Consider the following 71,774-nt stretch of genomic DNA (forward strand, 5'->3'; position numbering starts at 1 on the left):
TTGGTTTTAGAGTGGAGGCAGGGACTTAAATCAAAACCCATTATTTCCAGGGCAGATCATATATTATAGTACACAAATCAGTTTTCAAATTCTAGATTTGCTTTTCGCAGCAATGCCTTCATTTTGTTAACAAAAGTGGCCTCCTATATGTTTCTATCAAGTCCATTTGTAACACATTCAACACAGAGGAGTGATAATTTCCTAAAAGTTCAGTTGGGTAGAGGTGGGGGTGGGGCAGGCACCACATAAGAGCTAATAGTAGCACTGTCTCATGGTGTGAGATTGAAGTTTCTCATCTCACTAACACTTTTTTTCATGCCACCTCTTCCAATACAGTAGGATTTTAATCATAATTTGGATTTTTTTTTTTTTTTTTGAGGCAGAGTTTCACCCTTCTTGCTCAGGCTGGAGTGCAATGGCACAATCTTGGCTCACTGCAACCTCCGCCTCCTGGATTCAAGCAATTCTCCTGCCTCAGCCTCCCAAGTAGCTGGGATTACAGGCGCCCACCACCATGCCCGACTAAATTTTGTATTTTTTGGTAGGGACAGGGTTTCACCATGTTGGCCAGGCTGGTCTCGACTCCTGACCTCAGGTGATCCACCCACTTTGGCCTCCCAAAGTGCTGGGGTTACAGGCGTGAGCCACCGTGCCCGGCATTTTTTTTTTTTTTTTTGAGACAGAGTCTTGCTCTGTTGCCCAGGCTGCAGTGTAGTGGCACAATCTCGGCTCACTGCAACCTCCACCTCCTAGGTTCAAGTGATTCTCCTGCCTCATCCTCTTGAGTAGCTGGGACTACAGGTGTGCGCCACTACTCCTGGCTGATTTTGTATTTTTAGTAGGGACAGGGTTTCACCATGTTGGCCAGGCTGGTCTCGAACTCCTGTCCTCAAGTGATCCCCCTGCCTTGGCCTCCCAAAGTGCTGGGATTACAGGCGTGAGCCACCATGCCCAGCCCATAATTTGAATTTTTAAACCAGAAAGTTATTATGGTCAATCCAAAATAACCCAAAGAACTTGCTGAAGTTATATCAATAAGTAGCTTTTTATTGAAGGACTGAAAGAATTAAATAGAAGGCACAGTAGCACTGTAAAGCTTTCTCAGAACATAATAATCTTTTTCTATGTATGTGTGGAACCCAGACTTTCTTTTTTGTTGTTAAAAATGTCTTCTGGACAATCAGAAAATCCTTATTTGTCATCCTTCCCTTTGGTCTTTCTGTAAACCATTTCCCGAAAACTGGCCAGAATCTTGTTCTCTCTCTTTCGTCTCTCTTCTTGGTTAAAGGATGCAAGGGCTCTCTTCTCATCAGCACTATAGATCTGGTTCTCTTTTCGCAGTCGCACAGCCTCCATTCGGCGATGCCTGGAGAGAATTTTATTTTTGGCTTAATTTCTCAGTAATTATTTTCATAGTACATCCTCATTAATCTTTTCTTACCCAGAGTGGTCTATTTAACAGCTGACAAATAAAAACTGTTTTTGAAATGGGTTAAGTTTCCAAAAGATAATTTATTAATATTTTAGCTGCCTGACACGTCCTTTTTGTTTTGTTTTGTTTTGAGACGGAGTCCTGCTCTGTTGCCCAGGCTAGAGTGCAGTGGTGCAATCTCGGCTCACTGCAACTTCCACCTCCCTGGCTCAAGCAATTCCCCTATCTCAGCCTCCTGAGTAGCTGGGATTACAGGTCCGGCTAATTTTTGTATTTTTAGTAGAGACGGGGTTTCACCATGTTGGCTAGGATGATCTCGAACTCCTGAACTCAAGTAATCCACCTGTGTCAGCCTCCCAAAGTGCTGAGATTACAGGCGTGAGCCATCGTGCCTGGCCCTGATATGTCTTTGATTCATTTCCACTATTCAAATAATGATCTCTGATATCCTGTCAACATAGTACATGTTATCCTTTTTTTTTTTCTTTTTTTTGAGATGTAGTCTGGCTCTGTCACCCAGGCTGGAGTGCAGTGGCGCAATCTTGGTTCACTGCGACCTCTGCCTCCCAGGCTCAAGTGATTCCCCTGCCTCAGCCTCCCGAGTAGCCAGGACTACAGGTGTGTGCCACCACGCCTGACTAATTTTTCTATTTTTAGTAGAGATGGGGTTTCGCCATGTTGGCCAGGCTGGTTTCGAACTCCTGACCTCAGGTGATCCACCTGCCTTGGCTCCCAAAGTGCTGGGATTACAGATGTGAGCCACCGTGCCCGGCCACTATCATTAATTTCAAATAGTAAGGGTATACGTCTAATTTGTTTCCAGTAAAACAACCAGAAATGGGCAAATTATTAAACTTCCTAGGTGATATATCCATTTGCCTTTGTGGAATTGATAGCAGGACAGATAAAACATTTAACTAGTCATTAATCAGATGGAACTTCCTTCAAGGTTCTACTTTACCATACAACCAAAAGAACCAGGTCTAGGCTGGGCACGGTGGCTCACGCCTGTAATCCCAGCACTTTGGGAGGCTGAGGCGGGCAGATCACTTGAGGTCAGGAGTTCAAGACCAGCCTGGCCAACGTGGTGAAACCTCGTTTCTACTAAAAATACAAAAATTAGTTGGCTGTGGTGGCGGGTGCCTGTAATCCCAGCTACTCGGGAGGCTGAGGCAGGAGAATCGTTTGAACCCAGGAGGCGGAAGTTGCAGTGAGCTGAGATCGCGCCACTGCACTCCAGCCTGGGGGACAAGAGTGAAACTAGGTCAAAAAAGAAAAAAAAAAAAAAGAAAAAACCAAGTCTAAATCTATAATTGAAGAGCAGTTTTTGTCAGTGGATTTAACTTCTGAGTCTCCCTCTGTCACTCAGGCTGGAGTGCAGTGGCATCATCTCGGCTTATTGCAACCTCTGCCTCCCAGGTTCAACCGATTCTCCTGCCTCAGCCTCCTGAGTAGCTGGGATTACAGGCACCCGCTACCACGTCCAGCTCCTTTTTATATTTTTAGTAGAGACAGGGTTTCACCATGTTGGCCAGGCTGGTCTTGAACTCCTGGCCTCAAGTGAATCGTCTGCCTCGGCCTCCCAAAGTGCTGGGATTACAGGTGTGAGCCACCGTGCCTGGCTGCTGCAGTGTTTTTTATATTTGGTAATACAGGGTCCTACTTTCATCTTTTTTCATATGAAAAACCATTTCTTTCCTATTTCACGTACTGAATGGTTCTTTCTTTCCCCATTGATCCGACATGCTATCTCTTTCATACACTGAAGTTCCAAACATGTATCTTTGGGCTCTGAATTTTATTTTTATTTTTATTTTTTGAGATAGTGTTTTGCTCTTGTTGCCCAGGCTGGAGTACAATGGCGAGGTGTCAGCTCACTACAACCTCTGCCTCATGGGTTCAAGTGATTCTCCTGCCTCAGCCTCCCAAGTAGCTGGGACTACAGGCACCCGCCACCACACCCAGCTAATTTTTGTATTTTTAGTAGAGACGAGGTTTCACCACGTTGGCCAGGCTGGTCTTGAAATCCTGACCTCAGGTGATCCACCCGCCGCAGCTTCCCAAAGTGCTGGGATTACAGGCGTGAGCCACTGCGCCCAGCCTGAATTTTATTCCATTGAACAATTCAGTTGTTCTCCCATGCTTTCTAAAGTGCTGTGAGCTTCATAATAAATCCTCCTATCTTGTAGGGGAAATCTTACCTTTCTGCTCTTCTTTTTCAGGAGTGACTTGGCTATTCTTGTCCTTTTAGTCTAACATATAAATTTTAGAACTGGCTTATTAAGTTTCATGAAAAACTGTGTTGTGATTTTGATTGGGACTGTATTCTATATAAAGATCAATTTGGGAAGAACTGACAACTTTACAATATTGATTTCCTATCCATGAACCTGGTATCTCTCCAGTTATTTAAGTTTTCTTTAATCTTACCTTCTTGCTCTTCTTCTTCAGAAGTGACCTGGCTATTCTTGTCCTTTTAGTGTAATATATACATTTTAGAACCAGCTGAATAAGTCTCATGAAAAACTATGTTGTGATTTTGATTGGAACTGTTGAATAGACAGATTCTTAAAGTCTTACATTTTTCTCCATAGAACCTGGGGCATCTTTTGTTAAGATTTATTCTTAAGTCCTTCATATTCTGACACTGTTATAAACTTTCTAGGTTTCTGCTGTTGGTAAATAGAAATGAAATTCATTTTTATTGGAACTGTATTGAATATACAATCTCTTAATAATGTTTTATAGTTTTCCTCACAGAGTGTTGGGCATCTTTTGTTAAGATTTATTCTGAAGTCCTTCATATTCTCTGATACTATTACAAATGTTGTTTTCTTCTTATTTAGTTACATTTTCTAGTTATCTGTTGCTGGTAAATAGAAATGCAATGGATTTTTGTGTATTAACCTTATATCCAACCATTTGTTAAACACTCCTCTTATTTATAATTTATCTGGAGATTCTTTGGGATTTTCTATGTAAACAATCAAATCATTCACAATGTCATTCACAAAAAAATGACATTTTATTTTTTGAGGTGGAGTTTCACTCTTGTCACCCAGGCTGGAGTGCAATGGCATGATCTTGGCTCACTGCAACTGCCTCCTGGATTCAAGTGATTCTCCTGCCTCAGCCTCCTGAGTAGCTGGGACTACAGGCGTCCGCCACCATGCCCAGCTAATTTTTGTATTTTTGGTAAAGACGGGGTTTCACCATGTTGGCCAGGCTGGTCTTGAATTCCTGACCTCAGGTGATCCACCCAACTATGCCTCCCAAAGTGCTGGGATTACAGGCGTGAGCCACCGCACCTGGATAAAAAATGACATTGTTATATTGTCCTTTCCAATCCTTATTATATTATTATTATTATTATTGTTTTTTCAGGCTGAGTCTTGCTCTCCAGGCTGGCATGCAGTGGTGTGATCTTGGTTCATTGCCTTCTGGGTTCAAGCGATTCTCCTGCTTCAGCCTCCTGAGCAGCTGGGATTACAGCTGCGTACCACCACGTCTGGCTAATTTTTGTGTTTTTAGTAGAGATGGGTTTCACCATGTTGCCCAGGCTAGTCTTGAACTCCTGGGCTCAAGTGATCTGCCTGCCTTGGCCTCCCAAAGTGCTGGGATTACAGGCATGAGCCACTGTGCCCGGCCTTCCTTTCCAATCCTTGTGTCTCTAATTTCTTTTTCTTGCCTTACTGCATGGGTCCTCCAATGTAATACTTCAAATATTGGTCCTCAGAATTACAAGATTCTGGAGGTGCTTCAGGGTTTCTGCAAATATTTGCCTTCAATATCATTTAAAAATAGTTATCTACTTTAAAAAGTTTATCAAGTTTTAAAGAATCCAAAATTCAATTTGATCTAAATACTCCTGCCCTATTAGCTCATTCTCCTGGTTCTTCCTGGAACTTTTCCCTTTCCTAATTTTATATTTGTTTCCCCATGCTGAATCCAGTGTCTTTTTAAAATTTATATATTTATTCATTTATTTATTAGCCAGGACATGTTCTCAGCTGACCAATGTCTTTTATCATCTTTTTCTGTTATTCAGTCTCAGAAATCTGGGCCCATAAAGAACTGGAGACAAACTTGTAACCAGGAAACACTGTCTTGCGAAAATATTTCCCTAATTGCCACATTCCTCACGGGACAGTGATAAATAGCTGAATTTAACTATATCCTCCAGTGGATAAAATATCTGTACCCAAATACCAACTAGGAAAGGACATTAGAAAGACTGATTCTTTGAAGTCAGAGATATAGCTGAGTTTGAGGCTGAGTTGCATATATACTTGGAATTGCAGAAAACCATGTTATACTAACAAAACTAATATCAAACCAATATTTATACTCTACTTTTAATAAGAAACAGTCACTTAATGAGAATCAATTACGAAAATATAATTCTGGTAGTAAAAAAGAAGATCTAGTCATGGAAACTGAGCTTAATGCCAATAACATACCTGCTACCACTCATTACATAACCTGAGCATTCAAATGATGCAATTTCTTCACTTGTCAAGCCAATTTCACCTCTTCGTGGGATACGTTTTCCAGCTTTTACATATTCAGCCATAGCTGCGCCTTCACCAGGTAACAGAGCATGGCCATAGCTACAAAGTAATTCAGAATTCAGAAAACGTCCATTAAATCATCTTAATATTAAAAACTCATAATCTAAAGAGAGCACCAAAAAACCCCACATTTTCTCTCAGACAAGAGTAGGAGTAACAATGCTCAGCAGTAGTGCGCTAGGAAGCTCAATGTGAATTGCTTTATCCTAATTAGTGTATTAAATATTGCATTGCACTATGACCTATACAACTAACCCAGAAATGCAGAAATATTTTGAAAAAAAGAACTGATGTGAGTATAGATTCACAGTTTACAATTATGGATTAATTTATCCCTACAGGTATTGTCATTACTGGTTCTGGCTCCAGCTGATTCCCTTTCCCTTTTTCCCTTAAAAAATCCAAAGTATGCCAGGCACAGTGTCTCATGCCTATAATCCGAGCACTTTGGGAGGCTGAGGCGGGCGGATCACCTGAGGTCAGGAGCTCGAGACCAGCCTGGCCAACATGGCGAAACCCCGTCTCTACTAAAAATACAAAATTAGCCGGGCATGGTGGTGCATGCTTGTAGTCCCAGCTACTCAGGAGGCTGAGGCAGGAGAATCACTTGAACCCAGGAGGTGGAGGTTGCAGTGAGCCGAGATCGTGTCACTGCACTCCAGCCTGGGTGACAGAGCGAGACTTTGTCTCAAAAAAAAAAAAAAAAAAAAAAAAAAATCCAAAGTAGGCTGAGTATAGTGACTGATGCCTGTAATCTCAGCATTTTGGGAGGCTGAAGCAGGCAGATCACTTGAGGTCAGGAGTTCGAGACTATCCTGGCCAACATGGTGAAACCCCATCTCTACTAAAAATACAAAAATTAGCCTGAGCGTGGTGGCAGGCGCCTGTAACCCTGGCTACTTGGGAGGCTGAGGCAGGAGAATCACTTGAACCTGGGAGGCGGAGGTTGCAGTGAGCGAAGATCATGCCACTGCACTCCAGTCTGGGCAACAGAGTGAAACTCAATCACGCCACTGTGCTTCAGCCTGGGAGACAGAGTGAGACACCATCTCAAAAAAACAAAACAAAACAAACAAACAAAAAATTCTAGGCCAGGTGTGGTGGCTCACGCCTGTAATCCCAGCACTTTGGGAGGCTGAGGCAGGTGGATCATGAGGTCAGGAATTTGAAACCAGCCTGACCAACATGGTAAAACCTCGTCTCTACTGAAAATACAAAAAAATTAGCCGGGTGTGGTGGCGCATGCCTGTAATCCCAGTTGCTCAGGAGGCTGAGGCAGGAGAATCGCTTGAACCTGGGAGGCAGGGGTTACAGCAAGACAAGATCACGCCACTAAACTCCAGCCTGGGCGACAGAGCGAGACTCCGTCTCAAAAAAAGAAAAAAAAAATTCTGCTGGTAAAAAAAAAAATAAGAGAAAAAAAGGAATAAAAAATTCTGTGAGGATCAAAGAGAAATAGAAATCACACCTACTTGTGGAGGGGAAGTATTGGGAATCAGCATATGCATCTCCTTTTGAAAAGTGCTTCGAAGGATAGTAAGGATTTTAACAGGAAGAAACTGGGGATAAGGAAGAGAACAAAGGGCAGGGAAAAGAAGGGAAGGCATACTGGATGAAGAAATAAGCTGAACACTGCATAGAAGTTGCAAAGTACACATTAAGCATAGGGAATATTTAGTATGTCAAGCTCAGCCAGAACCCGAAGTAGATATAAGGGAACAGAGTTAGATAAGCTTGGCAAGGTAAGTTAGGCCCAGACTTTTTGGAAGGTACTTTAGATATTATAAACACACTGCTACTTACTTCAAAGGTTTATCATCTTGAGAGGTAAGTGTTTTTGGAGCCTCTGGGCCAATTAAATCTGAGGGTTCTTCAGCCTCTGCATGAAAGATATTAAGAAACACATTCACATTCTGACTAATTGGTTACTTTAATGTTTCATCTGTTCTGAGTTAAAGTCTATCAGAAGAACCTACTTGTTCGATCCTTCCAGGGATTTTCCAGAAACTCTTCTTGGGATTCTTTAGAGCTTGAATCACTGGACTCTTTTCTGCTCTTCTTAGACTTCTTTTTCTTATATTTCTTCCTATAGGGATTATAATTTGATGCAAATTCACTTAATCTTCCTATGTTAGAGGGCATCTTAATTTTTCTTTTTCTTTCTAAATTTTGAACTGGTAACTATATATCTTAATTTTTCAAGGCAAAGAAAGGTGACAATAAAATGATCTGAGTTCCCAGAGTATTCAAATTTGCAAGATAATTTTACTTAAAAAAATCTGCTTCTAACTTATCCTTGGAAACATAGCAAGACCTCGTCTCTATTAAAAAAAAAAAAAAAAGTAGCTGGGTGTGATGGCACACACACCTGTAGTCTAAGCTATTCAGGAGGCTGAGGAGGGAGGATCACTTGAGCCCAGGAGTTCAAGGCTGCAATGAGCTATGATTAGCCACTGCATTCCAGCCTGGGCAACAGAGCGAGACATTGTCTCTAAACAATTTTTAAAAAAACTATTCTTATTTAACCAAATCATCTTTTGCTATAAAAATTATCACTAAAGGAGGCTGGGTGTAGTGTTTCACCCCTGTAATCCCAGCACATTGGGAGGCTGAGGCGGGTAGGTCACTTGAGCCCAGGGGTTAGAAACTAGCCCTGGGCAACATGACAAAACTGTGTCCCTACAAAAAATATAAAAATTAGCCAGGTGTGGTGGCACACGTCTGTAGTCCCAGGTATGGGGAAGGTGGGGTCAGAGGTGGGAGGATGGCTTGATCCTGGAAGGTTGAGGTTATAGTGAGCTGTGATCGTGCCACTGCACTCCAGCCTGGGTGACAGGGTGAGACACGGTCTCAAAAAAAAAAAAAAAAAAAATTCACTAAAGGGAATAATGAAATACAGTTCTGATGTTGTAGAAAGACAACAGAAATAAAACAGCCTAAGAAGTTCCGACAATTTGAACATTATAAACAATTTTATGTGTAATGGATTAAAATGTCAAATATGTTTAAATCCTTGGGTTCATAAAACTTTTAAAAAATTCAATTCATTATTTGAAAAGTAATAAAACAAAAACAATCAAGCAATTATCCTGCTCTTACTATATAACTATATTTCAGGGTATCTAAATAGTTGATGAGGGTAAGTTTCTCTTAAAGAATTATTTGCCTAATAAACGAAGGATAAAGCTAGGATTACTATCATCATTTTACAACCCCTAATGAAATAATCGATCGAGATAATGACCATCAATGGTTGTTAATATGATAAAAAGAGACAACCAGACATTATTTGCCTACTGACAGTACACAGCACCACCTATGAAGTATTCTTGCCCCAAACTCAAATCTGAACCTTGTCAGGCCTCTAGACCTATCAATCTATTAGAAATACAGAGGACAGAACATGCCAAAAAAACCGTAAGAATACAGTCATTGCAATTTAGGGACATTATTTGGATCCTGATTGGAATAAACTACAGAAAAAACGGCTGAGAATTGAGGAATTATTATTAAATGTTTTAGGCACAATAGTAGCATTCTGGTTATGGGTTGTTTTTTTTTTTTTTTTAAATACAGAGACAGGGTCTAGCTATGTTGCCCAGGCTGGTCTTGAATTCCTGGGCTCAAGCGATCCTCCTGCCTGGCCTCCCAAAGTGCAGGGATTACAGATATGTGCCACTGTGTCTGGCCAGTTTTTTGCTTTGTTTTGTTTTGTTTTGTTTTGTTTTAAAGAATGCCTATCTTTTAGAGAAAGGTACTGAATTGCTTATGGATGGAATGATATCTGAGATTGGTTCCAAAATAAATGATGGATGGCAGATACTGACCATGAGTTGATAATTATTTAGACTGCATGACAGGTGCAGGAGGCATCATTATACTATTTTATGTAATTTTATATACATTTGAAATTTTCTGGCCGGGTGTGGTGGCTCACACCTGTAATCCCAGCACTTTGGGAGGCCAAAGTGGGAGGATCACTTGAGGTCAGGAGTTTGAAACCAGCCTGGCCAACATGGTGAAATCCCATCTCTACTGAAAAACACAAAAATTAGCCGGGCATGGTGGTGGGTGCCTACAATCCCAGCTACTCGGGAGATTGAGACATGAGAATCGCTTGAACCTGGGAGGCAGAGGTTGCAGTGAGCCGAGATCGAACCACTGCACTCCAGCCTGAGCAACAGAGTGAGACTCTGTCTCCAAAAAAAAAAAAAAGAAAAGAAATTTTCCATAATAAAACTTAAAAAACTGACGATCTGTGTTTCTTCTTCTTTTCCTTTTTCTTGGCTTTCTTTGCTCTCCTTTTGTTATCTTCATCTGCAAATTAAAGCACATTACAATTAAGAAAAAATTTAACTCTAAAATTGTAGTACTTTTGAGTAGGTAACTACCCTACTGCTGTCCCATTTATTGTTACAAAGAAATTACCTCATTGAAACATTTATTGCTATTTGTCAGGAACTGTAGGAGGTACTGTGAACATAGAAATTAAAGTCACTAGGTATTTGGTGATATAGGGTATTATTATTAATTTTATTGTGTGAGATAGTGTGGTGGCTAAGTAGGAAAATGCCTCTTTGTACGGGACACATACAGAAATATTTAGGGTGAAAGTGTGAGAATATTTGTAATTAACTTTGACTATCTCAGTGAAAAGCCCGTATTTGAAGCAAATATGTAAAAATACTAACAACTGCCAAATCTAGGTGATAAGTATATGGTATTAATTATACTATTCTCTTCGCTTTTCTGAATATTTAAATATTTTCATAATAAAAAGGGAAAGAAAACTATGTGTGTGTTGGAGAAGGGGAGAGAGAATACTTTCCCGGAGCTCAGTCTAATGGAGGAGACAGGTAAAGAGATCAATACAATCTGGAGTGATAGAAGGAAGCTTGGGGAACCTGGACATACAGAGGAGTCTCAAAATCAGACTGATTTGGGGAGGGTGGCTGAGGAATGGTTGATAAGGAAAGGTGACTCTTAAAGTAGTTCTTTGATTACAAAAGTAACGCATGCCCATTGGTGCAATGAGTAAACCAAGCTGGATGGAGGGAGAGACTGGCATTGTAGGCAGAGGGCCTCTCTACCAAGTAACAATTAAGAGAAAGAACACGGAATACTGAGGAGACAGAAAGTAGTTTTCAGATTACAGAGGATGCTGCAAGAGAGTGTAACAGGGTATGTGTGATTAGAGAGAAGTGAGTCAGGGTCTGAACTTCACCCTGAAGGCTATGGAGTGCTATTGAAGGATTTTAAGTAGGTATTTCGTGATATAGGGTATTATTATTAATTTTATTGTATGAGATAGTGTTGTAGTTAGGTGTAAAAAAATGCCTCTTTTTAAGGGATGCATACAGAAATATTTGAAAGTTCTGTCTGCCAGCATTGAGGAAGAGAAGTGACAGGGAGGGCCAGGAAACTTGGGCGATATCAGAGGACGGTGAATCTTTGTGTAATGTGTTAACCTCAGAGGAATCACCTTCTGGTCAATCATCAGACAGGAGAGAGTACAAAAAAGAGACTTTTTGTGATGCACTACCGCAGATAGGGTGCCTTCCACAAATAGGCAGCCAGCATGAAGTAGGCACTTTATGGCATACCTTTTTGAAAACTGTACAGAGGTGCTCACTGGGCACGAGAATTAAACAAAAGAGCCCTTCCACTGGGCTGATGCAGCCCTGTAAGGCTTACTTTGGTACAGCCCAACCCCCTGACTTGGTCTGGTGCCATGTGCCTTGTAAAACTTTGCACAACCAATCCCAATATGGAGTCAGATTGCTTAGGTTTGAATCCAAACTGTGTGACCTTAGGGATAGTACTTGTAACCTGCTCTGTCTCCTTTTCTTCATCTATAAGATGTACCCTACAGTTATTGTATGGATTAAATGGCAATAATGAATATAAAGTGCTTATTGGGGTACCTGGCACAAGGTTAGCAAGTGTTCAAAAAATCTTCAGTATTATTATTGTTTCTAGGAACCTTCTTCTAAAATAAGTTTTAAGAAGTAAAACTAGTTTTGAAGCAAGGCTTACAGAATGCTCTTGGCTTTCTTACCACTGGAGTCTGTTTCAGAATCAGAGTCACTGTCGCTATCTTCAGAATACTTCTTATGTTTTCTTTTCGATGATTTTTTCTTTCTCCTTTTCTTGGACCTTTCTTTTGAATGGCTAGACTTCTTCTTCTTCTTTTTTTCTTCTAAGAAAATACAAATAAAAAAGTTATATTCTAAAAAAGTATTTCTGAACATCAAAAGAAACAGACGATGGGCAATTTGAGTAAAAGCAAAGTCTAATGTTCAACTATTTACAAACTGATTTTTTAAAATTTCTCAATAAAATAGCTCTGTATTTAAAAAATACCTTTTTTTTTTTTTAATACCTTCTGAAGTGGAAGCTGAAGTAGTGCTTTTCTTTGGCTCTTCATCCTCCACTGGTGTATGTTCATCAGAACTGAATTTAAATAAAATGGTTATAAGAATTAGGAAAGTGACGAGATATAGACCATGGAGCATAAAAATATGAACTCCAAATTTTTCAATAACAGCATTGATTGTCCAAGAACCATTAAAAGCAAGCGTTGGAGATCCTAAGGCAGAACTTGGGAATCAAAAAAAAACAAAACAACAACAAAGCAAGCACTGAATTACTTTCATAAACGTGCAGTTCAAGGGTCTACCATCTTTGTAAAAATAAAATAACTTATCATCTGCATAACACTTTAGAGTTTACAGAGTGCTATTTAAACAAAGCAGCATGGAGGATTTATATTTTCATAAGAAACTACAGGGAAAAAGTAGAGAAACAGGAACCATAGGAAAGATTAAAGAAACAGGATATAAGAAGGCTGAAGAAAGACTTTATAATTTTATTTTAATCATGTAAAAGACAAATGGTAAAGCAGTAACTGTTCTGTCTCCTCAGAACAAAAACCTAACAAACTACAGTCTAAAGAGATTTTGTTCTGTTGCAGAGAATTCTGAAAATGAGTATTATTTAAATTCTACAATAGTTTAGAAAAGGAGTTTCCACATCATATAATATTTTCCTCTGAAGATTACACTTGGAGTAATTTAAATATCGTCTAGAAAATTATTTTGGCTAGGCGTGGTGGCCCCCGCCTGTAATCCCAGCACTTTGGGAAGCCGAGGTGGGCGGATCATGAGGTCTGGAGTTCAAGACCAGCCTGACCAACATGGTGAAACCCCATCTCTACTAAAAATACAAAAATCAGCCGGGCATGGTGGCGCGCACCTGTAATCCCAGGTACTCGGGAAGCTGAGGCAGGAGGATCACTTGAACCTGGGAGGCGGAGGTTGTGGTGAGCCGAGCCGAGATCGCACCACTGCACTCCAGCCTGGGTGACAGAGTGAGACTGTGTCTCAAAAAAAAAAAAGAAAGAAAGAAAACTATTTTTAGGGTTCCTTCCAACTGTAATTCAATGCATTCAGGTTCAAGCATTTTCTTTTTTTTTTCCCTCTTAAATAGAGATGGGGTCTCGTTATTTGCCCAGGCTGGTCTTGAACTCCTGGGCTCAAGGAATCCACCTGCCTTGGCCTCCCAAAGTGCCGTGATTACAGATGTGAGCCACTGCACCTGGCCTCTTCAAGCATTTTCTAAAGGTATCTGTAAGAAAAAGTTTCAGATAATAATGCTTTATTATTCAGTCACAAATTACAGGTTTACCTGTCAAACACACATTGTCTCAACTCATCCTAAAGTTGGCACAGAAATAGAGAGGGAAGAAGAAACATATGAGTAGCATCAAAGAGAAAAGAAATAAGCAAAAAGAAAAAGCATTAAGCCTGCAGACAGTATTGGATATAGGAATATTAACCAAACAAAACCATACTGGTATATTCATTTTAAAAAATCTCTTTGCAGGCCAGGTGCAGTGGCTCACGCACTTTGGGAGGCCGAGGCAAGCGGATCACGAGGTCAGGAGTTTGAGACCAGCCTGGCCAACATGGCGAAACCACCGTCTCTACTAAAAATACAAAAATTAGCCGGGTGTGGTGGCAGGCGCCTGTAATCCCAGCTATTCAGGAGGCTGAGGCAGGAGAATCACTTGAACCCAGGAGGCAGAGGTTGCAGTGAGCTGAGACTGCACCATTTCACTCCAGTCTGGGTGACAGAGCAAGACTCCCTTTCAAAAACACAAAAACAAAAACAAAAAACTCTTTGTAATGCTAATATCTGGCATGCAATCTGCCACTGAGTTAAGAAAAAATAATTCAAAATAATGTGTATTATTTAACAATGAACCCTTCTATTAATAGAAAATTTATACTTCACGAATTATTTTAGATTATGCTAAAATCTACTAGCAACATGTTTTAATCTTTAGATATGTTCTATGTTTTTAAAACGTAAGGGGTAGATGAATATAAATCACAAGAAAGAAAAATGTGAGATATATTTAAAGTTCTTCACTTAAACATTTTGATAATAGATTCAGGATTTAAACACATATTATAACATTTAAAAATATATTTTTTAACCACTTACTCTGGTTCAGGATTCTTTGGAGAAAGTCCCCATACTTCAGGAGCTCCCAGTTCTCCAATTCTCTCTCTCTCACTTAATCTCCTAGCAGATAAAGATATGTAAATTATAACTCAATGGCTGAGTTGTTTCCTAAATATATAATCAAATTCAATAGGAGTCTAGTTAAGCCTTTTTTCCCCTTGTATTTTAAACATGAATAAAAACTTGGTTTAAATGTAAACTCATCACTTAAGTCTGATGTTCTGATGATACTATCAAATGGTACAGACTATAGAAATGATGGCCTGGGAGACTGTCAAGTGCATCCATTCTGCTGAATGCATGACACAGCTCTTAATTGCTCATTTCATCATCTGTAATATGTGACAGAAACAGTTTCACATTTGTAAGTAACTTCATTTGTTTACAGATTTATGAAAGGTGAAGAGAAGTCTCTTTTGATTTGGTCCAACCTTCAGTTTTCAGAAACCGAGGAATTAATGAAGAAAATAAAAATGATGCATTAGACGTAGAAAACAACTGAAGTTCTGAAAATGAAAGAAAAGTTTTTATTTTATTTTATTATTTATTTATTTTTTTAGACGGAGTCTTGCTCTGTTGCCCAGGCTGGAGTGCAGTGGCACGATCTTGGCTCACTGCAACCTCCACCTCCTGGGTTCAATTCAATCAGGTGATCCACCTCAGGTGCTGGGATTACAGGTGTGAGCCACCACACCCAGCCTGAAAGAAAAGTGTTTTATTTTTTGTAGAGATGAGGTCTTGTGGCCCGGCACAGTGGCACATGCCTGTAATCCCAGCACTTTGGGAGGCTGAGGTGGGCGGATCGCTTGAGATTAGGAGTTCAAGACCAGCCTGGCCAACATGGTGAAACCCAGTCTCTACTAAAAATAGAAAAATTAGCCAGTTGTGGTGGCGCATGCCTATAATCCCTGCTACTAGGGAGACTGAGGCAGGAGAATCGCTTAAACCCAGGAGGCGGAAGTTTCAGTGAGCCAAGATTGCGCCACTGCACTCTAACCTGGAAGACAGAGCGAGACTCTGTCTCAAAAAAAAAAAAGAAAAAGAGGTCTTGCTTTGTTGCCCAGGTTGATCTTGAACTCCTGGCCTCAAGCAATCCTCTTGCCTCAGCCTCCCAAAGTGTTGGGATCAGAGGCATGAGCCACTGCACCTAGTCAAAAAGTTTCATTTAACAAAAAATGTACTGGGGGCTGGGCGTGGTGGCTCATGCCTGTAAACCCAACACTTTGGGAGGCCGAGGCAGGTGGATCACTTGAGGTCAGGAGTTCAAGACCAGCCTGGCCAACATGGTAAAACCCTGTCTCTACTAAAAATACAAAAATTAGCTGGATGCGGTGGCGTGTGCCTGTAGTTCCAGCTATTCAGAAGGCTGAGGCTGGAGAATCCCTTGAACGCCGGAGGTGGAGGTTGCAGTGAGCCAAGGTCACGCCACTGCACGTGATAGCCTGGGTGATACAGCGAGACTCTTATCTTGAAATAAAAATCCAAAAAAACACACAAAAAAACTATACTCAATGAGATACAAGGTTTGTTCCCTCTCTGTTTTCCTTTTAGTTCCTTTTTGGAAAAGGACTGCATTTTGTATCTATTCTTTGAAGGATAATTTATTTCTAAAATTTGTTTCTTCCTTTGTTTTATGCCTGTGGTTTCTTGTTCTAATTTTTGTTATTCCTCATAAACTAAAAAAACAAAACAAAACAAAGACTAAGGCTCATTCTCTCAAAGTTTAGCTGCTTGTGACTCCATTTGTTTTTAAAAATCCTTACAAAATAAATATAATTGGAATGAGTGTTTGAATAAATTGTTTTTGCTTCCTTAACCAGGGGAAAAGGTATTATAACTATGCAGAGTCAGACTGAGAGTGTTTCTCACCTGAAGTAACAATTTAGAAGGTAACATACTTATAGCCGTACTTGGAATTTATGAATTATGGGGGGAAGAATGCCTATCAAACTGTAAACAGTAGGAAGTCCTGTTGTCACCTGGTTTCATCTGTAATGTTAAGATAAATTATTGGCTGGGCCCAGCACTTTGGGAGGCTGAGGTGGGTAGATCACCTGAGGTCAGGAGTTCGAGACCAGCCTGGCCAACATGGCGAAACCCCGTCTCTACTAAAAACACAAAAATTAGCTGGGTGTGGTGGTGCATGCCTATAATCCCAGCTATTCAGGAGATTGAGGCAGAAGAATCACTTGAACCCAGGAGGCAGAGGCTGCAGTGAGCCGAGATTACGCCACTGCATTCCAGCCTGGGAGACAGAGCGAGACTCCATCTCAAAAAAAAAAAAAAAAAGATAAATTATTTTCTAAATGTACATATGCAAGTTTCATCCAAGCAGTTCTGACATCTTTTGGTGAGGATTCTCCAAGAAGAAACCATTTACTTTTTGACTGACATAGCCTGTGGGTATGTTTCTGAAAAATTTAACTTGGAGAGATGGGTCTCTAACCTAACTCAGGACTGTTTTTACTCCTATGCAAGAAACATTAATAACACTTATGGAATAGTTACTATGTTCCAGGCACTTAATTATTAAAATCCCAAAATCCGTAGTATTTATTTTATCCCCTTTTTAATGATGAAGAAATGGAACCCAGAGAGGTTAAGTAACTTGACCAAGGTCACACAGCTATTAAGTGGCAAATAAGGGCTTCATACTCAGTCTGATTCTGGAGTTTGTCCTTTTCCTTTCTTCCTTTTCTTCTCTTTGGTTTTTTTTTTGTTTTTTGTTTTTTTTGCTTGTTTTTTTTTTTTTGTTTTTGAGACAGGATCTCCCTCTGTCACCGAAGCTGGAGTGCAGTGGTGAGATCATGGCTCACTGAAGCCTTGACCTCTCCAGCTAAAGTGATCCTCCCACTTCAGCATCCCCAGTACCTGATATTACAAGCACATGCCACCTTGCCCAGTTAATTTTTAAAACACTTTTTGTAGAGACAGGGTACCCTTTATTGCCCAGGCTGGTCTTGAACTCCTGGATTCAAGTGATCCTCATGCCTTGGCCTCCTAAAGTGTTGGGATTACAGGCATGAGCCTCTGTGCCCGGCCAAAAATGCATAGTTTTAAGGAGAAAGGAAAAGGCTCATAATTATTGTTGTGTAAGTCTTAATATCTTACGTTTATTGTTAAATTATGTGTCAGGCACTGTACTAAGTTATTTACGTGCACTTATATGTTTAAAAGATGAGAAACTTAGAAATATTACAGGAATTGAGAGGTAAGTTAAAGTTCCAACAGCTGGGAGATGTCTTGATTCTTTTTCTTTCGGCAGTGGGAGGTAATAAACTATAGTGATGAAAAGGACAGGTTCAGCGGGGCATGTGGGGCATACCTGTAATCCCAGCACTTTGGGAGGCCAAAGTGGGAGGATCACTTGAGACCAGGAGTTCGATACCAGCCTGGGCAACATGGTGAAACCGTCTCTACCAAAAAATATAAAAATAAGCCGGGTGTGGTGGTGCGCACCTATAGTGCCAGCTATGAGGAAGGCAGAGGTGGGAGGATCACTTGAGCCCAAGAAAGTGGAGGCTGCAGTGAGCCAAGACTGCACCACTGCACTCCAGCCTGGGCGACAGGGCTAGACCCTGCCTCTAAAACAAAACAAAACAATCCCCAAGCTATGCATTTTTCTACTCCAATACTCACTTTCATTAGAGATCGTCTCATTCTGGCGTCATTTTTCGACGTCAAGACTGAGACCACTTAACAAGACCTTCCTCAAATTGGGGTCATCTATAGCTTATCAGATCACTTTTCCTACATGCATCTAATTGTCTTGTCTGAGGGGAAGGTTTATTTCCTCTCCAACTTAAACCCTTGATTTCATCCCTTCCTAATTCCCCACAAAACATTTCTACATACATATCCTGTTATCTCAGACCTGTGAGTTTCTTCATTCAACAAGCAATGGTTGAGCGCCTATAAAGTATTAGGCACTTAGAATTCTGTGATCAGAATTCTCCTCCGTTCACTGGCTCCTCCTTTCCATGAGCTCAGTCTAGTGGTGAATACAAATATATTCACGAATGATAATGACACCACCAGGTAAATGCTACAATTCTGGTAGGTATGAGGCTCTCGGCAATATTCGCTAACAAGACAGGAGGTAGAAGGGGGTAGCGGGAGACCAGGGCACTATATGAAGGGGCCTGAGGGTAAGGGAAAATGAAAAGGACGAATAAAGGGTTGTCGTGGGTGGATTAAAGAAAGGGATGAAAATGGGCGCAAGGCAAGCAGAGTGAGCGAAATGCGAATGGTCAGAAGCGGAATGAATGATAGATCGGACTCTAAAGGCACGTAGGCTCGTACAAGAGAAAGTGCGGCCGTCTCACTCACTTCTGCCGCAGGCTCTCCTCCCTCTCCTTGTCGAGGAGGCTAGGCCAAGGCTTGTCGCTCCCGTAGGGGCGCGAGTAGCTGCCATAATAGACTGACGAGGAGGCAGAAGCGAAGGGGATGCCCCGGGGTGCAGAGGGCCGCTCTCGAGAACGCGACCGGGAGCGTGAGCGGTAGGACTGGTTTCGGGAGCCTTGGCTGAGGCCACCCAACTGATGGCTGAGTCCATTCCGGTCCCCGGACCGAGAGCAAGAGCGCGAGCGAGAGCGGCGGCCCCGCGGAGAGCGGGCAGATTTGCTGGGCTTCGGACTCTTGGACGAACTGCGACGTCTTCCCCCCGAGCCCGAGGCCTCCCTATCCGGGGTGCGCGAGCCGGACACCGGAGCCATTGCTACTGGGGGGCCCCAGCAGCAGTGGGAGAAGGTGGCGCTCTCGCGAGCCTAGGAAGATAATCTGTTGCCTTGGTTCCCGGGACCTGCCGCTGCGGAACAGCCCAAATCTGAGGAAACCTTGGAAACAGTTCTGGGTACGTTTGCAAAACCCTTCCCCGGATCTAGGCGGTCGTCGCCGACAGGAAGCGATGTGTGTATCAATATAAATAAGCCGGTGGGGCAACTAGATTGCATACATCCTTCCAGTTCCGAGTGAGGTTCCTCAAGTCTAAGCAAGAGACCAAGTCCTTTCTCAGCCTTGAATTTGAAACACTTGAAGGGAAGTATATATTTCACTGAATATATATTTCAAACACAATATACCGTATACATTTCACTGAGTGGCCGTATGAACAACACAGTTAAGTCTGCTTGTGTTTCATGTGCTTTCTGTATGCATTCGTATGTAAATGTGTGTGTGTGTGTATGTCATGTATGAAAGTATGAATGTATATTTTCTTCTTCTTTCCAATCCCAAGCAAATAAGGAGGGTTTTTTGCGACTGGGGATGAGCTATGATGTCTAAGCCCCATATTGCCGTGTTAGCTTAGAGGGCGCAAATTTTGTTAATGGCTCGCGCCTGATAAACTCCAATTAAGTTTCCCGCCTAGAGAAAAACTGTATACTTATCCCCTAGCCACCCGTCTTCACCAACGTGCCCCAGCAAAAGGAGTTTTTTTTTTTTTTTTTTTTTTTCTTGAGACTGGAACTCACTCTGCTCACTCTGTCGCCCAGGATGGAGTACAGTGGCAAGATCTCGGCTCCCTGAAACCTCTGCCTCCCGGGCTCAAGCGATCCTCCCACCTCCGCCTCCTGAGTCGCTGGGACTACAGGCGCGTACGACACCAAGTCTGGCTAATTTTTTTTTTTTTTTTTTTTGAGGGGGATTGGGGAGACAGGGTTTCATCTTGTTGCCCAGGCTGGTCTCGAACTCTTGGGCTCAAGTGATCCGCCAGCCTCGGCCTCCCAAAGTGCTGGGATTATAGGCGTGAGCCACCGCGTCTGGCCTGTATTTTTTTTTCTCCAAAAAGTGTCATTTTGTTTTTTATTTTTATTTTTTATTTTTGAGACGGGCTCACTCTGTCACCCAGGCTGGAGTGCAGTGGCATATCTCGGCTCACTGCAACCTGTGCCTCCCAGGTTCAAGTGATTCTCCTGTCTCAGTCTCCTGAGTACCTGGGATTACAGACATGTGCCATCACGTGCAGCTAACTTTTTATTATTTTTAAAAGTGTACAAATCTATAGGATACATGTGAAATTTTGTTACATGTATATAATGTGTAGTGATGATGTCAGGGTATTTAAGGTGTCCATTATCTGAGCACAATACATTTTTGTTATGTGTACTCTTGGCCTGGTGTGGTGGCTCACGTCTGTAATCCCAGCACTTTGGGAGGCAGAGGCGGGTGGATCACTTGAGGTCAGGAGTTCGAGACCAGCCTGGCCAACATGGTGAAACCCCGTCTCTACTAAAAATACAAAATTTAGCTGGGCCTGGTGGCACGTGCCTGTAATCCCAGCTACTAGGGTGGCTGAGGCACCGGAATCGCTTGAACCCAGGAGGCTGAGGTTGCAGTGAGTTGAGAGCTGAGACTGCACCACTGCACTCCAGTCTGGGCAACAGAGTGAGACTGTTTCAAAAAAAAAAAAAAAAATGTACTCTCACTCTACCCTGCTATCAATATCAGACACTGAATTTGGGACTGGGCATGGTGACTTACGCCTGTAACTCCAGAACTTTGGGAGGCTGAGGTGGGCAGATCCCTTGAGCCCAGGAGTTGGAGACCAGCCTGGGAAATATAGGGATACCCTGTCTCTACAAAAAATTTAAAAATTTGCTGAGTGTGGTGGTGCATGTGAGCTACTCAGGAGACTGAGGTGGGAGGAACACTTACTTGAGCCTGGAAAATCGAGGTTGCAGAGAGCTGTGATTGATCCACTGCACTCCATGGGCGATAGAGCGAGACACGGTCTTAAAACAACAACAAAAACCATTGAATTTATTTCTTCTATCTTACTGTATGTTTGTACCCTTTAACCAATTTCTCTTCATCCTTCTGCTTCCTCCCACATACCCTACCCAGCCTCTGTTATCTATCCAGCAAAAGGAATTTGTAATCCCTTCTTTGTCCAGCTCCTTAAACTAGTCTCATTGTATGCCAGCCCAGCAATGTAGAGTTAAGGATCAATATTTCTATTCTTTTTCTTTTCTTTTCTTTTTTTTAGATGGAGTCTCGCTCTGTAACCAGGCCGGAGTGCAGTGGCGCGACCTTGGCTCACTGCAACCTCTGCCTCTTGGGTTCAAGCTATTCTCCTGCCTGAGCCTCCTAAGTAGCTGGGATTACAGGCACGTGCCACCATGCCCAGCTAATTTTTGTAGTTTTAGTAGAGACAGGGTTTCACCATGTTGGCTAGGGTGGTCTTGATCTCTTGACCTTGTGATCTGCCTGCCTTAGCCTCTCAAAGTGCTGGGATTACAGGCGTGAGCCACCATGCCCAGCATTTCTATTCATTTTATACTGTTTTTCTTTTCTTTTTTCTTTTGTGAAACAGGGTCTAGCTCCCTCACCCAGACTGGAGTGCAGTGGTGCGATCTCGGCTCACTGCAACCTCCGCCTCCCTAGTTCCAGGGATCCTCCCACCTCAGCCTCCTGAGTAACTGGCATGTGCCATTAGCTTGGCTAATATTTAAATTTTTTTGTAGACATGAGGTTTCGCCATGTTGCCCAAGCTGGTCTTGAACTCATGGACTCAAGTGATCCTTCCACCTTGGCATCTCAATGTGCTGTCATTACAGGCTTGAGCCACTGCACCTAGGCCTCTACTGTTTTTAAATCAAAGGGCATTCCAACATTAATTCTACTGATTTGGGTTTTTTTTTTTTTTTTTGAGACGGAGTCTTGCTCTATTGCCCAGGCTGGAGTGCAGTGGCAGGATCTTGGCTCACTGCAACCTCTGCCTCCTGGGTTCAAGCAATCCTCGTGCCTCAGTCTTCCAAGTAGCTGGGATTACAGGTGCCCACCACCACACCCAGGTAATTTTTGTATTTTTGGTAGAGTCTGGGTTTTATCCTGTAAGCCAGGCTGGTCTCAAACTCCTGACCTCAAGTGATCTGCCAACCTCTGCCTCCTAAAGTGCTGGGATCACAGGCATGAGCCTCCATGCACAGCCCTCAATTTGGATTTTTGAAGGTACATAAGTTTGCTGAAGAAATTCCAAGTCTAGTCTGCCAGTAGCATGATGGCCTCTGGAATTTTCCTAAGTAGTAATTTATCAGATCATGAAAATTAATGCAAATTGATGATCAGAAATCTCCTTTTTTTGGAATTTAAGGGGAAGACGTATGAAATAATGTTAAATGGAAAGAGTGGACCACAGTATTGGATATCTTCTATGTATAACTAATTTGTCATGGGACCAGGTCCAAAAACTTAATTGAATAAGAGAAATTCTGTGATTTGGGATGGAGATTGGGGAGAATTTCTAATAAGAAAGTTTTCAGTGGAAAACCTACTGCCTAACTTTTGTGACAACGGGCTGTACACCTTCACCTCAGTTGCCTATAAAACCAACTCTGCAACAGTGATTAATTTACCTGCCCCATGACTGGTGGACATGTACTTTAGTTGGGAAGAGAAAACCCCTACCCCAGCACCTCTGAACAGCATGGTGCTCTTCTTGCCAGGTATCCTGGGAGCAGCCTGTGTTTCATGAGTTGGCAGTGAGGGGGAGCTAGAGCACACAGGCAGGTGCAGACAGCCAGTGGGGTCAGGCTTGCAGAATTTGGGTCCTGCCATTGCACTCCAGCCTGGGCAACCTCCGCCTCCCAGGTTCAAGTGATTCTCCTGCCTCAGCCTCCCAAGTAGCTGGGACTACAGGCATGCGCCACCATGCTTGGCTAATTTTTGTATTTTTAGTAGAGATGGGGTTTCACTATGTTGGCCAGGCTGGTTTTGAACTCCTGACCTCATGATCTGCCTGCCTCAGCCTCCCAAAGTCCTGGGATTACAGGCATGAGCCACCGCTCCTGGCCTATTCTTCTTTTAAATTTTTTTTTTTTGCTTTTGAGATGGGGTCTCACTCTGTCACCTTGGCTAAAGTGCAGTGGCACAATCTTGGCTCACTGCAACCTCCACCTCCCGGGTTCAAGCGATCTTCCCACCTCAGCCTCCCAAGTAGCGGGGACAACAGGCACATGCCACTATGCCTGGCTAAGTTTTGATATTTTTGGTAGAGACAAGGTTTCGCCAGGTTGCCCAGGGGGTCTGGAACCCCTGAGCTCAAGTGATCCACCCGCCTCGGCCTCCTAAAGTGCTGGGATCACAGGTGTGAGCCACCACACCCGACCTGATCCATTCTTTTTTTTTTTTTTTTTTTTTTTTTTTGAGACGGGGTCTCGCTCTGTCACCCAGGCTGGAGTGCAGTGGCCAGATCTCAGCTCACTGCAAGCTCCGCCTCCCGGGTTCACGCCATTCTCCTGCCTCAGCCTCCCGAGTAGCTGGGACTACAGGCGCCCGCCACCTCGCCCGGCTAGTTTTTTGTATTTTTTAGTAGAGACGGGGTTTCACTGGGTTAGCCAGGATGGTCTCGATCTCCTGACCTTGTGATCCACCCGTCTCGGCCTCCCAAAGTGCTGGGATTACAGGCTTGAGCCACCGCGCCCGGCCCTGATCCATTCTTTACAGGAATTAAACCATTTGTGTGTTATGGGATATGGAGGTATTCAGCTTCCATTCACTATTCCTCTTCAAAGTCTGAGACTCTGGAACTGTCTGGGCAGGTGCATGGCTGACACCCAGAGGACTGAGGCAGATATCTGGGTTGTGGAAATGGAATTTAAGGAGTGGGTGTTAGGGGGACTCTTGTAGTTTGTGTCCATTTGAATTTGAGGATGCTTTCCAATTATGCCAACAATTGTTTTAGAGACTGTGAGATTAAAACAAAGTTTTTAAACACTAACCCCTTTTGAAAGAATTTACAGGATCAAAACCCGAACCACACAATTTCTAAAAAGAATTTTCTTTTAGAATACTTCTTAGTCAATACAGACCTGTGATCCCTGATAACTTTACTGGGGTGCTGGCTTTGCCAGTTCCTCTAACACCTCACTTATCAGCATTTCTTCTCTGATAATAAATTGCTGCTACTTCTACAGGAAGAAATTTGATGATATTAGGCCTCTAAATATGGAAAATTTCACACTCTTGGGTCAGCCTATTTGAATCTCACATTGGAAAGACTGTCATAAATGGAGAATTGTTTCTAATTTGACTCCACTAGGAGGAGCTGTGTCTACCAACAGGTAGAAATATGGCTGGAACTTACAGGTGTGTTCTGAGGACCAAAAGCACAGGTTAAATAAGTGATGTGACCATTCTAGGATATATTCAAGCTAAAGATCATGTGTGCTCATGTGCACACAAAAGATAGAGGAAACACTGAATGAAGCAGAGCTCAGTGCTAGACATGGATGGAGAATTTGAGTGCTCTACTGCCCACTGGGTCCCTAGGGGACTAGGATGTTAGCCAGGGGGCAAGGCCACCCCAAAACTTGGCCAAACAACTGATATCCTAAAGTGCAGCCAATAATGACAAACTAGACACAATATTTGTGTCACAGATTCCAAATACAATTGAACAGCTTCCAGTTTGCATCTATGTGAGAAGGGGCAAAAAAGGGAAAGAGGGTTGATTAAGAGAGAAGTAAGATATAACCCTCTGTTCCTGTGTTGCTTAACTCCAATTAACTGACATTCCTTATTTGCAGTATCTAGAGTACAAAACTTTGGTGCTGATAGTGAAAAATCAACGTGCCGCACATTCGCTATTCCTGTAAGGGCAAATGTTAAATATGGGACTGTGGCATTTGATTCCCTCATGCTCCCTGCTTCTTTTCCTCCTCCTTCTCTTCTGTCCCTTCCCCCTCTCTTCCTCTAGCTTTAAAAATGAAAGAACAGGACTTCCTTAGAATGCAGTTTTGCAAAATTTAACTAAACACTACATGAAGTACTCTTATCTATTATCGGATGAGCCATGCCAATAAACTGAAAACCTGAAAATAGGCACACTATGAAAACATTGGATTCAGTGAACAGAGATGCTAGCCATAGTCATGTTTTGATCTTGCCTGTTTTTTTTTTTTTAATTAATAGAGTTTATTTTTAAGAGCAGTTTTAGGTTTACAGAAAAATTGAGCAGAAAGTACAGAGTTCCCATATACTCTCCCTTCCCTGCCCCACTCCACCTCCAGTTTCCTCTATTATGAACATTTTGTTTTGGTGTGGCACATTTTTTTTTTTTTTTTTTGGCGGAGTTTTGCTCTTGTCGCCCAGGCTGGAGTGCAATGGCGCGATCTTGGCTCACTGTAACCTCTGCCTCCTGGGTTCAAGTGATTGTCCTGCCTCAGCCTCCCAAGTAGCTGGGACCACAGGCATGTGGCACCACGTCCAGCTAATTTTTGTACTATTAATAGGGACGGGGTTTTACCATGTTAGCCAGGCTGGTCTTGAACTCCTGACCTCAGGCCTCCCAAAGTGCTGGGATTATACCTGCCTTGGCCTCCCAAAGTGCTGGGATTACAGGCGTGAGCCACCATGCCTGGTGGTGTGGCACATTTGTTAATTGATGAACCAATTTCAATATATGATAATTAACTAAAGTCTGTAGTTTACATTAGGGTTCATTCTTTGTCTACTTTCTATGGATTTTGCCAGATGCATAATGTCATGTACCTACCATTACAGTATCATACAGAGCAGTTTCACTACCTTTAAAATCTCTCTGTGCTCTACCTATTCATCCTTCCTTCCCTACCCTCTCCCTTCTTCCCTGCCAAGCTTCTGGAAACTGCTGATCTTTTTACTGTCTCTACAGTTGTACTTTTTCTAGAATGCCATAGTATTAGGGTTCTCTAGAGGGACAGAACTAATTATATATATATATTAACAGTAGAACTAATGGTAGGTATACATATATATGGTTTATACACACACACACACACACACGTATATGGTTTATTAAGGAGTACTGACTCACATGATCACAAGGTGAGGTCCCACAGTAGGCTGTCTGTAAGCTGACAAGCAAGGAACCTACTCCAAGTCCTAAAGCTGAAGAACTTGGAGTCTGATGTTAAAGGGTAGGAAGGATCCAGCGTGGGAGAAAGATGTAAGCCAGAGGACTAAACCAGTCTAGTCTGTTCTTCTGCCTGCTGTTATTCTGGCCCCCCTGGCAGCTGATTAGATGGAGCCCACCCTGATTGAGGGGGGGTCTGCCTCTCTCAGTCCACTGACTCAAATGTTAATATCCTTTGGCGACACCCTCATGGACACTCCTAGGAACAATACTTAGGAACATTCTTTAGAGTGATCAATTTGACACTCAGTATTAACCATTTCAGCCATATATTTGCAATCAGACTGGCTTCTTCCACTTAGCAATGTGCATTTCACATTCCTTCATGTCTTTTTGTGACTTGACAGTTCATTTCTTTTTAGTGCTGAATAATATTCTATTGTATGGATACACCACAGTTTGTATATCTGTTCACCTATTACAGAACATCATGATTGTTTCCAAGTTGTGGCAATTATGAATAAATCTGCTATAAACATTCATGTGCAGGTTTTTGTGCAGATTATGTTTTAACCTTACTTGGGTACATACCTAGAGGTGTGATTACTGGATCATATGTTAAGACTATCTTTAGCCTTGTAAGAAACTACCAAACTGTCTTTGAATGTGGCTGAACCATTTGGCATTCCCACCAGCAATGAATGAAAATTCCTGTTGGTCTACATTCTTGTCAGCATTTGGTGCTGTCAGTGTTGTGGATTTTGGCCATTCTAATAGCTGTGTAGTGGTATCTCATTTTAATTTTCTTTTTTTTTTTTTTTTGAGACGGAGTCTCGCTTTGTCGCCCAGGCTGGAGTGCAGTGGCCGGATCTCAGCTCACTGCAAGCTCCGCCTCCCGGGTTTACGCCATTCTCCTGCCTCAGCCTCCCGAGTAGCTGGGACTACAGGCGCCCACCACCTCGCCCGGCTAGTTTTTTGTATTTTTAGTAGAGACGGGGTTTCACCATATTAGCCAGGATGGTCTCGATCTCCTGACCTCGTGATCCGCCCGTCTCGGCCTCCCAAAGTGCTGGGATTACAGGCTTGAGCCACCGCGCCCGGCCTCATTTTAATTTTCAATTTGCAAAGTACATAGGATGTTGAACATCTTTTCATGTGCTTGTTTGCCATGTGTATGCCTTCTTTTGGGTCACATCTTTTTAATTGGGTTATTTTCTTATTGTTGAGTTCCTTGTGTATTGTGGATACAAGCCTTTTATATGTGTTTTGAAAATATTTCCTTTCAGTCAGTGGCTTGTATTTTCATTCTCTCTCTCTCTCTCTCTTTTTTTTTTCTTTTTAAAGACGGAGTCTTGCTCTATCACCCAGGCTGGAGTGCAGTGGCACCATCTTGGCTCACTGCAACCTCTGCCTCCCGGGTTCAAGCGATTCTCCTACCTCAGCCTCCTGAGTAACAGGGACTTCAGGTGCCTGCCACCAGGCCTGGGCTAATTTTTGTATTTTTAGCAGAGACAGGGTTTCATCATATTAGCCAGGCTGGTCTCAAACTCCTGACTTTGTGATCCGCCTGCCCCGGCCACCCAAAGTGCTGGGATTGCAGGCATGAGCCACTGCGCCCAGCCCCATTCTCTTAATGATGTTTTTTGTAGGGCAGAAGTTTTTAATCCTAATGAAGTCCAAGTTATCAATTTTTTTTTCATGGACTATTGTGTTTGCTTTTTACCTAAAAACTTATTGACAAACCCCAAGTCACCCAGATATTTTCGTATGTTACCTTCTTGAAGTTTTATATCTTTACATTAATTTTTTGTTTGTTTGAGACGAAGTCTCGCTCTGTTGCCAAGGCTGGAGTGCAGTGGCGAGATCAGGGCTCACTGCACCTGGGCTCAAGCAGTCCTCCACCTCAGCCTCCTGTGTAGCTGGGACTACAGGCAGGCGCCACCATGTCTGGCTAATTTTTTTTTCTTTTGGTAGAGACGGGATTTCGCCATGTTACCTAGGCTGGTCTCAAACTCCTGAATTCATGAGATCCGGCTGCCTCAGCCTCTGAAATTGCTGGGAATGTAGGTGTGAGACACCGCACCTGGCCTAGTTTTACATTTTATATTTAAATCTGTGATCCATTTTGAGTTAATTTTTGTGAAAGGTGTAGGATTCATTTTTTTTGCATGTAGTATCGAGCGTTTCCAGCACCATTTGTTGAGAAGACTATCCTTTCCCCATTAGATTGCCTTTGTTCCTTTATGAAAGATCAGTTAACTATATTTGTGTGGGCCTATTTCTGAGCTGTCTGTTATGTCTCATCAATCTGTTCTTTCACCAATATCCCACTGTCTAGAGTACTGTAGCCTTATAATAGTAATATCTTGATGTTGGGAAATGTCAGCCCTCTCACTTTATTCTTATTCTTGAGAATTAATTTGGCCATTTCTGGGTCATTTGATTTTTTATATAAACTTTAAAATCATTTAGTTGATTTCCACAAAACGATTTGCAGGGATTTTGATTGGAATTGCATCCAATCTATAGGTCAAGCTGGGAAGAAGTGACATCTAAACAATACTGAGTCTTCCTATTCGTGAACACAGAATCTCTCTTCATGTATTTATTTTTATTAATTTTTTTACCTTGCAGCTCAAAGGATCTCCATTTATTTAGATCTTTGATTTATTTCATCAGAGTTTCATAGTTTTCTACATACAGATATTGAGATATGACACGTATTTTGTTATGTTATACCTAAGTATTTAATTTTTTGATGCTAATATAAATGGTATTGTTTTTAATTTCAAATTCTAATTGCTCATTGCTGACATATAGGAAAGTGATTGACTTTTGTATATTAACCTTGTGTCCTACAATCTTGCTATAATTGCCCATTAGTTTCAGGAGTGTTATTTTTTTATTGTTGTTAATTCCTTGGGATTTTCTACACAGATAATGATGTCATCTGTGATTAAGGACAATTTTATTTTTTTCTTCTCAGTTCATATACTGTTTATTTTCTTATTGCATTAGGCAGGACTTCCAGTACAATTGTGAACTGGAGTGGTGAGAGGTGATGCCTTTGCCTTGTTCCTGATCTTAAGGGGAAAGCATCTGGTTTCTCACCATTAAGTGTGATGTAGGTATTTTTAGATGTCCTTATCATGGTGAGGAACTTACTCTCTCTTCCTAGTTTTCTGAGAGTTCTTTTTTTTTTTTTTTTTTTTTTTTTTGAGACGGAGTCTCTCTCTGTAGCCCGGGCTGGAGTGCAGTGGCCGGATCTCAGCTCACTGCAAGCTCCGCCTCCCGGGTTTACGCCATTCTCCTGCCTCAGCCTCCGGAGTAGCTGGGACTACAGGCGCCCGCCACCTCGCCCGGCTAGTTTTTTGTATTTTTAGTAGAGACGGGGTTTCACGGTGTTAGCCAGGATGGTCTCGATCTTCTGACCTCGTGATCCGCCCGTCTCGGCCTCCCAAAGTGCTGGGATTACAGGCTTGAGCCACCGCGCCCGGCCTCTGAGAGTTCTTAACATGAATGGGTGTTGGATTTTGTCAAATGCTTTTTTCTGCACCTGTTGATATGATGTTATTTTTCTTCTTTAGCTTGTTAATGTGATGGGTTACGTTATTTGGTTTTCAAATGTTGAACCACCTTTGCATGCATGGAATAAATTCCACTTAGTTGTGGTATATAATTTTTTGGTATACATTGCTGAATTTGATCTGCTAACATTTTGTTGAAGATTTTACATCTATATTCATGAGAGATGTTCATTTGTGGTTTTCCTTGCTTGTAATGCATTTGTCTGATTTTGGTATTTGGGTAGTGCTGACCTCATAGGATGAGTTAGGACGTATTTCCTATGCTTCTATTTTTTAGAACAGATTGTAGAGAAATTAGTGTGTCCAGAATTGGTGGGTTCTTGGTCTCACTGACTTCAAGAATGAAGCCGTGGACCCACGCAGTGAGTGTTATAGTTCTTAAAGATGGTGTGTCTGGAGTTTGTTCCTTCAGATGTTCATGGTCTTGCTGACTTCAGGAGTGAAGCTACAGACCTTTGCAGTGAGTGTTATAGCTCATAAAGGTGGTGCAGACCCAAAGAGTGAGCAGCAGCAAGAGTTATTGCAAAGAGTGAAAGAATAAACCTTCCACAGCGTGGAAAGGGACCCGAGCCAGTTGAGGCTGCCGGCTCAGGTGGCTGCTTTTATTCCCTTATCTGCCCCCTCCACATCCTGCTGATTGGTTCATTTTACAGAGAGCTGATTGGTCTGTTTTACAGAGAGCTGATTGGCCCGTTTTGACAGAGTGCTGATTGGTGCATTTACAAACCTTTAGCTAGACACAGAGTGCTGATTGGTGCGTTTACAAACCTTTAGCTAGACAGAGTGCTGATTGGTGCGTTTACAATCCTTTAGCTAGTCAGAAAAGTTCTCCAAGTCCCCACCTGATTAGCTAGACATGGAGCGCTGATTGGTGCATTTACAAACCTTTAGCTAGACACAGAGTGCTGATTGGTGCATTTACAATCCTTTAGCTAGACAGAAAAGTTCTGGAAGACCCCACCTGCCCCAGAAGCCCATCCGGCTTCACCTCTCACTGGCACTTGCTGCGGCACTTTGTGGCACCTAGCCTGGGCACTCCGGCAGCCCAGAGGGAGCCTGTCCCCCCATCAAGCCCAGCAGGTGCCGGCCGGCTGTGCCGAGTGCAGGCCCTCCGAGCCCACGCCCACCCGGAACCTGCGCCAGCCTGCGAGCACCTCTCTTCACACTTCCCCAGGAGCAGAGGGAGCCGGCTTCAGCCTTCCGCTCCAGAGAGGAGCTCTCATATCTCAAGGGCGGGTTGAAGGGCTCCTTAAGTGCGGCCAGAGTGGATGCCGAGGCTGAGGAGATGCCGAGAGTGAGCGAGGGCTGCTAGCATGTTGTCACCTCTCATCAGTATAATTTCTTCCTTAAATGTTTAGTAGAATTCCCCAGTGAAACTATCTGGGCCAGGTGCTTTCTATTCTGGAAGATTATTGATTATTGATTCAATTAAAAATACATATAGATGTTCAGATTGTCTGTTTCTCCTTGTGTAAGTTTTAGTAGATTGTATCTGTTGAAAACACTCAGAAAAGCTGAGTGTTGGAAGAGAAGCTGAAGCAGGGCTGCATGTCTGCTAGACTTGCTGGTTCCTTGCTTCTAGAACTCCCATTATCCCAAGTAGCCCTATGTTTTTCATTCACTTGATACACTGTTTCCTTTCAACCCCCACTTGTTTCTTTGAGCACTAATAAACAGCATGGGCTCCCAGAGCTCAGGGCCTTTGCAGCCTCCACACTTGCAACGCCCCCCCCCCACTTTCTCTCAAATGGTCTTTTCCTCAATCCTTTGACTCCGCTGGACTTCATTTCCCCATGACCTGGTGTTGGGTCTGATCACCCCAACAATATCTTTCAAGGAATTGGTCCATTGCATCTAAGTTACTAAATTTGTGGCCATAAAGTTTTTCAAAATATTCCTTTCTCATCATTTTAATGTCCATGAGATAAATAGTAATGACCTCTCTTTCATTTCTGATATTAGAAATTTGTGTCTGGGCATGGTGGCTCATGTCTGTAATCCCAGCACTTTGGGAGGCTGAGGCAGAAGATCCCTTGAGCACAGGAGTACAAGGTTACAGTAAGCCTATGATTGCACCACTGCACTCTAGCCTGGGTGACAGAGCAAGACTTTGTCTCCTGCCAAAAGAGGAAAAAATTTGTGTTTTGTCTCTTTTCTCCCTTGGTTACCGTGACGAGATATTTACAGATTTTGTGATCTTTTTAAAGAGCCAGCTTTTGGTTTTATTGCTTTTCTCTATTGTTTTTCTGTTTGAAATTTCCTTGATTTTTGCCTGATTTTTTATTCTATCTTTTCTTCTGCTTTCTTTTGATTCAATTTACTCTTCTTTCTCTAGTTTCTTAAGGTCAAAGTTTAGATTATGAATTTTAGTTCCTCTTTTCTGTTTTGACGGAGTCTCACTCTGTTTCCCAGGCTGGAGTGCAGTGGCACAATCTCAGCTTACTGCAACCTCTGCCTCCTGGGTTCAAGCGATTCTCCAGCCTCAGCCTCCTGAGTACCTGGGACTACAGGCGCATGCCACTATGCCCGGCTAATTTTTTGTATTTTTAGCAGAGACGGAGTTTCACCGTGTTAGCCAGGATGGTCTTGATCTCCTGACCTCGTGATCCACCTGCCTCAGCCTCCAAAGTGCTGGGATTACAGGCGTTCCCCCGGCCCTGTTTTTCTAATACATGCACTAAATGCTATGAATTTTCCTCTATGCATTTCTTTCATTGATTACCACACATTTTGACAAGTTGTATTTTCATTTTCATGTAATTCAAAATATTTTTCAAATTCCCCTGAAATGTCTTCTTTGATCCATGTGTTCTTTACAAGTGCGTCTTACGGCACAGAAGTGGTCTATCTTGTTGAATGTTCCATGTGAGTTTGAGAAGAATGTGTATTCTACTATTGTAGGATAAAATGTTCTATAAATGTCAACTAGATCCAGTTTATTGATGGTGCTGTTAGTTCAACCATATCCTTACTACTGATTTTCTGCCTGCTGGATTTGTCAATTACTGATGTTGACGTGTTGATATCTCCAAGTATAATAGTGGGTTTAGCTCATTCTCCTTGCAGTTATGTCAGTTTTTGCCTCACATATTTGGATACTCTCTCATTAGACACATACACATTAAGGATTGTTCTGTTTTCTGGAGAATTAACTCCTTTATCCTTATGAAGGGCCCCTCTTTATCCCTGATAATTTTCCTTACTCTAAGGTTTGCTTTGTCTGAAATTAATATAGCTACTCTGACTTTTTCTTTTTTGATTTTTGAGACAGAGTCTTACTCTGTCACCCAGACTGGAGTGCAGTGGCATGACCTCAGCTCACTGCAATCTCAGCATTCCAGGTTTAAGTGATTCTCATGCCTCAGCCTCCCAAGTATCTGGGACTACAGGTGCGCGCGACCATGCCTGGCTAATTTTTGTATTTTTAGTAGAGACGGGAGGTTTCACTATGTTGGCCTGGCTGGTCTCAAACTCCTGGCCTCAAGTGATCTAGCCGCCTTGGCCTCCCAAAGTGCTGGTGTGTCTGGAATTTGTTCCTTCCAGTGGCTTCTTGGTCTCACTGACTTCAAGAATGAAGCCACGGACCCTCGCGGTGAGTGTCACAGTTCTTAAAGATAGTGTGTCCGGAGTTTGTTCCTTCATATGTTCAGATGTGTCCGGAGTTTCTTCCTTCTGGTGGGTTCGTGGTCTTGCTGACTTCAGTAGTGAAGCCGCAGACCCTTGTGGTGAGTGTTATAGCTCTTAAAGGTGGCATATATCCAGAGTTGTTTGTTTCTCCTGGTGGGTTCGTGGTCTTGCTGACTTCAGGAGTGAAGCCGCAGACCTTCACGGTGAGTGTTACAGCTCATAAAGGTAGTGCAGACCCAAAGAGTGAGCAGCAGCAAGATTTATTGTGAAGAGCAAAAGAACAAAGCTCCCATAGTGTGGAAGGGCACCTGAGCAAGTTGCCACTGCTGACTTGGGTGGCCAGCTTTTATTCTCTTATTTGGCCCCACCTACATCCTGCTGATTGGTCCATTTTATGGAGTGCTGATTGGTCCATTTTACAGAGCACTGATTGGTCCATTTTACAGAGTGCTGATTGGTGCGTTTACAATCCTTTAGCTAGACAGAAAAGTTTTCCAAGTCCCTACCTGACCCAGAAGTCCAGCTGGCTTCACCTCTCACTGGGGTTACAGGTGTGATCCATGGCGCCTGGCCCAGCTTTCTTTTGATTAGTGCTACTATAGCATAATTTTTCTCCATCCCTTTTCAGAAAAAACTCCTGTCTCCAAAAACCATTCTTTTACTTTTGATCCATGTCTTTATATTTTATTTGTTTATTTATTTATGAGACAGGGTCTTACTCTGTTGCCCAGGCAGGAGTGCAGTGGCGTGATTATGGCTCATTACAACCTCAAACTCCCTGGGCTCAGGTGATCCTCCCACCTCAGCCTTCTGAGTAGCTGGGACTACAGGCACAAGCCATCCTGCTTGGCCAATTTTTATATTAGCCAGGGGTTTTGCCATGTTGCTCAGGCTGGTCTTGAACTCTTGAGTTCAGGTAATCTGCCTGCCTCAGTCTCCCAAAGTGCTGAAATTACAGGTGTTAACTACCACACCTGGCCTGTTTTTGTATTTAAAGTGGGTTTTTTGTAGACAACATAGACTTGGGTCTTGTATTTTTATCCACTCTGAGTGTTTCTTTTTTTTTCTCTTCATGCTCATATCATGAAATTTGTCTGTCTTTTAATTTGTATATTTAGATCATTCACATTTAAAGTGATTATTGATATATTTGGATTAGTGTCTACCATATTTGTAACTATTTTCAATTTGTTGCCTTTGTTCTTGGTTTCCATTTTGTCTTTTACTCTTTTTCTGCCTTCTTTGGTTGTAATTGAGCTTTTAATTATGATTCCATTTTCTCTCCTCTCTTAGTATATCAGTTATACTTCTTTTTAAAAACTTTATTTGATGGTTTGTATGTGTGTTTTCTTTTTCTTTTCTTTTCTTTTTTTTTAGGGTAAGGTCTTATTCTGTTGCTCAGGCTGGAGTACAGTGGCATGATCATAGCTCACTGCAGCCTTGACCTGCTGAGCTTAAGCAGTCATCTTGCCTCTGCCTCCTGAGTAGCTATGAGTACAGGTACACACCACCACGCATGGCTAATTATACTTCTTAAAAAATATTTTTAGTGTTGCCCTAGTGTTTGCAATATGCATTTACTACTAATCTAAGTTCACTTTCAAATAACACTATATCATTGCATGGGTAGTACAACTATTTTATAACACAGTATTCCCAATTCCTTCCTTATAACATTGCTGTCCTTTATAACATTGCTGTCATTCATTTCACTTATCTGTAAACTATAATCACTAAACCCATTTTTTTCTATAATTAATTTGAAAACTGTTATCAATTAGATCAAATAAGAATAAGAAAAATTAGATATTTATTTTATTTTATCATCATTGATGATTTCTCTAATGATGTTCCTTTCTTTATGTAAATTGGAATTTTTTGCCTCTATCTTTTTTTTTTTTTTTCATTTTGAGATGGAGTCTCGCTCTCGTCTCCCAGGCTGGAGTGCAATGGCGTGATCTTGGCTCACTGCAAGCTTCACCTCCCGGCTTCAAGTGATTCGCCTGCCTCAGCCTCCTGAGTAGCTGGAACTACAGGCACCCGCCACCATGCCCAGCTAATTTTTGTATTTTTAGTAGAGATGGGGTTTCACCATGTCAGCCAGGCTGGTCTCGAACTCCTGACCCCAGGTGATCTGCCTGCCTTGGCCTCCCAAAGTGCTGGAATTACAGGCCTGGGCCACTGCACCCGGCCGATCATTTTTCTATTCTTTGAAAAACTTTTGGCTAGGCACAGTGGCTCACGCCTATAATCCCAGCACTTTGGGAGGCAAGGTGGGTGGATCACGAGGTCAGGAGTTCGAGACCAGCCTGGCCAACAGGGCAAAAACCCATCTCTACTAAAAATATGAAAATTAGCTGGGTGTGCTGGGAAGGTGCCTGTAATACCAACTACTCGGGAGGCTGAGGCAGTAGAATCGCTTGAACCTGGGAGGTGGAGGTTGCAGTGAGCTGAGATCGCGTCACTGCACTCCAGTCTGGGTGACAGAGCGATACTCTGTCTAAAACAAACAAACAACCCCAAAACTTTTAACATCTATTGCAAAGCAGTTATACTGGTGACCATTTCTCCCAGTTTTGTTTGTCTGAGAAAGTCTTTATTTCTCCTTCTCTTGAAGGGTAATATCACTGGGTACAGAATTCTAGGTTGTTGGTGTTTTTCTTTGAATACCTCTTCTTGCTCCTCTACAGGTAAGGTATTGTTTTCATCCATCTTCTTTTAAGAGTTTCTCTTTGTGTTTGATTTTCTGTAGTTTGAATATATGCTTAAATATAGATTATTTTGGTATTGATTCTGCTAGATGTTCTTTGACTTTATTGGATCTGTGGTTTGCTCTCTGTATTAACTTTGAAAAATTCTCTGCCATTATTACGTTAATTATTTTTTCCATTCCTTTCTGTCTTCTCTCATTATGCATATGTTACACCTTTGTAATTGTCCACAGTTCTTTGATATTGTTTTTTTTTTTTTTTTGAGACGGAGTCTCGCCCAGGCTGGAGTGCAGTGGCCGGATCTCAGCTCACTGCAAGCTCCGCCTCCCAGCTTTACGCCATTCTCCTGCCTCAGCCTCGCGAGTAGCTGGGACTACAGGCGCCCGCCACCTCGCCCGGCTAGTTTTTTGTATTTTTTAGTAGAGACGGGGTTTCACCGGGTTAGCCATGATGGTCTCGGTCTCCTGACCTTGTGATTCGCCCGTCCCGGCCTCCCAAAGTGCTGGGATTACAGGCTTGAGCCACCGCGCCCGGCCTCTGTTTGTTTTTTGTTTCATTATTTTTTCTGTTTGCTTTTCAGTTTGGGAAATTTCTATTGTCATATTGGGAACTTTTCCTTTCTTTTTCTTATTTTAGTTTATTTTTGAGAGAGGGTCTCAGTCTGTCATCTAGGCTGGAGCACAGTAGATTGATCATAGCTCACTGCAGCCCCCAACACCAGGGCTCATGCAGTCCTCCCGCCTCAGCCACCACACCTGGATAATTTTTTTAAGAGATGAGGTCTTGCTATGTTGTCCCTGCTGGTCTCAAACTTGCCTGAAGCAATCCTCCCACTTCAGCCCCATGAAGTGCTGGGCTTACAGGTGTGAGCCACCATGTCCAACCCATACATGGAAGTCTATTGTCATATCTTCTAGTGTACTGTTTCTTTCCTGCCTTCTCTAGTCTAGCGATGAGCCCATGAGCCCATCAAGAACATTCTTCATTTCTGTTACTATGTTTGTGATTTGTAGCATTTCTTTTTTAATTTTTTCTTAGAGGTTTTATCTCTCTATACATTACTCATCTGTTCTTGCATGTTTATAGAGCCCTTAGCATAACAATCGTAGTTATTTAAAATTCCCAATCTTATCATTCTAAAATATCTGCTGTATTTTAGTTGGGTTCTGATGCTTGCTTTGTCTCTTCAGAACATGACTTTTTTGACAGGGTCTCACTCTGTTGCCCAGGGTAAACTGCAGTGGCATGATCATGGCTCATTGTAACCTCCTGGGCTCAAGCGATCTTCCCACCTCAGTTTCCCAAGTAGCTAGGGTCTACAGGCATATTCCACCATGCCTGGCTAATTTTTCTTATTTTTTGTAGAGACAAGGTCTCACTATGTTGCCCAGGCTGGTCTAGAACTTCTGGGCTCAAGTGTTTCACTTGCCTTGACCTCCTAAAGTGCTGATATTAAAGGTGTAGGCCACTGCACCTGGTTCTAGAATATGTTTTTTGACTTTTAGCAGTCTTTTACATTTTTGTTGAAAACCATACGTGATGTACTGGGTAGAAAGAACTGAGGTAGGCTGGGCATGGTGGCTGTGCCTCTCTATTCCCAGCACTTCATGAGGCCAAGTCAGGAGGCTCACTTGAGGCCAGGAATTCGAGACCAGCCTGGACAATAATACAGTGAGACCCTGTCACTACAAAAAAAAAAAAAAAAGGAAAAACAAAAAAGCACTGAGGTAGGTAGTTCTTTTGTGTGAGGTTTTATGGTTATCTGGCTAGGAATTAGGCTGTTTACTTTTGGCCGTAGCTTTAGGTGTCAGAAGCTAAAATTTCTTGTAGGGCCCTTGTCTTTGTTTCCTTTGTTGTCTTTGAGTTTTTCCAAAGGCTCCTTCTTAAATAGGATCTGAGGCTTGCAGTCTTTTCAGCTGTAATTCACCTATAATCTGCGGTTATTATGCAGGATTCTTACTGATGTGGTGGTAAGGTTGGGAGGAGGGCAAGCATTTTATCATCCCACGATTAGATCTCAGTCTTTCACTAAGCCTGTGTTCCTGGGCTGTGACCTTTGCAAGTCCTTCTCAGCGTCCCCACCCATCCCTTTAGCTTAGATGGAAGGCTAGACAGGGCTGGAGTTGAGTACTTCCTTTCCCCATGGTTGGTCAGGCTTTGGGGAAACCCAACTTTGTTAGGCTCTGGTAAAATGGTTTCCTCCCAGGGTAGTCCTTGGCTATGGAAAACAGAGAACTCTGGGCATATTTCAAAATGATTGCTTTTCTTGTCCACCTGCTGGAAGCAGGGAGGGATTCCCACCCCCTCCCTTCACAGTGACAACTTGGTGTGGCTTCTGGAGATAAAACTCATGAAATCCCCTTAAGGCTGCCCCCACCCTTGAAGTTTTAACTCTCTAGATAGGCCATACTGAGCTTCTAGAAGTTCATCAGTAACAGTTGTTCCTACAGAGTGTTCCTACTCATGCTGGCTCCAACTATGGGTTTCTGCTGGTGGCCTTCTACTCTTGGTAAACAGTAATTCTCTGTATCTGCCTATCTGCATTTCTAGTTTTCATGCCTTCCACTGTGATACTCTGATATATCTAAGAATTATTATTTTTAGTTTGTTCAGCATTTTTCTTGTTGTGAGGACAGGAATGATGATTTCCAAGCTCTTTACATGTTGGACTGCAAACACGCAAGTCCTTGTCTTGCTGTTTAAAGTATGAGAATTTGAGGTTTCCAAGATGGCTGAATAGAAACAGCTCCAGTCTACAGCTCCCAGTGTGAGTGACGCAGAAGACAGGTGATTTCTGCATTTCCAACTGAGATACTGGGTTCATCTCACTGGGGCTTGTCGGACAGTGGGTGCAGCCCATGGAGCATGAGCCAAAGCAGGGCAGGGCATCGCCTCACTGAGGAAGCACAAGGGGTTGGGAAATTCCCTTTCCTAGCCAAGGGAAACCATGACAGAAGGTACCTGGAAAATCGGGACACTCCTACCCTAATACTGTGCTTTTCCAATGGTCTTAGCAAGCAGCACACCAGAAGATTATATCCCGTGCCTGGCTTGGAGGGTCCCATGCCCACGGAGCCTTGCTCACTGCTAGCACAGCAGTCTAAGATCGAACTGCAAGGTGGCAGCGAGGCTTGGGGAGGGGTGTCCACCATTGCTGAGGCTTGAGTAGGTAAACAGAGTGGCCGGGAAGCTTGAGCTGAGTGGAGCCCACCACAGCTCAAGGAGGCCTGCCTACCTCTGTAGACTCCACCTCCGAGGACAGGGCATAGCTGAACAAAAGGCAGCAGAAACTTCTGCAGACTTAAATGTCCCTGTCTGACAGCTTTGAAGAGAGTAGTGGATCTCCCAGTATGGAGTTTGAGATCTGAGAATGGACAGACTGCCTCCTCAAGTGGGTCCCTAACCCCCGAGTAGCCTAACTGGGAGACACCTCCCAGTAGGGGCCAACTGACACCTTATATGGCTAGGTGCCCCTCTGAGACAAAGCTTCCAGAGGAAGGATCAGGCAGCAACATTTACTGTTCTGCAATATTCACTGTTCTGTAGCCTCTGCTGGTGATACCCAGGTAAACAGGGTCTGGAGTGGACCTCCAGCAAACTCCAACAGACCTGCAGCTGAGGGTCCTGACTGTTAGAAGGAAAACTAACAAACAGAAAGGACATCCACACCAAAACCCCATTTGTACGTCACTATCATCAAAGACCAAAGGCATATAAAACCACAAAGATGGGGAGAAACCAGAGCAGAAAAGCTGAAACTTCTAAAAATCAGAGCACCTCTTCTCCTTCAAAGGAACACAGCTCCTCACCAGCAACAGAACAAAGCTGGATGGAGAATGACTTTGGCAAGTTGAGAGAAGAAGGCTTCAGATGATCAGTAATAACAAACTTCTCTGAGCTAAAGGAGGATGTTCGAACCCATTGCAAAGAAGCTAAAAACCTTGAAAAAAGATTAGATGAATGGCTAACTAGAATAAACAGCATAGAGAAGACATTAAGTGACCTGATGGAGCTGAAAACCATGGCACAAGAACTATGTGACGCACGCACAAGCTTCAGTAGCAGATTCGATCAAGTGGAAGAAAGGATATCAGCGATTGAAGGTCAAATGAATGAAATGAAGTGAGAAGAGAAGTTTAGAGAAAAAAGAGTAAAAAGAAGCAAACAAAGCATCCAAGAAATATGGGACTATGTGAAAAGACCGAATCTACGTCTGATTGGTGTACCTGAAAGTGACGGGGAGAATGAAACCAAGTTGGAAAACACTCTTCAGGATATTATCCAGGAGAACTTCTCCAACCTAGCAAGGCAGGCCAACATTCAAATTCAGGAAATACAGAGAATGCCACAAAGATACTCCTCGAGAAGAGCAACTCCAAGACACATAATTATCAGTTTCACCAAAGTTGAAATGAAGGAAAAAATGTTAAGGGCAGCCAGAGAGAAAGGTTGGGTTACCCACAAAGGGAAGCCCATAAGACTAACAGCAGATCTCTCAGCAGAAACTCTACAAGCCAGAAGTGGGTGGGGGCTAATATTCAACATTCTTAAAGAAAAGAATTTTCAACCCAGAATTTCATATCCAGCCAAACTAAGCTTCATAAGTGAAGGAGAAATAAAATCCTTTACAGACAAGCAAATGCTGAGAGATCTTGTCACCACCAGGCCTGCCTTACAAGAGCTCCTGAAGGAAGCACTAAACATGGAAAGGAATAACCGGAACCAGCCACTGCAAAAACATGCCAAATTGTAAAGACCATCGATGCTGGGAAGAAACTGCATCAACTAACAAGCAAAATAACCAGCTAACATCATAATGACAGGATCAAATTCACACAACAATATTAACCTTAAATGTAAATGGGCTAAATGCCCCAATTAAAAGACACAGACTGGCAAATTGGATAAAGAGTCAAGACCCATCAGTGTGCTATATTCAGGAGACCCATCTCATGTGCAGAGACACACATAGGCTCAAAATAAAGGGATAGAGGAAAACTACCAAGCAAATGAAAAATGAAAAAAGGTAGGGGTTGCAATCCTAGTCTCTGATAAAACAGACTTTAAACCAACAAAGATCAAAAGAGACAAGGCTATTACATAATGATAAAGTGATCAATTCAACAAGAAGAGCTAACTATCCTGAATATATATGCACTCAATACAGGAGCACCCAGGTTCATAAAGCAAGTCCTTAGAGACCTACAAAGAGACTTAGACCCCCACACAATAATAATGGGAGACTTTAACACCCCATTGTCAACATTAGACAGATCAATGAGACAGAGTTAACAAGGATATCAGGAATTGAACTCAGCTCTGCACCAAGTGGACCTAATAGACATCTACAGAACTCTCCACCCCAAATCAACAGAATATACATTCTTCTCAGCACCACATCGCACTTATTCCAAAATTGACCACATAGTTGGAAGTAAAGCACTCCTCAGCAAATGTAAAAGAACAGAAATGATAACAAACTGTCTCTCAGACCACAGTGCAATCAAACTAGAACTCAGGATTAAGAAACTCACTCAAAACCGCTCAGCTACATGGAAACTGAACAACCTGCTCCTGAATGACTACTGGTTACATAACGAAATGAAGGCAGAAATAAACATGTTCTTTGAAACCAATGAGAACAAAGACACAGCATACCAGAATCTCTGGGACACATTTAAAGCATTGTGTAGAGGGAAATTTATAGCACTAAATGCCCACAAGAGAAAGCAGGAGAAATCTAAATTTGACACCCTAACATCACAATTAAAAGAACTAGAGAAGCAAGAGCAAACACATTCAAAATCTAGCAGAAGGCAAGAAATAACTAAGATCAGAGCAGAATTGAAGGAGATAGAGACATAAAAAAATCCTTCAAAAAATCAATGAATCCAGAAGCTGGTTTTTTGAAAAGATTGACAAACTTGATAGACTGCTAGCAAGACTAATAGAGAAGAATCAAATAGACGCAATAAAAAATGATAAAGGGGGATATCACCACCGATCCCACAGAAATACAACTACCATCAGAGAATACTATAAACACCTCTATGCAAATAAACTAGAAAATCTAGAATAAGTGGATAAATTCCTGGACACAATACACCCTCCAAAGACTAAACCAGGAAGAAGTTGAATCCCTGAATAGACCAATAACAGGCTCTGAAATTGAGGCAATAATTAATAGCCTACCAACCAAAAAATGTCCAGGACCAGACGGATTCACAGTCGAATTCTACCAGAGGTACAAAGAGGAGCTGGTACCATTCCTTCTGAAACTATTCCAATCAATAGAAAAAGAGAGAATCCTTCCTAACTCATTTTATGAGGCTAGCATCATCCTGATACCAAAGCCTGACAGAAACACAAGAAAAAAAGAGACTTTTAGACCAATATCCCTGATGAACATTGACGCAAAAATCCTCAATAAAATACTGGCAAACCAAATCCAGCAGCACATCAAAAAGCTTATCCACCACGATCAAGTTGGCTTCATCCCTGGGATGCAAGGTTGGTTCAACATATGCAAATCAATAAATGTAATCCATCATATAAACAGAACCAAAGACAAAAACCACATGGTTATCTCAATAGATGCTGAAAAGGCCTTCGACAAAATTCAACAGCCCTTCATGCTAAAAACTCTCAATAAACTAGGTATTGATGGGACGTATCTCAAAATAATAAGAGCTATTTATGACAAACCCACAGCCAATATCATACTCAATGGGCAAAAACTGGAAGCATTCCCTTTGAAAACTGGCACAAGACAGGGATGCCCACTCTCACCACTCCTATTCAACATAGTGTTGGCAGTTTTGACTAGGGCAATCAGGCAAGAGAAAGAAATAAAGGGTATTCAGTTAGGAAAAGAAGAAGTCAAATTGTCCCTTATTGGGGACCGTGCCGGGGGTGGTGGAGAATGAACAGACACAAAAGACAAAGACAAACAGAGAACATGGCGGCCGCACCCAGAGCCTCTGCCTCACTTTATTTATACTCCATAAACCCCACGTCAGCAGAAAGAACACAATGCAAAACAAACTTTCTTTACCCAGATGTAACCTTCTGCTTAGTTCCTTGTCTCTCTGCTCTTCTTTATTTGTCCGCCTTCTTGGCGCCTACGGGAGTTCATTAAAAGTTCAATTGGAGATACTGTCCTTGAGCCCTATCTATTCTCAGCATACTGTTTTCAAGGGCCCCTGCAGTCCCTGTTTGCAGATGACACGATTGTATATTTAGAAAACCCCATCGTCTCAGCCCAAAATCTCCTTAAGCTGATAAGCAACTTCAGCAAAGTCTCAGGATACAAAATCAGTGTGCAAAAATCACAAGCATTCCTATACACCAATAACAGACAAACAGAGAGCCAAATCATGAATGAACTCCCATTCACAATTGCTTTAAAGAGAATAAAATACCTAGGAATCCAACTTACAAGGGATGTGAAGGACCTCTTCAAGTAGAACTACAAACCACTGCTCAGTGAAATAAAAGAGGACACAAACAAATGGAGGAACATTCCATGCTCATGGATAGGAAGAATCATTATTGTGAAAATGGTCATACTGCCCAAGTTAATTTATAGATTCAATGCCATCCCCATCAAGCTACCAAGGACTCTCTTCACAGAATTGGAAAAAACTACTTTAAAGTTCATATGGAACCAAAAAAGAGCCCGCATTGCCAAGACAATCCTAAGCCAAAAGAACAAAGCTGGAGGCATCATGCTACCTGACTTCAAACTATACTACAAGGCTACAGTAACCAAAACAGCATGGTCCTGGTACCAAAACAGAGACACAGACCAATGGAACAGAACAGAGCCATCAGAAACAATACCACACATCTAAAACCATCTGATCTTTGACAAACTTGACAAAAACAAGAAATGGGGAAAGGATACCCCATTTAATAAATGGTGCTGGGAAAACTGGCTAGCTGTATGTAGAAAGCTGAAACTGGATCCCTTCCTTACACCTTATACAAAAATCCTTTGGGTATATACCCAGCAATGGGATGGCTGGGTCAAGTGGTATTTCTCGTTCTAGAAACTTGAGGGATCGCCACACTGTCTTCTACAATGGTTGACAGTCCCACCAACAGTGTAAAAGTGTTCCTGTTTCTCCACATCCTCTCCAACACCTGTTGTTTCCTGACTTTTTAATGATCGCCATTCTAACTGGTGTGAGATGGTATCTCATTATGGTTTTGATTTGCATTTCTCTGATGGCCAGTGATGATGAGCATTTATTCATGTGCCTGTTGGCTGCATAAATCTCTTCTTTTGAGAAGTGTCTGTTCATATCCTTTGCCCGCTTTTTGATGGGGTTGATTTTTTCTTGTAAATTTGTTTAAGTTCTTTGTAGATTCTGGATATTAGCCCTTTGTCACATGGGTAGATTGCAAAAATTTTCTCCCATTCTGTAGGTTGCCTGTTCACTCTGATGATAGTTTCTTTTGCTGTGCAGAAGCTCTTTAGTTTAATTAGATCCCACTTGTCAATGTTGGCTTTTGTTGCCATTGCTTTTTGTGTTTTAGTCATGAAGATCTTGCCCATGCCTATGTCCTGAATGGTACTACCTAGGTTTTCTTCTAGGGTTTTTGTGGTTTTAGGTCTAGCATTTAAGTCTTTAATCCATCTTGTTTTTTTTTTTTTTTTTTTTTTTTTGAGACGGAGTCTCGCTCTGTCGCCCGGGCTGGAGTGCAGTGGCCGGATCTCAGCTCACTGCAAGCTCCACCTCCCAGGTTTACGCCATTCTCCTGCCTCAGCCTCCTGAGTAGCTGGGACTACAGGCGCCCGCCACCTCGCCCGGCTAGTTTTTTGTATTTTTTAGTAGAGACGGGGTTTCACCGTGTTAGCCAGGATGGTCTCGATCTCCTGACCTCGTGATCCGCCCGTCTCGGCCTCCCAAAGTGCTGGGATTACAGGCTTGAGCCACCGCGCCCGGCCTAATCCATCTTGAATTAATTTTTGTATAAGGTGTTAGGAAGGGATCCAGTTTCAGCTTTCTACTTATGGCTAGCAAGTTTTCTCAGCACCATTTATTAAATGGGGTATCCTTTCCCCATTTCTTGTTTTTGTCAGGTTTGTCAAAGATCAGATGGTTGTAGATGTGTGGTATTATTTCTGATAGCTCTGTTCTGTTCCATTGGTCTGTATATTTGTTTTGGTACCAGGACCGTGCTGTTTTGGTTACTGTAGCCTTGTAGTATAGTTTGAAGTCAGGTAGCATGATGCCTCCAGCTTTATTCTTTTGGCTTAGGATTGTCTTGGCAATGCAGGCTCTTTTTTGGTTCCATATGAACTTTAAAGTAGTTTTTTCCAATTCTGTGAAGAGAGTCCTTGGTAGCTTGATGGGGATGGCATTGAATCTATAAATTACCTTGGCAGTATGGCCATTTTCATGATATTGATCCTCCTATCCATGAGCATGGAATGTACCTCCATTTGTTTGTGTCCTCTTTTATTTCGTTGAGCAGTGGTTTATAGTTCTCCTTGAAGAGTTGACCCACCTATTTTTAAAGCAAACCTTCAATCAGAGATTTTATAAAGGTATTAGTTTAGTATATTGAACAATTAATATCATAAAAAAAAACCCCACAACATATAACTCTATGCCATTGACATTTTAAACTACACTGGGAGAAGCTATTTCCTTATTGGAAAAATATTTTAGGAAAGTTAATGCTGTACCCACTTCCCTTCAGTTCTGTTTTGGACTGTGCTTATTGCTTTGTCTCTCTCCTCCCATTGTTAATATTCTTTAAGGGTTTTTACCCAGCTCCCAGATGTGAGTCTAGTGGACACATTGCAGTCAGTACCTGCTGTTAATGCTATGCTTGGTAACAGAATGAAGAAATTTCAGTATCCTGACAGTGGACCATTGGGGTGTCCTTGAGCAGCTGCCTCTGTTGCCTTCACTTCATAGTGTCACCCTGGTTGTGGGGATAGTTGAGCAAGGTATAAGGTGGGCCCCAGTTGCAGTTATATGGAGCAGAATGATCCCTCCATTTGAGAAGATAATTTTCTCACATTTTTCTCACAATAACTTCTTACTGCTTATTGGAAAAATGAGTCAATACTAGAGATACCTACTGATAACTTGGTAACTACTTAAATGCAGGCATAAAGCAATCATGGCTTGACGCCAGAGAATGCAAAACCAATCTTTTCTCACATCTGAATTCCTGTATCTTGTTTAATTAATGAGTTAGCCCAATATGTAATTAGTCACACCTTGTTAACTAGATATAACTAGATATACTGATTTAATTTAGAATTTTAATCAACCCACCCTTCTCACATTTAAATATTTACATCTTTTGTAATATCGAAGTAGTGCTATAAACACAGTTATCTTTGTAAGACGTATGTAAAGATAACTAGATATTACTAGAACTAGACTGAGTATGTGAAGGCAGGATGCTGTCAAACACGTTTTCCTCAAATTCAACTTCATAATTCTTATTTTAAAAAAATTGCTATAATATAGATAATATGTGGTTCCTAGTTAAGTACTTACTTAGACATATTGGAAATAACTAGAAAAATACCTGAATCTAGGATGTTGAAAAACACATTCTTTTTACATCCGAATTTAATTTCTTTTGACATAAGGTACTGGAAATATAGATAACTAGTGGTAGCTATGTAATTTTAAAATTAGAGATACCTAAAATTAGCTAGAAAGCTACTTAAAGCCATAAAGCTGAAAAATACATGCTTTTCATCTCTAAAATATTTGTTTTTAATATTTCTTTTTGGAATGTGCATTTAGTACTCAAAATTCCTAGCATACTAAGGTAAGCTTTATTTTTATTTTTTTGAGACAGGTTCTCACTCTGTTACCCAGGATGGAGTGAAATGGCACTATCATGGTTCACTGTAACATCAAACTCCCTGGCTCAAGTGATCCTTCTGCTTCAGGCTCCCAAGCAGCTAGGACTACAGGCATACGCCACCACGCCTGGTTAATTATTTTTTATTTTTTATTTTTTTTTAGGTAGGGATGAGGTCTCACTATGTTGCTCAGGCTGATCTGGAACTCCTGGTCTCAAGCCATCCTCCCACCTTGGCCTCCCAAAGCACTGGGTTGACAGGCGTGAGCCACTGCACCCAGCCTCTAAGGTAAGCTTTATATAAAGATAACTAGATATAACCTAGTCTGGGCAACATAGGGAGAACCTATCTCTACCACATATTTAAAAATTAGCCATGTGTGGTGGTGTGAGCCTGTAGTCCCAGCTACTCAGGAGGCTGAGGTGGGAGGGTCAATAGAGCCTGGGAGTTAGAGGCTGCAGTGAGCTTGATGGGCTTATTGTACTCCAGCCTGGGCAATAGAGTGAGGCCATCTCTAAGGTAAATAAATAATAAAAAATAGATACAACCTGAATGACTAGTTGAAAGCAGAAAGCTAAATAACGCATTTTTCTCAATGTAACTTCTTATCATTGAAGGAATATGTTAGTAATATAGATGACTAGTGTTACTTATATAACTACTTATAGAGAAATAACTGGAAATAACTAGAAAATTAATTGAAGCCAGGATGCTGGAAAACATTTTTCTCAAGTGAAACTTATTATTTCTTCTTGAAGTTAAGTACTGGAAAGGTAGACAACTAGTGATACATAGATATATCTAGAAATAACTGGAAAACTACTAGCTGTCCAAAAAACAACAACAAAAAACTACACTTCTCTGTTCTATATTTTTTGAATGCTACTACTATAAATAAGTAGTAATCAAGAGGCATTTGGTTTACTCTGGATAACTAAACATGAGCAGAATAAGTAGTTAAAGCTGGAGAACTAAAAAACACAACACAAACTTGTCCATTGTAAATTCTCCTTATCATTGGAATAGTTAATACTGTAAATGTTCAGTTGGTACCTTTGTAATTATTTACCTAGAAATAACCAGAAATAACAAGAATACCTAGTTGAAGGCAGGAAGTTGCCAGTCATGTTCTTTTCAACTCTAAATTCTCTGCTGAAGAAAAGTTGATCAATCCAGGAAGTTGAAACAATATTCTTCTCAACACTACAGTCGTTTCTATTGTGGATATAATGAGTTAGTGCTGTAGATAAGTATTTGTACCCAGGACACTAACTAATTGGATATAACTATTAATATGGAAATGAAGATGAGGTAGGAGGCCCGCAGAACTTATTTTCCAGTCACAGGGTCACGACCCCACTGATGGAAACAGGATCGGGTCAAAACAGGATGCAGTTGGCCCAGGCTGTTGGCTCGAGCCTGTAATTCCTGCACTTTAGGAGGCCGAGGTGGGCGGATCACTTGAGGCCAGGAGTTCGAGACCAGCCTGGCCAACATGGTGAAAACCCGTCTCTACTGAAAATACAAAAATGAGTTGGGCGTGGGGACGGGTGCCTGTAATCCCAGCTACTCAGGAGGCTGAGGCAGAAGAATCGCTTGAACCCGGGAGGTAGAAGTTGCAGTGAGCCGAGATCACACCATTGCACTCCAGCCTGGGGACACAGTGAGACTCCCTTAAAAAAAAAAAAGAAAAGAAACGAAAAGAAAAACAACAACAAAAACCCGAAAAACCAGGATGCAGGGAAGAAGCCATCCAAATCCAGCAGATGGCAACGAAAGCTACCTCTAGTTGTCTTCACTGCCCATTAGCAGCAAGACAGTCGCAGTGTAAAGACAATTCACAACTGCCATAGCCAGGGGCCATGGCAATAGCCAGGAAGTTACCTTGTATTTTCTGGATACTCCTCACTCGTTTTCTTGAAAGTTCTCAATAACCTACCTATTGATTAGCACATAATTAAAAGTGGGTATAAATACAGCTGCCAACAGCCCATCTGCTGCTGGCTCCGGGTGCACTGCCTACGGGTTAGTGCTGTTCTGCAAGGAGCAATATTGGTTCAATAAAAGTTGCTCTGTCTCACCACCCGCTCACCCTCCATCTGGGCAAAATCCCAATTTGGCGGCTTGCCTGTCCTACGCTAGAGACAAGGAGGTGAGAAAATATTCTCATAAATACTTTCTTTTCTTTCTTTTTTCTTTCCTTTTTTCTCTTCTTTTCCTTTTCCTTCCCTTTTCTTTCCTTCTTCCTTCTTTTCTGTCCTTTCTTTCCTTCCTTTCCTTCTTTCTCTTTCTTTCTTTTTTTGAGACAGCACCTCGCTGTGCTGCCTACGCTGGAGTGCAGTGATGTTTGAAAGCACAGTCTTCACAAACTCAAATTCTTATTTTTTTGTGAAATAATGAGTTTATACTACAGATATCTGGTGGTAACTATGTCAGTAGTGAAACAGATTTAACTAGAAATAACCAGAAAAAAATATGATGTCATGAAGTTGAAAAAATAATGATTTACCACTCCAACTTCTTATTTCTTCTTATTATAACGAGTTAGTATTATAGATATCTGGTGACGTCTACTTCATTACTTACCTCAAAATAACTGGAGATAATTAAAATAAGTATTGTAATCCTGGAAGGTGATCCTGCCTCAATTTCGACTCGCACCAAACAGCTCAACCCCTTCCTCCCGCAGTCACCCTGCCCGCAGTGGGAGTGGTCAACGAAGCCGCAAAATGGATCGAAGGTCCCCACACACGCCCGACCCCTCCACTCCTCCCCGTGCCCTGACCACAAATGCGTCCCTGATTTAACGGCCACGCTCGCGCTGTGAGCGCCTGCCAGTAGGGCCTTCCGCCACACACACACCATAAGCGCGGAGGCGCAACGCTTCATCCAGGGCGCTCCCAGATGGGGTCCCAGCCCAGATCCGGCCACGAAGACAGGTGACCCCGGCCTGGGTTTCCTGTTCCATGAGCTCCAGGAAGGCGACAGTCAGTGCCTGTCTGGGGACTCGGACCGGTGCTTTGGGGAACTCTGGGAAGGGAACTTTCCTGGAGAGGGACGCGTGGACCGGACGCTGCTGCGCCTCCTCTCTCAGGCTGCGGTTCTGTGCTGCCCTATGCCCTCGCCAAACGCCCTGATACCTCTCTCTCTCATCTCTCTCCTCACTCAATCTCTCTTTGCCTTTCCTCCTTTCCAGATGCGAAGGCTGTAGGGACTTCGGTGATTGAAGCGGGGGAGGGGAGACAGTGAGAAGAAAATACGGTCCGAACCCGAGCAGGGAGCCGGAGCAGAAGTAGAAAGTCATGTCTGCGCGGGAGCTGCCGATCCCACGGTCAAGTAGAACCAGAAGGGCGACGGTGGCGACCAGGAGCCCTCACAGTAGCAGCCTGAGGCTTCCAGCCCAGGAGGAGCCACAACCTCAATATTAGCAGCGTCTCTTCAGCACCAGTGCATTCAGCAGGTTGCACCTGAAGGAGCTAGACCGCATTTTCCCACTCTCTGAATATCCCGACGTGATCGCTGGTAAGCGGCTTGCTCTGGAGCTACCCAGTTCCCAGGATGCTGGGGCACTTCCCTGGACGCCTTTGGCTCTACCCATGTCTTGTTACCACCCTTCAGTGCCAAGAGCTATTTAGGGGGCTCAAGGCCACTGGCTCAGGGCCGCTCTTGAGCTGTGGGATGCCGGCGATAGCAACTGGGTATCAAGGTATTTTTCACGCAGTATAGAAATGAATCAAGTTAAATATTTGCATTAAAAATTATTAATCTTCGGGCTGGTGTGGTGGCTTATGGCTGTAATCCCAGCACTCTGGGAGGGCAAGTCAGGAGGATCGCTTGAGTCCAGGAGTTCAGGACCAGGCTGACCAATATAGTGAGACTTCATCTCTACAAAAAATTTTGTAAAATTATCTGGGCATGTTAGCAGCATACACCCGAACTCCGAACTTGAGCTTGAAGTTCAAGGCTTCAGTGAACCATGATCCGGCCACTGCCCTCCAGCCTGTGCTACAGAGCTAGACCCTGTCTCTAAAATTAGATACATAGATAAATTACATAAATAGATGATTGATAGATAGATAGATAGGTAGATAGAGAGAGAGAAATCTTGAATCCTGAGTGTTTTAGCCCTCTCTTAAATTCTGCACACAAAGAACAACCATCCCTACCTAACGCAAGCCTGGGGCTAGGTATCACAGAAAAATGTGCAGGAGCAGTTGGGAGGATAGACATTTTCAAACTGGTATGAAATGCTCATAGGTGTATTTCATTTCATCCACAATCCCAAATACTGAATTTTTGTTGTTTTCTTCCCCAGAAAGCAGCTTGCAATATGCATGGATATGAGTGAAGCCAAAGTAGAAGCCAGTGAGCCTGATGAAAGCAATTGGTCAGAGTAGCCACTCTGAAACCTGCCTCAGTCCTTGGATACCTTTGTCCTACACATTCTTAAATTGGCCTGTTTTTGTTGCCTTTTCTATGTTTGCCAAGTGAGTTTTGAACTTTAGCGGGGGAGTAATGGGATACATAAACCTTAGCCTATGGAAATTTCCCATTACCAGAGGGAATATGCTTTCTAATGGAAAAAGAAAACGAAACAGAACTAAACTGTTACTTCTGTTTCCTGTACAAGATTAAGTATAAATAAAGTTCCATTCCTTCTAACAATGGTATCCTTTAGAGAACACTTCTGTGTATAGTTATGTTGGGACTGAGTCTGACTTGAGGAGTTGGCAAATTAATGCACCAAGGAGCTATATTGTGAGAAGGTTCAACTGTATTTAAAATATTTAAACCAGGCTATGTTCTTAGCTAAATGACCGAACTTATAAATATTCAGGCATTGGAGTGAGGGAATAAGTTACACACAGAAAGAACACATTATATGAGTAATTAATATATGTTTAGTTTCACTGAGACTGATGGGGAGGACATAGCTTAAAAGTCCAAGTGCCTGGTGGTCCTGCTGTTGTTTTTAAGGGTCTGATGAAGCCATGTAGAAAGTGGCAGCCCGAAATTTTGATTTTCTCGAATACTTTGATTTGTAAGCCTGAATACACTGCTAATATACTGGCATTACAGTGGGGGTGTGGGGAGGAGGCAGGTTTGCAAACTGGATATTTGTTTAAAAATTGGAATAAAAAAGAACAATTATTGAATAAGTTTTCACTTACCTAAGAAGGGTGAAAAGGTTAAAGAAAAATTGCATACTCAAATATATACCTTGAAGATATGGCACAAATGGAGCTCTATGAGGGAATATTCTCTTTAGGAATTTCTGACAACTAAGGATTTTTTTTTTTTATGTTACTGTTTTAAACTGGTGGGTTTCATGTAATTTGTTTGGTGGTGGGGTGGGGTACGCTCAATTTAGACCAGGTTCTTACCTGTGCTAATTTGAAATGCTTTTTCAATTTCCCAGGCAGTGATGATTAATTTGTAGGTCATGAGATGAAGAAATTGCTAAGATTACTTATTATTGACCGAGTATATTTTCAAAACAAAAAGAAAATCCAGGATGAGGTTATGAGCTGTGCTGTGCAGTTTGCGTGAATGCAGTGATGCCCCCACCCCGCCATGACGAAGCCTTTTTTTTCAGACCATCTTTTTCACTCCCAAGAGTTTTCAGAGGATGAAGGCCAGCCCAGTGGCTCACGCCTGTAATCCCAGCAATTTGGGAGGCCAAGGCGGGCAGATAACGTGCTGTCAGGAGTTCGAGACCAGCCTGGCCAACATGGTGAAACTCCATGGTGAAAATAAAAAAATTACCTGGACTTGGTAGCGCACCAGGGTAGTCCCAGCTACTAGGTAGCATGAGACAGGTGGATTGCTTGAACCTGAGAGGCAGAGGTTGCAGTGAGCCAAGATTGTGCCACTGCACTCCAATCTGGGTGACAGAGCAAGACCCTTGTCTCAAAAAAAAAAAGACCAAAAAAAAAAAAAAGAGAGTTTTCAGAGGATGAATGGCCCCTTAGGCATCCTTGAGGAAACCTGATTAAAAATCCAACCTGCTCCTATTGATGTAGTTACTTCAGACTGAAGATGAGCTTTTCAAATGGGGCTGCAGTGTGCGGATATCCAGCCATTGCACTCCAGCCTGGGTGACAGAGTGAGACTCCGTCTCAAAAACAACAACAAAAAAGAAACTTTAGAAAGCAAAACCCCCAATGTTTTTGATTACTGTAGAATGCAGAAGTGCCTGGACTCCTCCCAAGATTGTGTTCATAACTTTTCAGCTGAAACTAACATTTACGAAGACCATCTATTTTGGGTGAACCTATTTTCTAGTAACCAGTGTTAAATTTTTTTAATAAATAAAAATTTTAAACTTGTATTAGAACAATTCATTTCTCATCTTTGCCTTTTTTCCTTTTCATATGTTTATTTTTTAATCCCTTTTGAGAAATGAGATCTCAATATGTTGTCTGGGCTGGTTTTGAACTCCTGAGCTCAAGCAATCCTCTCACCTCAGTTTCCAAAAGTGCCGGGATTACAGGCCTGGGTGATCACACCTGGCCTGATTGTTGCCGTTGAAATATTTGAAGTACATTTTAACATACATGGGTTTTGTGGGATTACTTTTAAAATAACTCTTTGTTTTGAAACTTAGACTGAGTGGAAACTATTATCTAAAGCATTCTTTTTGACTATTTCCTCTGCCCCATGCCTTAATTCTTCTGGAACTTAGAAGAACTAGAGAGGCATTAAAAATAATATATATGTCGACAGGGTGCCGTGGCTCCATTCAAGCGATCCCAGGGGGTGGATCGCCTGAGCCCAGGAGTTTGAGACAAGCCTGGGCAACATGGTGAAACCCCAGCTCCACTAAATGTACAAAAATCATCTGGGCATGGTGGTGCATGCCTGTAGTCCCAGCTACAGAGGAGGCTGAGGTGGGAGGATCCCTTGAGCCTGGGAGGTGGAAGTCGCAGTGAGGTGAGATCGGGCCACTGCACTCCAGCCTGGACGAGAGAGTGAGACCCTGAGTCATAAACAAAAACAAAAACAAAACAAACAAATACATACATGTCTCTTGAAGACTCCATCAGTTATGGGAAATGGTATTCACTATTCTTTTCCTGAGCATGAAAAAAATGTTCTGTTAGTGTGTGTCTAATTGAATGTTAGTGTTTACTGCAGGATTTGTGTGGAGTATTTCTTGGCTTTCAATCGCAATATGGCAAAACCATGTGCTCAACTGGGACACAGAAGAGGTCAGAACTCGGTCTGATGGTGTTCTGTGGCTTTCATTTCTATAGATTCTGTAGTTCTGTTTAGAGGGTACCTATAGCATTGAGGAAGCTGATGTTTAAAAAGAACAGGTGCCACATCGGGAAATAAATGTTGGTTTCAAACTTATCTGTTGAGGATGGCAGTGGGCATACACAGGTGCATTCCTAGATGTTTCCCAATTCAGCCAGGTGCTGGGGCCACTGGGTAGCAATAACCTCCTCTCTGTGCAGAAGTCCCACATTACGTGCAACTGCTTTCCTGACATTTCATATCCACAACTGTGAAGGTCGCAGAGTGAAATAGTGGACAATACAGGAAAAAAAAAAAAAAAAAAAAAAAAAAAAAAAAAAGCAAGCATGCTTTCCTAAGAAAACAGAGCCTTGCTTTACACTGGGAACACATAAGTGCTGTGAAACTGGACTTTGATGTAACCCCTGCGAGAGGAAATTCTGATTGAACCATGGCACTTATCTTAGCAATCACTTCATAGTACAGCCTTGATGGTCACAATTAAGCACTTTTAATAGCGAACGAGAAGCCTTGCATTGCTAGAGATTGCTCAAAAGCAAAGGCTGTATTGAGAAGAACTTAATGTTTCTTGAAAAATGGGCCTGGCTTCCTTCACCCTCCCATTTTTCTTTTTGTTGTTTTCTACTGTGGTGGTTGCACAGTAAGAAGACACCATGAACAAATGACTGCCTAGTCCAGTGAATGATGAGTCTGGATCACTGCTCAGGGGACCATCTCCTTGATCTGAGTGCCAATAACCCCAAATATGCCCTTTCTATTTTTAATTAGCAGGAATTCTAGATCTCTTAAGGATGAAGAGAGCAATAAAATACATTGGACGTTGTGATTGTCCATTTTGAGTTAGGGAAGGTGTAATAATATGCCTTCTGGTCTGGGGATGGGGAAGAAAAGGGAGAACAGCCTCCTTCTGGCTTTGGTGGAGTCTCCTCTCATGATTCTTCTGAAGCAGCAGGACCTTTGGGCCAGAATGACTCCTATTCCCCTGTGTCCCCCACAAAAAGGGAGGGCAGTGGACAGAATCTGGAGCATGTTGAATCAATGCTTAGCTGTTGCCTTCCCATAAATACTGAGTAGCCACTTAGGAAGCTTCCCCTAGAGTCCAGAGTTGGGCATGAATGTTCCTGTTAGCATGGATGGGTCTCTATTCTGTCTGAAAAATTGGGCAAAACTAGTTCAAAATTCACTAAAAGTCACCCGCACTAGCTCTGCAGCTCCTTTCCATCACTGCACTCACACAAACTGCAGAGCGGGGCTCATAACCTTATCCTGGATTTTGTTTTCATTTTGCAAAATTCTCTCTTAATAAAACTTAAGTAATCTTAGTAATCTTTTGATCCCATGACCTACAAATTAATCATCACTGCCTGTGAAAATGAAAAAGTATTTTAAATTAGCACAGGTAAGAATCTGGTTTAAATTGAGTGTGCCCCCCATCACCAAACAAATTTCATAAAACCCACCTCTTTAGATAGTCCCACCAAAATAATTCCTTAGTTGTTAGAAATTCCTCAAGAGAATATTCACTCATAAAGTTCACTTTGTGCCATTTCTTCAAGGTATATATGTAAGTGTATGCCATTCTTCTTTAACCTTTTCATCCTTCTTAGGTGACTGGAACCTTATTCAAAATTGTTCTTGTTTGTTCCAATTTTCAGACAAATTTCCAGTTTGCAAACCTGTCTCCCCCCAACCCCCACTGTAATGTGTGTATATTAGCAGTGTTTTCAGGCTGACACATCGAAGTATTCCAGAAAATTAAAATTTCAGGCAGCCACTTTCTACATGTCTTCATCAGACACTTCGAAAAAACATTAGGACCACCAGGCACTTGGACTTTTAAGCTATCTCCTCCCTATCAGTCTCAGTGAAACTAAACATACATTAATTACTCATATAGTGTGTTGTCTGTGTGTGTGACTTATTCCCTTAACCCAATGCCCAAATATTTATAAACTCACTCACTGAGCCAAGAACATAGCTTGGTTTAAATATTTTAAATACAGTTGAAACTTCTCACATCCTAGCTCTTTGGTGCATTAATTTGCAAACTTTGAAGTCAGACTCAGTCCCAAGATACCTCCACACAGAAGTATTCTCTAAAGGATACCATTGTTGGAAGGAATTGATCTTTATTTATTCTTAATTTTGTACAGGAAATAGAAGTAGCAGTTTGGTATGTATAGTTTTCTTTTTCCATTAGAAAGCATATTCCCTCTGGTAATGGGTAATTTCTATAAGCTGGGGTTTCCTTATCCCATTTTTCACCCTCTAAAGTTCAGAACTCACTTCACAAACATAGAAAAGGCAACAAAAATAGGCCAACTTGAGAATGTGTAGGACAAAGTTATCCAAGGACTGAAGCATGTTTCAGAGTGGCTACTCTGACCAATTGCTTTTATCAGGCTTACTGGCTTCCACTTTGGCTTCACTCACATCCATGAATATTGTAAGCTCCTTTCTTGGGCAGAAAACCACAAACGTTCAGTATTTAAACTTTTTCAGAATTGTGAATGAAATGAAATACACTGATGAACGTTTCATACCGGTTTAGAAATGTCTATCCTCTCAACCGCTCCAGCATATTTTTCTGTGATACCTCACCCCATGATTGCATTAGGGATGGCTGTCCTTGGTGTGCAGAATTTAAGAGAGCACTAAAACACTCAGGATTCAAGATATCTCTGTCTATCTAACGGTCCATCTATCTATTTAATTTTAGAGATAGGGTCTAGCTCTGTTGTCCAGGCTGGAGGAGGGGTGACACAATCATGGTTCACTGAACCCACGAACCCACGTAGGCTCAAGCAATCCTACGGAGTAGCTGTGACTACATGTGTGTGCCACCATGCCTGTCTAATTTTTTAAATTTTTATGTAGCGACAGAGTATCATTATATTACTCAGGCTGGTCTTGAAGGCCTGAACTCAAGTGATCCTCTCGCCTCGGCCTCCCAGAGTGTTAGGATTACAGGCGTGAGCCACCGAACCAGCCTGAAGATTAACAAATGTTAAGGCATTATTTTAAAAATCAAGACCAATGAAAAAAATCCACAGTAACCAAATTGTTAAAATGTTCAGTAAAGGCAAGATCCAACCCTGTAGGACTCGCTCTCCTCACCCTGATGTCAATCGCAATTCCAATAAAACATTTCCAAAACAGGAGTCTGGCCAAAGTTGCCTGGCTTGATTTGTTTCTATAATGCGTGAAAAAATACCTTAATGCCTAGTAGGCATCGCCCCCACCCCACAGCTCAAGAGTGGCCTACTCCTGTGGCCTTGAGCTCCATATGTAGCTTTTGACTCTGGAGGGGAGGGAGCGAGACTGGGGCAGAGCCAAAGGCGTCCCAGGAAGAGCCCTAGCGTCCTGGAGAATTGCACACCTCCAGAGCAAGCCGCTTACCTAGCAAACACGTCGGGATATTGAGAGCGTTGGAAAATGCTGTCTAGCTCCTTCAGGCGCAACCCACTGAATGAGCTGGGGGAGAAGAGGTGCTGCTGATCTTGGGGATGCAGCTCCGAGGAGGAAGAGTCCTGGGCGGACTCCTCAGGCTGCTGCTGCCAGGGCTCCTGGTCTCCACCGCCGCCCTTCTGGTTCTCGCCGAACATGGGGTCCGCGGAGCTCCCGCACAGACGTGACTTTCTTCTGCTTCTGCTCCCTGCTCGGGTTCAGACCCTATTTTCTTCTTATCCTCTCCTCCCACTTCAATCACCGAAGTCCCTATAGCCTTTGCATCTGGAAAGGAGGAGAGGGAAAGGGAGGGGGAGAGAGAGAGGAGAGACAGAGATAGAGATAGACATAGACATAGACATAGACATAGACATAGACATAGACATAGACATAGACATAGACATAGACATGAGAGAGAGAGAGAGTGTGTGTGTGTGTGTGTGACCGGGCACAGAGCGCCTAAGAGAGGCGCCGGTCCACGCGCCTCTCTCCAGGAAAGTTACTTTCCAAGAATTCACCAATGCACAGGTCGGGGTCCCGAGCCAGGCACTGACCGTCGCTTTCCTGGAGCTCATGGAACAGGAAGCCCAGGCGGAGGTCGGTGGTGTCTTCGTGGCAGGATCTTGGCTGGGAGCACGGTCGATGAAGCCAGATGCCTCCGCGGAATCTGCGCTGGGGTCCTCTGGCTCCTGGTCTGAGTTCGGGCGGGTGGACTTTGGGTCCGACTGCTGCTCTGGTCGCCTCCGGTCGCGGTGTGTGTGTGTGTGTGTGTGTGTGTGTGTGTGTGTGTGTGTGTGTGTGTGTGTGATGGAAGGCCTTGCTGGCATGCCCTCGCGGCCAGGGCATGGCCCTAAAGTCAGGGGCGCGCTCCTGGTCAGGGTGCGGCTTCCGGGCAGGCCTGTGTCGGAAACCCTTGCTCCATTGCTCCATTTTGCGGCTTCCTTGACCACTCCCACTCCCAGCAGTGTGACTGCCAGGAGGAAGGCACTGTTACTGCTGATCTGGGGCAGGGGGAAGGGCGGAGGAGCGAGACCCAATCTAGCCCCGGAGCCGTTGGGCCAGGTGATGTCGCCTGTAATCCTAGCTACTCTGGGAGGCTGAGGCGGGAGGATCGCTTGAGCCCAGGAGTTTGAGACCAGCCTAAGCAACCTAGCAAGACACCCATCACTAAAAAAATAAAAAATAAAAGTAGCCGGACCTCGTGGTACGCGCCTGTAGTCCAAGCTACTCAGGAGGCTTAAGTGGGAGGATCCCCTGAGCCCAGGCGTTCCAGGCTGCAGTGAGCTATTGTTACTGGTGAGGAAGTCCAGGTTCTTGGCGTTTGGAACAAAAATTGGACAAAACGCACAAACAAATCAAGGAAAGAATGAAGCAACAAAACCAGAGATTTAGTGAAAACTAAAGTACACTTCACAGGGTGGGAGCCGCTGTAGCAACCGTTCAAGGGCCCTGATACAGAATCTTCTCAGGTCCTAATACCCCCTAGATGTTTTCCATTGGCGATTTGCTGTTCGCCTTATGTAAATGAAGTGGTGGCCAGCAATCAGAGGCTGAAGTGAAGTTACAATGGTCACACTCCTATGCAAACATCTCACTGGTTGCTGAAAGCAACCACTCAGAGGCTAAAGTGCAGTTACAAAGTTGTACTTCTACGCAAAGGAAGACTTGGCCTGCAATCAGTCTTTCAATTTCCCTTCTGCCCCCACGGAAAGGGTGGGAGTTTGCAAAGGGTGTAGCCGTTGGTCCTTTTGTTACTTAGGCTTGGAAAGTTAGGGTTTTCCTTTCAATTTAGTTCTAGGAAGTCAGCATGAAACGGCCTTAGATTCCCTGCCTCTAGACTCTATTCTCCTGCCTCACTATGATCACACCACTGCACTCCAGCCTGAACTACAGACTGAGACCCTAGCTGTAAAATATAAAATAAAAAAATAAGAATTGTGCCTTTGAATGAGTTGGTTTACTGAAGAGTGATTATTTATCCAGTTTTTACCTTCATAACCTCCATTGTCATCAGACCCATTCAATAAATTAAACTATTTTCATAAGCTGTAAAAGCACCCTGGACCCCACTCACTTTGCCTGCTGTGCCCAACAGGTAAGTCTCTCCTGTCTCCTGTTCCTGAGAGGGTAGATAGGAAACCAGCTACAAGATGGTTTGTTGACCAATTCACTCTGAAAAAGCTGTCAAGGAATTTCACCCCCACAGACTCTCCCTGACATTAAGCAAGATGTCCCCTCCCCAGGCTGCTGCTTGTAGGGTTCTGCAAACCTCACCCTTCACGTGGCCAGACAGCCTGTAATGAATTTCGGCCTGGGATCCGTTATTATGTGAGAGAACTACAATGATTTTAATCATGGTGTGCCTCAGCCCAGCTAGGACAGCTGTCAGAATTGGAGTCGTGTGGTGTCTCACATCGGAGATTTCCATGACTTGCTTCAGTGCTTTCTCAGCTTCAGTAGTCATTTCTGTGCTCCTTTGGTGAGTGTTACCTCACGGGGCACCAATCAAGATGGTATTTACTTTAAAATTTTAGTTACACTGATTCATTTCTTGCAAATGTTACATACATAATTGAGCATCAGCCAGGTAAAAATAGGCACAAATGACGGGTTTGATGTCCTAGATTTATGAAGGAAGAGACCCTGGGGCCAGACTGCTGGCATCTGCATTATGGCATTGCTTGTCATTTGCTAGCTAGCTAACCTGGTGAGTTGTTTTTTTTCCTGTGCTTTAATTTTCTCATCTATAAAATGGAGTAATAATAATACCTACCTTATGGAGCCTGTTGTGGAGATTGAGATGGTACTAATGGTAGCTCAAACTTATGTGGTTCTTACTGTGTTCTAGGCAATGATCTAAGTGATTTGTTTATAGTAACATTTAATCCTCTTAACAACCCTGTAGACAAGGATGTGTTATTATTGTCATTTTACATGTGGTGTTATTGAGTAACGGAGATGTTAAGTATCCTGCTCAAAGTCACTCACTTGGGAAATGTCTGATGCTGGGATTTGAACCCATTCTCCGAGTACTGTCCCTGACACAGAATAACCTTTGCTCAATAACCTTTGCTATTATGCTATAATTAGTGTCTTTTGTAATTAGTTAACTAGAGATAAACAGAAATAAAAGTATCATTCATCTCAAAATTTCCTTCACTTGTTTGAATATCGAATTAGTGCCATAGATATCTAGTGGTACCTCCATCATTAGTAACCAAGGGATAAATAATGATATCTAGAATAGCAAGTTTAAACGAGGATGCTAAAAAAAAGTGGTTGAATTCTGGAAGTTAACCAGTCCTATAGTTAACTGCTTTAACATAGGTACTAGTTAAATAGCAATAACTACAGCTACTAATTTCAAAATAATATTATAGCATATAGCACGATAGCAAACATCCTCTGTGTCATGGATAGTACTCAGGATAGGTTAAAATCCCAGCTCTGGACATTTTCCAAGTGGGTGACATTGAGCAGGTCACTTAACGTCTCTGTGGCTCAATAACACACACTTGTAAAAAGTCAATAGTAAATATAGTCAGAGAGTGAACACCTTCTTCTTATAACCAACTTCTTATTTCTTGTTAGCATAATGAGTTAGTTCTATATAACCAGGGGTGCATAGGTAACTACTGAACTGGAGATAACTAGAGATAACTAGAATAACTCAGAGAAGCCTGAAACCTGGGAAGCAATCCTCAACAAGTCGAATTCTTATCTTTCCTTGTTAAAATGAGTTTGTAGTTTACATATCTAGTGGTACACAGGTCTCGAGTAAATTTGGATTATGTAAAAGTAATTAGAAAAAAGATTTGAAGGCATGATTCTGAAAAATCATGATTTACCACTTGAACTTCTGATTCTTTGTTATAATAATGAGATAATACTATAGATAGCTGTTGATACCTATTTAACTAGGTTACTACAGGTAACTAAAGATAATTAGAACATTCATTTGAAGTCAAAATTGAAATGCACAGTCTTAATAATTTTTTTCTTTTTTGGAAATGGGGTTTCAGTATGTTGCCCGATCTGGTCTTGAACTCTTGGGCCCAAGCAATCCTCCTGCCTCAGCCTCATGAATAACTAGGATTACAGGTGTGAGACATTTGTATTTGGACCAATTTATTTGTATAAATTTATGGGGTAGAAAAGAAATTTTGTTACATGTATTTAATGCATAGTGTCAGGTCAGGGTATTAGGGTATCCATCACCCAGTGCATTTTTGCTAAGTATAGTCACTCTACTCTGCTATCAAACATTGAATTTATTCCTTCTTACTGTATGTTTGCACCCTTCCACCCACTTCTCTTCATCATCCCCCCCACCTCCACTCTTTCCATTCTTTGTTATCTATTTTTCCACTCTCTACCTCCATGTGTTCACATTTTTTAGCTCCTACATATAAGTGAGATGATGTGATACTTGTCTTTTTGTGTCTGGCTTATTACACTTAAGGTAATGACCTGCCAAGTTGCTGCAAATGGCATGATTTCATACTTTTTTATGGTTGAATACTATTTCACTGTGTATATGTACCACATTTTCTTTATCCACTCATCTGTTGATTGACACAGGTTACTTCCGTGTCTTTGCTATTGTAAACAGTGCTGCAATCAACATGCGAATGCAGGTATCCCTTTGATATATCGATTTCTTTCCCTTTGAGTAGACCCAGTGGTGGGATTGCTGGATGGAATGATAATTCTATTTTTAGTTTTTTGAGAAATCACTACACTGTCATTCATAGTGGCTATACTAATTTTCATTCCCACCAACAATATATAAGAGATTCCTTTTCTCTGCATCCTCACTAACATCTGTTGTTTTTGTCTTTTTAATAATAGCCATTATGACTAGGATAAGATAATATCTCATTGTGGTTTGATTTGCATTTCTCTGATGAGTGATGTTGAGCAATTTTTCATATACCATTTGTATGTCTTCTTTTGAGAAATGTCTATTCGTGTTTTTTGCCCACTTTTTAATGGGATTATTTGCATTTTTTCCACCTGAGTTGTTTGAGTTCCTTGTATACTCTGGATATTAGTCCCCTGTCAGATGAATAGTTTGCACATATTTTCTCCCATTCAACAGGTTGTCTCTTCACTCCGTTGATTGTTTCTTTTACTGTGCAGAAGATTTTTAGTTTAATTAAGTCTCATTTGTCTATTTTTGTTTGCCTGAAATGCACAGTCTTATACACTATCTCATTATTCCTTGATGGAATGTTGCCTTAGAACTATAGAAAAGTAATGGTACCTAAAAGAAAAAAAACCTAGGTATCTAGGGATAACTGGAGGTGACTAGAATGACTAGCGTAAGCCAGGAAGCCAAAAAGTATTCTTCCCAACTTTGACATCATATTTCTTGTTGGCATAATGTGTTAATACTATACATAAGTCATGGTACCTAAGGAAAAAGTAAACTATAGATAGCTTATGATAAGCGGAATAATTAGTTGAATCCAGGCAGATGAGAAACCTATTCTCAACTTTACCTTCTAATTTCGTGTTGGATAAGGAGTTAATACTACGGATATCTGGGAGTATCTAGATAACTAGTTAACTAGACACAAGTAAAGTTAAATAGAGAAATACATAGTAGCCCATAATCTAAAAAACACATTTTTCTCAAATCTAAATTCTTACTATAGTGGAATGATGAGTGAGTAGTACAGTTATTTAGTGTTACATAGGTAATCAGTTAAATAAATGTGAATAGAAATAACCAGTATGAATATATGACACCAGGAAGTTAATACTTTGTTTTCAATTCTTTTATTTAAAAAAAAATAATAATGAGGTAATATTGATAAATAGTGACATCTGTTTATTTATTTAATTAGAGGGAATTAGATATACCTAGAATAATAATTGGAAGCCAGGAAGCTAAAAAACCACTGTTCTCAACACTAAATTTAATTGTTCCCACACGTATTAGTGCTGTAGACAAAAAACTGGTACCAAGTTAACTACTTTATTAGGGATAGCTAGAAATAACCAGAAAATCTGTTTGCATCCAGAAGTTGAAAAACTGTTTCCCACTACCCTAAATCTTGGTTTGTTTCTTTGTTTTGAAACATGATCTGGCTCTGTCGCCCAGGCTAGAGTGCCCTGGTGCAATCTTTGCTCACTGCCACCTCCACCTCCTGGGCTCAAGCCATCATCCCACCTCAGCTTCCTGAGTAGCTGGGACCACAGGCACGAACCACTGCATCAGGGTAACTATTTTTTTTTTTTAATTTTTTTTTTTTTTTTTTTGAGATGGAGTCTCGCTCTGTCGCCCGGGCTGGAGTGCAGTGGCGCGATCTCAGCTCACTGCAAGCTCCGCCTCCCAGGTTCACGCCATTCTCCTGCCTCAGCCTCCCGAGTAGCTGGGACTACAGGCGCCCGCCGCCACACCCGGCTAATTTTTTGTATTTTTAGTAGAGACGGGATTTCACCATGTTAGTCAGAATGGTCTCGATCTCCTGACCTCGCGATCTGCCCGCCTCGGCCTCCCAAAGTGCTGGGATTATAGGCATGAGCCACTGTGCCCGGCCTAGTTTTTTTTTTTTTTTTTTTTTTTTTTTTTTTTTTGTAGAAAGGTCTCACTATTTCCCTAGGCTGGTCTCGTACTCTTGGGCTTAGGCAATCCACCCACCTCGGCCTCACTAAGTGCTGGGATTACCACCCTAAATCCTAGTCTTAGCTAGTTAACTACAGAGAACTGGTTGAAGCTAGTAGGTGGAACCATAATCTACTTAGCATGAAATTCTTAACTCTGGTTGAAAGAATTTATCAGTAGTATGGTTAATCAGAGGTAACTCTTTATTAGCTGTCTAGAGAAACTTTGACTTCAGGAAGATGAAAAACACACTCTTTCTAATTCTCAATTCTTAGTGTTTTGGAATGTGGATTTAGGAATGTAGATTACTAGATGAACTTGGGTAGAAGTTAAACAGAGATAACCAGATAAAAGCAGAACACATAGTTGAAGTCACAAGGCTCTTAACATTCTCCTCAAATGTTAGTCTGAATTCTTGTTCAAATAGGATGTTGGCACTAAAGGTAAATTTTGGCACTTAGACGTTACTTACATAGAAGTAGCTAGAGATACCAATTAGAATAAGCAGTTGAGGTTAGGAGCTGAAATAAGGTGTTTTTTTTTCCAGATTCTACATTGATTTTGCCTGTTGATTATTAAATTAGTACTATAGATGAATAATGATACTTAGGTAACTAAAAAATATTACAAAGCCGCTCGCAGGTGGCTCATGCCTGTAATCCCAGCACTTTGCAAGGCCGAGTCTGGTGGATCACTTGAGCCCAGGAGTTTGAGACCAGCCTGGCCAACATGGCAAATCCCTGTCTCTACTTAAAATACAAAAATTAACCGGGTGTGGTGGCGTGCACCTGCAGTCCCAGATGCTCAGGAGGCTGAGGCAGGAGAATCACTTAAACCTGGGAGGTGGAGGTTGCAGTGAGCCGAGATCATGCCACTGCACTCCAGACTGGGAAAGAGAGCGAGACACCATCGCAAAAAGAAAAAAAAAAAAAGAATGTTAGAATACCTAGTGGAAACCATGAATTGGAAAACACATCTTTTCTGTCTAACTTCTTATTTCATGATGAAATAATTCACAAGACCTAGAGATCACCACTGGGACCTAGATAACTAGTCTGTAGGTGATATCTAGAGATTACCAGGAATATTGGTTGAGGTCAGGAAACAGAAAAGGACATTTTTCACAGATTTAAATTGCTATTTCCTGTTGAAATAAAGAGTACCATAGATACATAGTGGCATCTGTATAATGAATTAAACATAGGTAACTAGTGATAACTAGAATAACTAGTCAGTCAAGAAGCTGAAAATCATGACAGTCTCATGTATATATTCTTATTTCCTTGTTGGAATAATGAATTAATTGAAGAGCTATCCAGTGGGATCTAGGTAATTTGTAAACTAGAGGTAACCAGAGAAAACCAGAAAAACAAGTTGAACTCACCAAGTTAAGAAAAACTTCCTCTCAATCCTAAATTAATATTTCATCTTGGAATGCAATGTTAATACTGTCGATAATAGTAATACCTAAGTAACGGCTTTATTAGAGTTAACTAAAAGTGACTAAAAAATCTAGGGAGACTTAGACACATTTTTCTCACAATAACTTCTTATTGCTTATTGAAAAAGTGAGTTAATACTAGAGATAACTACTGATAACTTGGTAACTACTTAAATGGAGGCATAAAGCAATCATGGCTTGAAACCAGAGAATGCAAAACCAATCTTTTCTCACATCTGAATTCTTGTACCTTGTTGAACGAATAAGTTAGCTCAATAGGTAACTAGCTACACCTTAGTAACTAGATAAGCTGGTTAAGCTTAGAATTTTGAAAAACGGCCGGGCGCGGTGGCTCAAGCCTGTAATCCCAGCACTTTGGGAGGCCGAGACGGGCGGATCACGAGGTCAGGAGATCGAGACCATCCTGGCTAACGCGGTGAAACCCCATCTCTACTAAAAAAAATACAAAAAACTAGCCGGGCAAGGTGGCGGGCGCCTGTAGTCCCAGCTACTCGGGAGGCTGAGGCAGGAGAATGGCGCAAACCCGGGAGGTGGAGCTTGCAGTGAGCTGAGATCCGGCCACTGCACTCCAGCCTGGGCGACAGAGCGAGACTCCGTCTCAAAAAAAAAAAAAAAAAAAAAGAAAATTAATTGAAGTCAGGATGTTTAAAAAACACTTTTCTCAAGTGCAACTTCTCATTTCTTCTTGACGTAAGGTACTGGAAGGGTAGATAACTAGTGGTACATAGATATACCTAGAAATAACTGGAAAACTACTTGCTGTTTAAAAAAGAACAAAAAACCCTGTACTTTTATAAAATTTTTTGAATGCTATTACTACAAATAATTAGTAATCAATAGGCATTTGTTTTACTATGGATAACTAAACGTGAGTAGAATAAGTAGTTAAAGCTGGAGAGCTAAAAAACACAACACAAACATGTCAATTGTAAATTCTCTTTATCATTGGAATAATTAGTTACTACTATAAATGTTCAATTGGTACTTTTGTAATTGTTTACTTAGAAATAACCAGAAATAACAAGAATACATAGTTGGAGGCAAGAAGTTGCCAATCACGATCTTTTCAACTCTAAATTCTCTGCTGAAGAAAAGTTAATCAATCCAGGAAGTTGAAGAAATGTTCTTCTCACCACTATTGTCTTATCTGTTGTGGATATAAGAAGTTAGGACTATAGATAACTATTTTTACCCAGGACACTAGCTAATTGGATATAACTACTAATATGGAAATGAAGATGAGGTAGGAGGCCAGCAGAACTTGTTTTCGAGTGACAAGGTCATGACCCCACTGATCTAAGCAGGATCAGGTCAAAAGAAGATGCAGTGGGTCTGGTGCGGTGGCTCACACCTGTAATCCCAGCACTTTGGGAGGCCAAGGTGGGAGGATCACTTGAGGTCAGGAGTTTGAGACCAGCCTGGCCAACATGGTGAAACCCCATATCTACTAAAAATTCAAAAATTATCTGGGTTTGGTGGCATGCCCCTGTAATCCCAGGTACTTGGGAGGTTGAGGCAGGAGAATTACTTGAACCCAGAAGGCATAGGTTGTAGTGAGCCGAGATCACACGACTGCACTACAGTCTGGGTGACAGAGGCAGACTTCCTCTCAAAACAAAACAAAGTGAAACAAAGCAAAACAAAACAAAACAAAAACCAGGATGCAGTGAAGGAGCCAGCCTCATCCAGCAGATGGCGACCAAAGCTACCTTTAGTTGTCTTCACTGTCCATTAGCATCAAGACACTGCCAGTGTAAAGACAATTTACAACTGCCATGGCAACGGGCCATGGCAATAGCCAGGAAGTTACCTTTTATTTTCTGGAAACTCCTCTCTCCTTTTACAGAAAGTTCTGAATAACCTGCTTCTTGATTAGCACATAATTAAAAGTGGGTATAAATACAGCTGCCAACAGCCCATTGGCTGCTATCTCTGGGTGCACTGCCTATGGGTTAGTGCTGTTCTGCAAGGAGCAGTACCAGTTTAATAAAAGTTGCTCTGTCTCACCACTTGCTCACCCTCCACCCAGGCTAAATCCCAGTTTTGGGGCTTGCCTGTCCTTCATCAAAGACAGGGAGTTGAGAAAATATTCTCATAAATAACTTTCTTTCTCTCTTTCTCTCTCTCTCTCTCTCTCTCTCTTTCTTTCTTTCTTTCTCTCTTTCTTTATCTTGCCTTTCTTTTTCTTTCTTTCTCCTTTCCTTCTTTCTTTTTACTTATTTTAAATTTTACTTTAAGTTCTGGAATACATGTGCAGAATGTGCAGGTTTATTACATAGGTATACATGTGCCATGGTGGTTTGCTGCACCTATCAACACATGCATTAGGTACTTGTCCTCATGATCTCCCTCCCCTTGGCCCCCACCCCTGAACAGGCCCCAGTGTGTGATGGTCCCCTCCCTACGTCCATGTGTTTTCATTGTTAAACTCCCACTTGCAAGTGAAAACATGTGGTGTTTGCTTATCTGTTCCTGTGTTAATTTGCTGAGAATGATGGCTTCCAGCTTCATCCATGTCCCTGCAAAGGACATGAACTCATTCTTTTTTTATGGCTGCATAGTATTCCATGGTGTATATGTGCCACATTTTCTTTATCTACTCTATCATTGATGCGCATTTGGGTTGGTTCCAAGTCTTTGCTATTGTAAATAGTGCTGCAATTAACGTATGTGTGCATGTATCTTTAGAGTAGAATGATTTATAATCCCTTGGGTATATACCCAGTATTGGGATTGCTAGTCAAATGGCATTTCTGGTTCTAGATCCTTGAGGAATCGCCATACTGTCTTCCACAATGGTTGAACTAATTTACACTCCCACCAACAGTGTAAAATCGTTCCTATTTCTCCACAGCCTCGCCAGCATCCATTGTTTCCTGACTTTTTAATAATTGCCATTCTAACTGGCATGAGATGGTATCTCATTGTGGTTTTGATTTTCATTTCTCTAATGACCAGTGATGATGAGCTTTTTTTCATATGTTTGTTGGCCACATAAATGTCTTCTTCTGAGAAGTGTCTGTTCATATCCTTTGCTCACTTTTTGATGGGGTTGTTTTTTCTTGTAAATTTAAGTTCTTCGTAGATTCTGTATATTAGAACTTTGTCAGATGGGTAGCTTGCAAAAATGTTCTCCCATTCTGTAGGTTGCCTGTTCACTCTGATGGTAGTTTCTTTTGCTGTGCAGAAGCTCTTTCGTTTGATTAGGTCCCATTTGTCAATTTTGGCTTTTGTTGCCATTGCTTTTGGTGTTTTAGCCATGAAGTCTTTGCCCATGCCTATGTCCTGAATGGTATTGCCTAGGCTTTCTTCTAGGGTTTTTAATGGTTTTGGGTTTGACATTTAAGTCTTTACTTCATCTTGAGTTAATTTTTGTATAAGGTGTAAGGAAGGGGTCTAGTTTCTGTTTTCTGCATATGGCTAGCCAGTTTTCCCATCACCATTTATTAAATAGGGAATACTTTCCCCATTGCTCGTTTTTGTCAAGTTTGTCGAAGATCGGATGGTTATAGATGTGCAGTGTTATTTCTGAGGCCTCCGTTCAGTTCCATTAGTCTATATATCTGTTTTGGTACCAGTACCATGCTGTTTTGGTTATTGTAGCTACTGTAGCCTTGTAGTATAGTTTGAAGTCAGGTAGCATGATCCCTCCAGCTTTGTTCGTTTTGCTTAGGATTGTCTTCGCTATGTGGGCTCTTTTTTTGGTTCCATATGAAGTTTAAGGTAGTTTATTCTAATTCTGCAAACAAAGTCACTGGTAGTTTGATGGGTATAGGCACTGAATCTATAAATTACTTTGGGCAGTTTGGCCATTTTCACAATATCGATTCTTCCTATCCATAAGCATGGAATATTTTTCCATTTGTTTGTGTCCTCTCTTATTTCCTTGAGCAGTGGTTTGTAGTTCTCCTTGAAGAGGTCTGTCACATCCCTTGTAACTAACTTTCTTTCTTTCTTTCTTCTTTTTTCTTTCCTCCTTTTTTCTTTCTTCCTTCTTTTCTTTTGTTTCCTTTGTTTCCTTTTTTTTCTCTTCTTCCTTTCTTTTTCTTTCTTTTTTGAGAAATAGTCTCACTGTGTTGCTTAGGTTGGAGTGCAGTGATGTTTGAAAGCACAGTATTCACAAATTCAAATTCTTTTTTGTGTGAAATAATGAGTTTGTACTACAGATATCTGGTGATTTAACTAGAAATAACCAGAAAAAATTTGAATTTGTGAAGTTAAAAAATCATGATTTACCACTCCAACTTCTTACTTCCTATTATTATAATGAGTTAGTATTATAGATATCTGGTGATGTCTATTTCATTACTTTGAGGAGAGAGGCCTGAGGTTAAATATTAACATGGCCATTCTAACCACATGTGCTATCTATAGACCTCAATCTATCATGACCCTTTCATGTGGAACCACTTAGAATTGTAAGCCCTTAAGAGGGCCAGGAACTCTTTCTTCAGTGAGCTCAGTTCTTGAGACGCAAGTCTGCCGATACTCCCAGCCGAATAAAGCCTCTTCCTTCTTTAACCCAGTGTCTGAAGGGTTTTGTCTGTGGCTTGTCCTGCTACATATCTTGGTTCCCTGACTGGGAAGTGAGGTGATTAATGGACGGTCAAGGCAGCCCCTTAGGTGACTTAGGCCTACCCTGTGGAGCATCCCTGTGGGGGACTCCAGCCAGCTTGAGCAACACAGATCCTGAGAGGCACTTGCCCCAGTGGAACGCCTCGTCAGAGTGGTGCATGGCAGGCCCCCATGGAGGATCAATGCAGTGGCTGAACACTGGGAAGGAACTGGCACTTGGACTCTGGACATCTGGAATATGGTAGGACCGCTCCTGGGAACTTGCCCACTCCATTTGAGTGGAAGCATGGCCTGATCACCCACTGTGTGCCCTTGTGGGCACTTTGGTCTCAGTATTGATTTTGATTTGGCTTGACTTGTTTGCAAAAAGGAAAGTGAAAGTGAGTACTTGAGTTTGAGACGTGTGGTGTGAATGTTGTTTTGTCTCAGGAGGAAGATGGGTGGAATGCAAAGTAAGCCCACTCCACTAGGAACTATGTTGAATTTCAAGAAAGGATTTAATGGAGACTATGGAGTTACTATGACACCAGGAAAACTTAGAACTTTGTGTGAGGTAGACTGGCCAGCATTAGAAGTGGGTTGGCCATCAGAAGGAAGCCTAGACAGGTCCCTTGTTTCAAAGATATGGCACAAGGTAACTGGTAATCCAGGACACCCAGACCAGTTTCCGTACATAGACACTTGGTTATAGCTGGTTTTAGACCCCCCACAGTGGTTAAGAGGACAGGCAGCAGTAGTACTAGTGGCAAAGGGACAGAGAGACCGCTCTACCTGCCGAGGGAAGTCGGCTCCTAAAGTCCTATCCAACCCAACATCAGAAGATTCATGGCAAGAAATGGTGCCAGTGGCCCCCCCACTTTCACCAAGAAGGAAGGTCTCCCACTCCTGAGTCCACTGCGCCTGAGCTTCCACAAGGCCTACATACCCCAGGCCACCCAGTGTAGAAAAGAAAGGATGTGAAACCTTGGGAAAAACCCCTCCCTTGGTAGCCCATTTGAGGCCTAGAACTCGGATACAAATGCCCCTGAAAGAGCAATGGTATACTGGAGTAGACGAGGATGGGCATATGGTGGAAAGGCATGCCTTTGTGTACCAACCCTTGACCTCTGCTGATCTCCTCAATTGGAAAAGCAATACCCCATCCTATATCGAAAAGCCTCAAGTTAGATTGATTTGCTCCAACTATTATCCAGACCCATAACCCCACCTGGGCTGATTGCCACCAGTTGCTCATGTACCTCTTTAACACAGATGAAAGGAGGAGAGTGCTCCAAGCAGCAATTA

At 42.1% G+C, this 71,774-nt stretch overlaps 2 protein-coding genes across 3 annotated transcripts; both read right to left on the reverse strand.

The window, feature by feature from the left end:
- Nucleotides 1-1,026: 1,026 nt before the first annotated feature.
- Nucleotides 1,027-19,405, reverse strand: NKAP (NFKB activating protein). 2 transcript variants are annotated; one of them, XM_045383337.1, is made up of 9 exons: nucleotides 18,862-19,405; nucleotides 14,512-14,592; nucleotides 12,386-12,456; nucleotides 12,062-12,202; nucleotides 10,257-10,320; nucleotides 7,980-8,089; nucleotides 7,807-7,882; nucleotides 5,893-6,042; nucleotides 1,027-1,366 (listed from the first exon to the last, which is right to left on the reverse strand). In XM_045383337.1, exons 1-9 carry the CDS (start codon nucleotides 19,245-19,247, stop codon nucleotides 1,192-1,194), a joined length of 1,254 nt encoding a protein of 417 aa, XP_045239272.1. In that variant the 5' UTR covers nucleotides 19,248-19,405; the 3' UTR covers nucleotides 1,027-1,191. The 2 variants fall into 2 exon arrangements, with proteins under 2 accessions (XP_045239272.1, XP_065394225.1); XM_065538153.1 differs by lacking the exon at nucleotides 14,512-14,592.
- Nucleotides 19,406-56,505: 37,100 nt separating this feature from the next.
- On the reverse strand, nucleotides 56,506-58,782 carry LOC141409445 (uncharacterized). Its single transcript, XM_074029894.1, has 2 exons — nucleotides 58,395-58,782; nucleotides 56,506-58,125 (listed from the first exon to the last, which is right to left on the reverse strand). The coding sequence occupies exons 1-2, from the start codon at nucleotides 58,768-58,770 to the stop codon at nucleotides 57,845-57,847; spliced, it is 657 nt and encodes a 218-aa protein (XP_073885995.1). The 5' UTR covers nucleotides 58,771-58,782; the 3' UTR covers nucleotides 56,506-57,844.
- Nucleotides 58,783-71,774: the final 12,992 nt, after the last annotated feature.

The sequence above is a fragment of the Macaca fascicularis genome, chromosome X (assembly GCF_037993035.2).
Source record: "Macaca fascicularis isolate 582-1 chromosome X, T2T-MFA8v1.1".
Lineage (NCBI taxonomy): Eukaryota > Metazoa > Chordata > Mammalia > Primates > Cercopithecidae > Macaca > Macaca fascicularis.

Excerpts from the sequence above, each read along its gene's own strand:
- LOC141409445 (XM_074029894.1), bottom strand. The coding sequence starts at position 58,770 with ATGGAGCAATGGAGCAAGGGTTTCCGACACAGGCCTGCCCGGAAGCCG. Across the intron at positions 58,126-58,394 it reads TGAGCTCCAGGAAAGCGACG|ATGCAAAGGCTATAGGGACT; the intron begins GTCAGTGCCTGG and ends CCTCCTTTCCAG.
- NKAP (XM_045383337.1), bottom strand. The coding sequence starts at position 19,247 with ATGGCTCCGGTGTCCGGCTCGCGCACCCCGGATAGGGAGGCCTCGGGC. Across the intron at positions 8,090-10,256 it reads AAGAAGAAGAAACACAGATC|GAAGAAATATAAGAAAAAGA; the intron begins GTCAGTTTTTTA and ends TAATCCCTATAG. Across the intron at positions 7,883-7,979 it reads TCCCTGGAAGGATCGAACAA|AGGCTGAAGAACCCTCAGAT; the intron begins GTAGGTTCTTCT and ends TCTTTCATGCAG.